Source organism: Mesocricetus auratus, unplaced genomic scaffold (genome assembly GCF_017639785.1).
Source record: "Mesocricetus auratus isolate SY011 unplaced genomic scaffold, BCM_Maur_2.0 Super-Scaffold_100008, whole genome shotgun sequence".
NCBI classification, from domain to species: Eukaryota; Metazoa; Chordata; class Mammalia; order Rodentia; family Cricetidae; genus Mesocricetus; species Mesocricetus auratus.
In genome coordinates this window covers 45,430,918-45,503,006 of record NW_024429192.1, presented here as the reverse complement: position 1 = coordinate 45,503,006, position 72,089 = coordinate 45,430,918, and the positions used below count along the sequence as shown (strand labels likewise).

General features: G+C 38.1%; 1 long non-coding RNA gene across 3 annotated transcripts; it reads left to right on the top strand.

Annotated features, from left to right (window-relative positions):
* The first annotated feature begins 12,556 nt into the window (after nt 1-12,556).
* On the top strand, nt 12,557-57,150 carry LOC110341779. 3 transcript variants are annotated; one of them, XR_002383774.2, is made up of 6 exons: nt 12,557-12,603; nt 30,698-30,748; nt 31,513-31,536; nt 31,965-32,049; nt 35,804-35,887; nt 56,001-57,150. It is a non-coding gene; the product is annotated as an uncharacterized LOC110341779 (long non-coding RNA). The 3 variants fall into 3 exon arrangements; XR_002383775.2 differs by lacking the exon at nt 35,804-35,887 and adding an exon at nt 35,653-35,748; XR_002383776.1 differs by lacking the exons at nt 35,804-35,887; nt 56,001-57,150 and adding exons at nt 35,653-35,748; nt 36,984-37,169.
* The last annotated feature ends 14,939 nt before the right edge of the window (nt 57,151-72,089 follow it).

Below are 72,089 nucleotides of genomic sequence, written 5' to 3'. Positions count from 1 at the left end.
TTGCAAAGCATATATATCTTGGAAGGAGGTTTCTTGTGGCACCAATAACTTGAAAGGAAATTTTACATGCCTGGCACTGGGGTTGAGGGAGGCATTGTCAGTCCAAGTGACATAATCTTCATTTAAGATTGTGTGTGTTCTAATTTTTAGTAAATGTAACTAATATGATTCCATAAGGCTTTATTCAAATTCTTTAGATATTCAATGACTCTTTTGATACAGACATGAGGTTCCTCTCTATTTTTTAAATTAGCATCCCTCCAAGGTAAGTTCTTGGAATCCATGTTTATATATTCATTTTGTAAGGAGTAAGTATCATCGTACTAATTTTGAAACAATCTCTTGTCATTTCTATTAAGATCTAATAGGTGAAAAAATTCACCTGGATTTAGAATATCTGCTAGAGATGATACTTCAAGGGATTATCTTACTGTATGAAAACAGAAGTAGTAACCAGCAACAACTAACTTTTTTTTCTAAACTTTTTTTTGGATATGCAATTTAAAGTAAGAGTCAATTACAGACGCTTTTGCATGAAAGACATATTTTGTAGATAGCTTTAGATATGAAAGAGATGACAGATATGACATCCATTTCTTTCCTGAATTCATGGTCTAAAATAGACATTTGGAAGCAGCTAGGAAATGTAAAAAACAAAAAGCTAGTGTCTGGTGCTGGGAACCATGACACAAGGATTTGTAAGTTTTCTTGGGTGATTCATTTAGAACCAGCTTAAAACCGTTGTCCCAGGGCCTGTGTGTTCCTGGGTGCTTGTTAGGAATGTAGAGCCTTAGGATCCGCATTAGTGCTATACCAAAAAGTATGTGTTAGCAAAATCCTCAGGTGACTTCTACACACATTAATGTTCAAGAAATTAAAGCCTAACAAATCACCTAGAGAGTATTTAAAAATAATGACACTGTGGCCTCACCCTGTGATTCATTTGGGGTTGAATAGAACCTAGACTTCATTACGCTATTAATGCTTCCTGTGATTCTGCAGGGCAGCCATGATCACGAAATAGAGGGCAAAGCTGAGTGCTGAATAATTTATCATATGGAGAATCTGCCTGGGAAGTAGCAGATATTATAAAACAAATTTGAAGGATGCTGCCTGTGGATAATACATCAATATGTTGGGAATGTGAGCTTTGTGACGAAAAGGTTTTCCAGCAAGAGACTTCCAAGGGGCACCAAATGTCATGGTAGAAGAAAAATCAAGTGATGGCAAAGAAGCTTGAAAACACAGATAAAATATAATTCCTGGTTTGGGGGCCAATAGTGCTGTCAAGAATGAGTGTAAGAAATGATCACAAGATCATTGACCCTAGAGATTCAAGTGAGAAGTATAAAATTTCTCCCAAGGTTGTAAAAGATGAAAACATCTATTTACATAAATGAAAAAGAAGAGCAAACTCAGAAAGCCAGAGAAGAATTGAAGGTATCTTGCCATTAGTTCACTGGAAAACAAACATATTATTATGGGACAGTCACTTAGAGTAATAAACATGCTTCTTCTCAAAGCTATCAGAAAACAAATCCATAAAGGAAAATTTTATAGTTTGACAAAAATGACACCAAGTTTCCCTAGGTTTTCTCCTTGCCTGTGGCAGCCTTACAGTTTTGTAGAAATACACACACACACACACACACACACACACACACACACACACACACACACTCACACACACACACACCAGGGTGGTTACGATGTCCCTCTCTTTATTTTCAGTTGGGGGGTTTGGAACGATGTGATAGTGTTGATGTGAATTTTTCTGACTTATGTCTGTGCCTGAAACAAATGTCCTAAACAAAATACAGTTAGGAACCCACACTGAAAGATATTCAGTTCGTGTTAGCTGATGCACAAGAAACATCTGCTGATAAACTCTTCACCTTGGTTACTCTTGGGAGGACTGTCCCAATTTACTCCATTCAGTCCAGGCTCAGAATCCTCCTGTTCAGCCTCCACAGTGCTGGGTGTTCACAGTGTGTCCATTTTATTCTGACAAGATCCTTTCTTGTAACAATTCTCTGAAGCCACCGCTGATTAACTGTCTGGTTTGATTCCAACTGTTCCCTGAAGCGGGGACATCTACCCCAGTTTTCTGATCTCGTACCAAGAATATCTATGTGTTTGGAAGAAGGTGGCAGAATAAGTGACAGATGTCAAGGAATTAGTGCCAATAGAACCTTTCATGAGCAAATTAAAGCCACTGCAAAACAGAAGGTGTAGCGCCTAGCCTTACCTACCTGGAGTCCTGCATCTGCATAGGTTTGAGGGCTCTGAAGTACAGTCCTCTCATTTGGTCAGCAAAGCTGTTAATGTCTGAGCCATCTTCCCAGCCCCTTTTATGTCAGCTCTATCTGAAAATTTTACTATGAGCAGGATAATATTTTTATGAATGCCTTATTGGTACAGACACTGAGAGTCAGATTCTACTTCAATTTTTGTATTAAATACTGACCTTAGAACACCCTTTGGAAATTCACACTTTAAAACATTTTTAGAAGTTTTTGAAAATGAGTGCATCTCACATGTGTGATGGGCCTATTTAATCAGCACTATAATATGCTTGTTACATGATTTCAGTCTAATTAGAAATTTCTAATAACAGTATAAAAATTAACAACAGGAAAAGTAAAACATTACATTTTTATCTTTTAAAGTTGGTCTTCTTAAAATTTTAAAGTAGATCATGGTCTGGAGGGATAGCTGAGCCATTAAAGGCTCGGCTCACAACCAAAAATAAAGTAGATCATTATTTGAAAAAGTCCAATACTCTGAATTCAAAACATTAAGATTCTTACGGTTATAGTCACCTAATTACATACAAGTATTTTCTTACAAATTTTTAAAGCCTTATATAAATTTATATTTATTTTCCAGACAACTCATACATGTCATTTATAGATGTAAGCAGTGTATACTCACTAAAAAAATAAATATCTGAAAACCATGAAAATTCAACACAATTTACTTTCTTTCTAGAGTTTATGTCAGAAGAAAATCCTTATTCAATCATAAATCAGGACAAATTGGAAGTATAAAATAAACCAAGGTGCGGAACATAAGAATTGACTAGGAAACATAAAACTGAACTGTCATGGACTGAAGATATAGCTCAGCAGGTCAGAGAGCACAATACACAGTCACGAGGACTGCAGTTCAGATCGCAACACTACTATAAGAAGAGATAGCTCAGCAGGTCAGAGAGCACAATACACAGTCATGAGGACTGCAGTTCAGATCCCAACACTACTATAAGAAATCAGGCATCCTGTGCTTGCTCATGACTCCAGCTCTGAGAGTGGTGGAAACAAAGGGTTGGTGGAACTTGCTGGCTTCCAGTCTGAGAAAACAATAGTATAGGTACAGCGAGATTCAGTGAGAGACCCTCCCTCAAAAGGTATAAGCAGAGAATAATAAAGGAGGACACCCAAAGCCTTCTTCTGGCCTCCTCAAAGGTGTAAACGTACACTCACACACATATGTGCACACATGTGCATGCACACATGGGGGGATAGGTAGGAAGGGAAGAAGAGAAAGAGCAAACAAATAAATGTAAAAACAAGACTCCCATTGTATATGAATTTCATACATTTGTTACTTAGCAGAAGCACAGTTCCCTGTTTTCCTTTGTGTGTGTGTGTGTGTGTGTGTGTGTGTGTGCGTGCATGGGTGCATGTGTGTGTGAATACTAAATAATATGAAAAAATTAAAAATCAAGAACAGTTTTCACTGTCAGCCTTTCCTTCCTGTTAGGTTATAATCAGAAAATAAGAAAGGGGGTTTGGGGGAAGCCAGCATGGGGACATAGGAAGATACTGGGTTAATATGTGAAGTAGCAGAAAATTCAAAATCATTTATTCCAGCAACTACACTTCAAACTGGTGAAATCAGAGCACAGGGAAAATTTGTCAAAAGCAGACAGTAGAATAGACTGGTGGCCAGGCTGAGGCCTCCATCCTCAATGGTCTTGAAATAGCCAGAACGCTAGCATGACAACCAGGATGGAGATACTCTGCTTCCAAGAAAAATCTAAATGGTATTGTGAGCATTAGAACAAGCAACAAAAAGAATTATACATGTCTGAGATTTGAACCAGAATGGTTATATTGTTTTATAGTAGGAGTTTAAAGAATATGCTTTCTTTGGTTTAGATTTTTTAGTACTTATAAGAAAAGCCCATCAAATTCCTGGCATAGCACTTTGCAAAAGTAAGGTGCCATGATATAAATTATTGGTCCTCTCGTTTGCCACTTAGCATGCTTCCTTCTCATACACAGGTTCTATGAAGAATGCTTTGATATCTTCATGTACAGATAAAGTCATTATTTATTTGGTTTCTTATAAAATATGTGAGGTAGGCTTCTGTCCCTCCCCTTTCTTAATCATAAGGTTAGCCCACATTCCACTCCCTACACTTTTCTCAAGTCCCAATCCAACATAATTTGCTCAAACTGTTTATCCTAACCCCTCTCTAGCTGCCCTGCTGTTTCTCATCTCATATGTTGAAACTTAAACACCTGAACAGTCTCTGTCATTGCTCACCTCTATATACAGCTTCTCAAAGGGTATCACAAATCTCTCAACACAGATGCTACTCATTCAGCATTGGACATGTTGACACCTCACTTGACACAAAACACATTTAAACTTTCACTTTTCATTTTCATCTGCATTTTACCCCTGGTTAGAAACAACCCCACAGGAGAGAGAGAGGATGGGCTCTGCTAAAGCTGTTTCCATCCCCTTGTGCTTTATTCCCTTCCCTTTCCTGTTCACTTAGTAACAGGAGAAACTATGCTGCTTAATGCAATACTTCGCTCCTACCATTGCAGAAATAATGCAGTGTCTACACAAATACACTCAGAAGTGATATTTCTGTGCATGTCACATACATGGATACACATGGTCACATATATCTGTATAACAGCGTTTGAAGGACAGCACCTAAACTGTTAGCTGCTGTCAGCTGGGGTTGGAGGGGGAGCATTTCTTCTTTAGCACAAAACCACTGAAGAGTCAGTTATGTCTGGAAGTTGCTTTCAGGTGAGTAGTCAATTGTTTTCTGGTGTCCAGTTCTATTAGTAAAATTTCTACTGTGGTCCAGGTATACTCCAAAACCACTATTTGTCTTTTCAAGATTCTCATACTCTAATACAGGCCATAGATTTTAGTCTTATGCAGCAGTGTCTCTTTCACTTAATGTATCCAGGTACTAATTTTTTTGGTTTCTGTTTCAGCTTGAGAATTCACTCAAGTATATGTAAGCGAATGCAAATGATGCTGCCAGCAAGAAGACAGGCTCTTTTGGTCGCTAAGCAACAGGCGTAGAAGTGATAATTTATAATCTGCATTGCTTTGTGACCCTCAGACACCTTTTGCTTCATTTCTGGTAAGATGGGACTAGTAGACTGAGTATTGACATAACTCATAATGCATAAATAAGTAAAAATCTTGTGTACTTCTTTAATCACAGAATCCTACTTTCTTCTAACCTTCAGAGAAACTTTCTCAGGTAGCTTGGCTTTTATATTTAAGGTTCTCTTGTGCTTGAAGATCTAAGAGTGTTGAGTGTTTATTTCATCTCCAGGATTATTAGTGACTTTTTTACTGTTTTTGCATTTTCTGTGTATTTATTATGTAGCATGTGCATGTGTGTAAATGTGTGAGTGTGTGTGTGTGTGTGTTTGTATGTGTGCCTACTAAAGATGGAAGTTGACACTGGGTATTTTCCTACAATACTCTGCACTTGATTTCCTGAGTAATGATGTCTTGCTGGTCCTGGACATTGACAATTCATCTATTCTAGTCTCTGTATCTAACTCCTAAATGTATGGATTACAGGTACTCACTGATACATGAACTTGGCTTCTATGTAGGTGCCAAGTAGATGTGAACTTTATTCCTCATGTTTGAGTGGGAAGACTTCTTTCCACTGAGATATCACTTTGGGTCTTATTTATTTATTTTGATATCGTTTCTTATCTTGTAGAGCAGGCTAGCCTTGAACCCCGGATCCTATTCTCCAATATCATGAGTGCTGGGATTACAGGCATATACCACCCACATTCTACAGACACTATTCTTTAACTCATTTGTGTATCTCAGAAAATGCATTACGTTGCCCAGTTTTCTGAACTGCTATTTTTCCACTAAACAAAAAAAAACACACACCTTGATCTATTTCTTTATGTGTTTTGGTTCTGTTTATTTGTCTTCCAAATTTTCTCAGACTTTTTACCTAGATCTGTAACTACTTAGAGCACAGATTATTGCCTGTGAACTTTAACCACAATCTGTTCTTTATGGACCATGGAAAGCCTCTTGTTGCTAACATAATCTATTAGTAGTATTTAGAATTTCAGTAATATTTTGCACAACAAGTATCAGTCATACATTGACACTCACTGGTTTAGAATAAAGTTGCCTTTTGGGAAAGCAGGCATCTACTAAAGAAGAAATTTAGTGAATTTGTGAACATTTCACAGCAGTGGTTCAAGTAGAGCTTGGGACCACCACCTCAGAGAAGTACAAAAGCCTCTGACTTTGCATGCATGATTTCTCAGTGTGGACCTGTGTAGGCTCACAGTGCTTGTCAAACATGATCACACGTCTGTAAACATAGGCTGAAAGAAAACACATCAGTTAATCAGCAACCTCAGTGAATAAACAAAGCTGATCCACAGAGAACAATCTCCAGCAGCACAGAGTAGCTCTTGGAGGTAGTTTTGGGAAAAACACAGCACTAGTAAGGAGCCCAAAGAATCTTCTCTCTGTCCTAGATTTGAAACTGCCTCTGGGTTCCTTCTGCCATGCTACAGCTTCAAGTACTGACTGAGTCACTTGATTGATTATTGGCTGGGGAGTCCATAGCCTTGATTTTTTCACTTGGCTCTTAAAATCCTTTCCACATTTCTCTCTTTATTTTGTGAAGTTACAAAAGTGAAAATAAAACAAAGTGAACACGCATAAAACTGCAGAGAACAATAACAAGAAATTTTTTAAAATGTGGCCATGGTCACATTGTGTTATTGACTTACATCACAGATAAAGCTGGCAGTCTTCATTGACCAAGGTAAATGAGTTTTAAAGAGTCACTTACAAAGGTGTTTCCAAAACAATATATACTTTTGTTTATACATATTCAAATAATATGAATGACAGTCCTGATGCTTAGTCAATTATTTTCTCACTTTCCATTCTTTGGTTACCCTGTCTCTTTCCTATTTTCTTTCTTCTTACACTTACATGTGGCTAATATTTACCCTTTGCTAATTTCTATCTTCACATTTGTCATTTTCTCATTTAGAACACACATGAACATAATCATTTAAACTATCTACCAGAAAGGACACCAGTTTTAGGTACTTTCTCCCTGGAAAAACCTTTCCAGTGACACTTGAGTGCTATGGCTTTCACGACCACCAACAGAATATTAAGTTGACCCAGCATAGGATGCTAACTTCATTAGCATGAAGTATCCAAACTCTTGGCTAACTCAAGAGTTTAATAATTCTCTTGGAAAAATGTTTCCTTTGTGGGTTACAGTTAAACCTTAACCACTGAATAATTTTGTGTTTCCTTCAGTCTTGTCTGTTTTCCTCTGGTAATGAATACAATGGTAGTTTCTTACTTGTCATGGCTCATATTAAATGCCAATTTAGTACCCAAAAGGCAGGCCTCTGAACATACCTGAGGATTGTCTATAATAAGTTTAACATCTGAGAATATTGGAGAAGGGTTGTAGTATTTATCCCTTGTATATGAATGGACTTTGGGAGCTCATTCCACATAGAGGGATACTCTTTCAGTATAGACTCTGCTTTTGACTGTTGTACTGTGACCAATTCTTTCAAGTTCTTGCTGCTCTGATATGCCTGCTATGATTTACTTTAGCTTGAAATTGTGAGCCAAATAAACCATGTTTCAATTAACTTAGTTTTTTAAGGATATCTCATCATTAGTAACATAAAAGAAGTTAAGACAGATATTGATGCCAAAGAGGGAATAAACCTGACCATGTGGTTTTTAGGTCCTTGGAGCTGTTTTGTGGAAAGAAGGTGGATAAGTTTGGAGTCTTGAATTAGAAGAGAAATTGAATGCTGCAAGCAGAGATTAATGGACCATTCTAGTGGGAACTTGAAAGACAGCAATGCAGAGTAGAATGTGGACACCTGAGGTCCAGCTTGAGAGGTTTCCAAGAGGCTAATTTGATTAGGGAAAAGTTTATGGGGAAGTTTAAAGTTGCAAATAGCTATGCAGTGAGCAAAGCAGTTGTGACTGTCAAAGGGTCAGTGCCATTAAAGAGAAACCTAGAGTTCTGAACTGGGACAATATGAAAGTGTTTCTTCTGGGTCAGCCCAGATAAATGAGACTGATGTACTCAAAGCAGCAATAGTATATCTCTAGTTGAAGGCAGAACTTGGGAATGACATCAAATATTACTAGTTTTAAAGTCTGAAAGATACAAAATTAATGGGGCTAATGAGAGCAGGTAAGACCAGAAAGTATGTGTCAGACTCAGAGTTCATGGAAGTTGGCCTTAAAAGACAATTGTGTGAAGCTTTGAAAATGAAACCTATGTTGTATTGGAGACTCCAGACTACTGGAGATGCAAGACCATGAGACATCTGCCAAGGAGGCCTATAGGTGTGGAATGTAACTGGTCAACCAAAAGACATGAATCTGGTAAGGGACTAATAGAAATTAGTGTTTTGTGGGGATCTGTATGTGTGTTGACGAGAGGGCAATACAAAGTTGAGGGAGAGAGTAATCAGAATACAGTAAATACATACATGAAATTATCAAGGAATAAAATTAATCAATTAAAAAGTAGATATCAGAGAGAGCCAAGATGGGCACATAGGAATGGTTAGAGGGAGGGAAGGGAAAGGAGAAATGAATGGTTTGATTTTAACGTTAAATAATACAATTAAGAAAAAAAATCTTAGGACACACATTTCTCCAGGCATCTCCTGCTATGATTTTTCAGTTCTCTTACTGTAATCCCATCTATATCAAAGAGTTTGCTGCATTCTTTATGGAATTCTGCCTGTGCCCAGGTTATCTGATGCTTTGTCATGTAGCTTCTCTGTTAGACTTGACACTTTCTTATGCTTCCTTACACGTATGTGGTTTGCCTCTTCTTTCCACCGACCGTCAAAGAGCATATTCACGGCACACAAATTTTAAACCCCCTCTGAGGAGCCTGATCACTTGGCATCCTGCTGTTCTGCAATTTCATATAACATTTACAATTCAGAGGGACACTAAAGAGAGGAGGCAGTGAGATAAGCTCCCTTTTCTCCCAACCCATTGGATCCTCTTTGAACACTCCTGTGTGGTTAGTCTTTGATTACATTACAGATCAGTATTATCTGCTCAAATGGGTTTAACTTCTTTAAAGGGAATACTCATAGTTTTGTACACTTAGAGCATTCGTATTAGGGAATTCCCTATTTTGGAAATCTCAGTGTACACTGTTTTTTGTTACTGTGAAAACAGTAAGGTCTACCATAGTCCCCTGAACGTGTGATTACCATTGCCTGGAACACTACAAATCCGTCCCTTTCCAGCTCTGAATACAGTTTGATTCACCACCAATGCTCAACTAGACAACTCATGCTCATATGCTATATCTCAGCTTAAAAGTTGCTCACATTGAAGAATTTTCTTTGATGCTGCAAGTCAGACAGCAGCATCCTTACCACTTACCTTTTTGTTTTAACTGTTGACCTACTTATTTGCCTTCCCAGTGAGATGATAAATTCTGTATTGGCCATTTTCAGGTTGCTCTACAAATGCCTGGTATGATGTTTGTTCATAGTTTAAATAAGATCTTCACATTAGTAATCAAACTGAAAAAGCTGTTAGCTCACTCTGCCAGCAACCTTGTAAAACATCTCTTTCTCCACCCCCACCCTCTTTCCCCCTTACCTAGACACTTTCCTCCAGCAAAATCCACAGAAAGGGAAAGTTGTTTTGCACTTAACCTGTTTATGAGTTAATGTGTTGGACACCTGCTCACTTTAACCAAGGAAAGAAACCCTTTCCCCCCCATTGTTAGCTGCTTTTATTTCCCTGTAAAACCCTAAGTTAATGAGCATGATACTTAGTTTGCTACAATCCTCATATTAAGGAATATAATATATTAAGTAGCATCTATATTTCAGTTTAAGATATCTGAAATAATGCTGATAACACAATCACTGACATCTCCTTTGTATAATATAATAGCATTTTTTTCCCTTGGATTTCGCACAGGTTTATCAAAACTAATGAAGACACAGAAGAAACGTTCCATGGGAGCAGGTGAAGATGGCATCAGTAGCCCCTATTAAATTCTGAACTAAGAACCTAATAACGCATTCCTTTTCAACAGTGAGAAAGTGAACTCTGACAACTGTGTTAGTTCAAGGAATTTCTTTACCCTGGACACTCTGGTGTCTTTTGTTGGTCACTTGTATATAGATGATTTAGGGAAGAATAATTTAAAAGCCTTTGAAACTTTGGCCCCTGAGTGGATAGACAGGCTAAGCAACTTCTAGGGAAAGCTGCGTTCCTATTTTTACTCTTCTTTCTCATGTGACTCTTTTATATTAGAGAGAAAAAAAAACTCATGACTGACAGCAAACAAGAAAGAACAATGGCCCTTAAATATGCCGAATGGCAGGACACCGACTCACCACATTTACACTTAGTCTATAGCTGATAATAATATAAATTCAAACTGCTAAAAATTACTCCCACAGGCAGCTGTGTAAAGTCACTTTTTCACACATCTTCTTGTAATATGTGAAGTCTTGGAGTAATGCCTTTAAATAGTTGTAGAAGAGAAAACTGAAGGCGAGGTGCCAGTTTCTAAATTAGGAAGCATCACCTCTATGGGTGTGTGTTTGGTGAAACTTGTTCCTGGGAGCTGGCTCTGCTCACCATGTGGAGTGCCACTCCTAAGTCCTCAGCAGCCCCCACCGGTGCTAGAGTGGTCTTCCCACAACCACAACATGGAATTGGTGCCATGCTTTACCGTGGCAAGGGAGCAGGTTCTGACTGTTCTTGCACAGATATTACATCGCTTGACTTTTAGCGGTGTTACTTGAAAGATGGGCAGTTCATTCTCACCTTCTAGCCTTTGTACAATGAATGGGAGGTGTCCTGTACCCCTCCTGTCATTTGGTAGTCACTCAATATGTGCTAGTCCTTCCCTCTGTTTATTTTGTCTTTGTACATCACCTTTCTTTCTTGTTCTCTTCTCTACTGCTTTTTCATTTCAAGAAGCTTTACTTATAATGCTTATCCTGAGAATTTCCTAATGGCTTCAGCCCACACTGATTGGCAGCCCACTTTAAATGTCCTTATTTTTAGTTGGTAATCATTACTTTATTATTGCTTTTTTCCCCAAAGTTATCTATGTAAGCCTATCCGGAATACTTGGATTAAATGTCTGTAGACTTGTGGTGATTTATTTTTATATAGTTATCATACTTCATACTATTGTATGTTGTAACCAGGGGCTCTAGTAACCATGCAATTGATTATTATTGTCTAGAACCTATCCGGATCTATGTTTAAAAGGCCAATCTCTAATAAGGCAAACAGTGGCGTAGCCACTTTGGCTTTCAAGCTTCTAGTTAATTAAACAGCCTTTCATTCTGTGAGCTGACCTACTTTTTAAAATAAACCATCAGCTGGCTGAGTTTTTTTCCAACATTTTTTTTCTGTAAAAATCAAAGCAAACTCCAAACTTCTCATCCTATTAATGTGTTTGAATTTCAGTGAGTTTGGATAGCTAAATACTTGTTCTACAACCCAATTGAATCCTTAAGGATTTAAATGGTAGCTTTAACTTCAGAAACATAAAAAAATACACAAAAAACCCACAAGAAACAGTCAAGTTAAATACACAGAGGGAAGACACAGTAGAAACAGTTCATTTGAGAGTACCTACTCAGTATACCACCAAGGAAAGACTTTCACACTTAGAGGTGGCTAAGTCTTCTTGAAATGTAAGTGAGAAAGTACACAACAAAGACTAGTTGCAGAGTTTGAGGTGAACTGAAACACCCCAGTGCTTATAAATAATTTATTTTTGTCAATTATCCAGCATTTCTCTAAAGATATCATTACCCATCATTAAATCCATAAATCCCTGCTGCCTCCAACTTAAAGCATGAGATAACCCTTTCAAAACACAACTAGAATGCAAAACAGTATTTTAAGTTAAAGGCTCTATCTTGTCTTTTTTAAGGCTATGTTGTGAAGTATTATTTTAACTTGACAAAGATGTGTTATATTTGTTTATACTGTGGGCTATTACTTTAACTGTAAATGTGTGGTACTTTTTTATGCTGTATTTGTTTAATGATGTAAGAATGTGTGTTTAATTACATAAAGATGTGTTTCATTTGTTTCAACTTGTCTGCCTAAAGCACCTGATTGGCCTAGTAAAGAGTTGAATGGCCAACAGCTCAAGGGAGAAAGGATAGGCAGGGCTGGCAGGCAGAGAATAAATAGGAGAAATCTAGTCTCCTGGAAAGAGAAGAAGAAGGAGACGAGAACAAGGGAGAAAGAGAGGGAGATGCCCTGTGGCAAAAGGTAATAAAGAGTAACAGGTTAAATTATGTTAAAAGAGCTAACCAGAAACAAGCCTAAGCTAGGCAAGTATTCAAGACTAATAGTAAGCATCCATGTCATGATTTGGGAGCTGATTGGTGACCGAAAAGAAAATGCCTGGTACAAGGCTAAGGTAGTTTAAGAATAGTCTTGTTTACATCTATCATCTTGATGTAGTTATTCACTGCACCCACTTACACTATCAAAATAACTCAGTTTGGTAACATTTTAAAATAGCTTTTTAAACTTCTAATCTCAACTCAGTTGTTTTCTGTGTTTATCATATCTTATATCCTAAGATCTATCTTTTCATTGGTATTTAGCATCTGCCATAAAGTTAACTATGAAACTATGTTAGTTAAATGCTTCCTGTTGTCAGTTGAATTGTGTTCCCCACAAATATACCTGGAATGTTTGCTGTGGTTTAAATGTGAAATATCTCCCATAGGTTCATGTGTTTGAATACTTTGTCCTCTGCTGGTTATGCCATTTGAGAAGGAACTAGAACCCATAAGAAGACTTGGGAAAGAAAGTGGAACCTGTAACAGGACTTGGGGGAAGAAAGTGGAGCCTATAAGAAGACTTAGGGGGAGGAAGTGAGTCACTGGGGACAGGTCTTTGAAGTTTGATAGCTGGCCATATTTCCTGTCTGTCACTTGCTTCCTGACAGTCATAGCAATGTGACCTGCCACCAGGCTTCCTCCAACCATGAGGGGTTGAAGCAAAACAAATCCTTTCTTCATAAGGTGCAATTTGTCAGGAAGTTGCTCATAGCAACAAGAAAAGGAACTAACACACAGTCCTAACATGAGAGTGTGACTTTAGGTAAAGACTGTCTGTGAAGATGTAATCAAGTCAAGACAAGGTCTGACTAGATTGAATTGGGCCCCCAATCCAGCAACTGTAGATGTTAAAGGGAAGAAAGGCTTGAAGACACACAGAGGCTGTGCACAGACCACCAGAAGCTGGAAGAGGCAATAATGCTACTTTTCTTAGAGGTTTCAATATGAAATGTGATCACCTGTCAGCATCCTGATTGTATATTTTACTTTCTAACACTTTACAAGACACAATTTATTTTATTTTTTATAATTTAAATTAGAAACAAGGTTGCTTCACATGTCAATCCCAGCTCCCCCTCCTTTCCCTCCTACTGTGCCCTCCCACCAACTCCCCCAGCCCTTCCCAATCCCCACTCTGTTCCCCAGGGAGGGTGAGGCCCTCCATGAGGGATATCCAGAGACTGTCATTTCGTTCAGGCAGGGCCTAGGGCCTCCCCCATGAGTCCAGGTGAGAGAGCATCCCTCATTGTGGGATGGGCACCCAAAGTCCATTTGTATGCCAGGGATAAATACTGATCTACTACTCAAGACCCCATGGATTGTCTAGGCCTCCTCACTGACACCCACATTCAGGGAGTCTGAATCAGTCCCAGGCTGGACTCCCAGTCATCAGTCTAGGGTTCAAGAGCTCTCCCTTGTTCAGGTCAGTTGTTCCTGTGGGTTAAACAAGTCCAGTCTTGGCCACTTTGTTCATCAATCCTTCCTCTATGTCACTGGGTTCCAGGAGTTCAGCTCAGTGTTTAGCTGTGGGTGTCTGCCTCTCCTTCTATCAGTCATTGGTTGCAAGTTCTGTTTCCCAGACTCTCTGGCAGTGGGATTGTAGGCTGGCACTCCTCTGATCCATGTCTAAAATCCATATATGAGTGAGTACATACCATGTTTGTCTTCTTGTGACTGGGTTACCTCACTCAGCATGGTTTCTTCTAATGCCATCCATTTGCCTGCAAATTTCAAGATTCCATTATTTTTTCCGCTGAATAGTACTCCATTATGTAAATGTACCACATTTTCTCTATCCACTCTTCAATTGAGGGGCATCTAGGTTGCTTCCAGGTTCTGGCTATTACAAATAATGCTACTATGAACATAATGGAACAGATGTCCTTGTTGTATGAATGTGTGTCTTTTGGGTATATGCCTAAGAGTTGAATTGCTGGATCTTGTGGTAGGCTGATTTCCATTTTCCTGAGGAATCTCCATACTAGTTTCCAAAGTGACCAACGAGTTTGCACTCCCACCAGCAGTGGAGGAGTGTTCCCCTTTCTCCAATCCTTTCCAGCATAAACTGTCATTGGTGTTTTTGATTTTAGCCATTTTGACAGGAATAAGATGGTGTCTCAGAGTTGTTTTGATTTTCATTTCCCTGGTGACTAGGAATATTGAAAACTTTCTTAAGTGTCTCTCAGCCATTTTAGACTCGTCTATTGAGAATTCTCTGTTTAGTTCTGTACCCCACTTTTTAATTGGATCCTTTGGTGTTTCGGAGACTTGCTTCTTGAGTTCTTTGTAAATTTTGGAGAACAGCCCTCTGGCAGATGTGGGGTTAGTGGATATCTTTTCCCATTCTGCGGGCTGCCTTTTATTCTTGTTCAGTATGGTTGGATTTATGTTAAGGTCTTTCATCCATTTGGACTTAAGTTTTGTGCATGGTGATAGACATGGATCTATCTGCAGTCTTTTTTTGGTTTTTTGAGACAGGGCTTCTATGTATTGTTTTGGAGGCTGTCCTGGAACTTGCTTTGTAGACCAGGCTGGCCTCGAACTCACAGAGATCTGCCTGCCTCTGCCTCCCGAGTGCTGGGATTGCGTGTGCCACCACCACCCGGCTCTATCTGCAGTCTTTTACATGCCAGCATCCAGTTCTGCCAGCACCATTTGTTGAAGATGCTTTCTTTTTTCCATTGTATAATTTTAGCTTTTTTGTCAAAGATCAGGTGTTCATATCTGTATGGGTTAATATCGGGGTGTTCAGTTTGTCTACCTGTCTATTATTGTGCCAATATCAAGTTGTTTTCAGGACTACAGCTCTATAATAGAGCTTCAAGTCAGGTATTGGTGATGCCTCCAGACGTTGCTTTGTTGAATACGGTTGTTTTGGCTATCCTGGGTCTTTTGTTTTTACATATAAAGTTGAGACTTGTTCTTTCAAGGCCTGTGAAGAATTGCGCTGGGATTTTAATGGGGATTGCATTGAATCTGTAGATTGCTTTTGGCAAGATTGCCATTTTTACTATGTTGATCGTACCTATCTAAGAGCATGAGAGAGCTTTCTGTTTTCTGGTGTCTTTAATTTCTTTCTTTAAAGACTCAAAGTTCTTGTGATACAGGTCTTCCACATGTTTGGTTAGCATTACCCCAAGGTGTTTTATGTTGTTTGTAGCAATTGTAAAGGGTGATGTTTTTCTGATTTCTTTCTCAGCCCTTTTATCATCTGTATATAGTAAGGCTACTGATTTTCTTGAGTTGATCTTGTATCCTGACACTTTGCTGAAAGTATTTACCAGCTGTAGGAGTTCCCTGGTAGAGTTTTTTGGGTCACTTATGTAAACTATCATATCATCTGCAAATAATGAAAGTTTGACCTCTTTCTTTCCAATTTGTATCTCCTTGATCTCCTTTTGTTGTCTTATTGCTCTAGCTAGAGCTGTGAGTACAACATTGAAGAGGTATGGAGAGAGTGGACAGTCTTGTTTTGTTCCTGATTTTAGAGGAATCATGTTGAATTTCTGTCCATTTAGTTTGATGTGGTCTGTTGGTTTGCTGTATATAGCTTTTATTGTGAAGGGGTGTTGGATTTTGTTAAAGACCTTTTCAGCATCTAGTGAGATGATCATGTGATTTTTGTTACTCAGCTTGTTTATATGGTGGATTATTTTGATGGATTTTCCTATGTTGAACAATCCCTGAATCCCAGGGATGAAACCTACTTGATGATGGTGGATGATTATTTTGGTATGTTCTTGGATCCGATTTGTCAGTATTTTATTGAGTAATTTTTATCAATGTTCATGAGGGATATTGGTCTGAAGTTCTGTTTCTTAGTTGTGTCTTTGTGTAGCTTGGGTACCAAGGTTATTGAAGCCACATAAAATGAGTTTGGCAAAGACCCTTCTGCTTCTATTGCATGAAATAATTTGAGAATTGGTATAAGATGTTCTTTGAATTTCTGGTAGAATTCTCCACTGAGGCCATCTGGCCCTGGACTTTTTTTGATTGGGAGACTTCTGATGACTGCTTCTATTTCCATAGGGGTTACAGATCTATTTAAATTGCTTATCTGTTCTTGATTTAATTTTGGCAAGTGATATCTATCTAAAAAATTATCCATTTCCTTTAAATTTTCAAATTGTGTGGAGTACAGTCTTTCAAAGTATCACCTGTTGATTCTCTGGACTTCCTCAGTGTCGGTTGTTATGTCCCCTTTTTCATTTCTGATTTTGTTAGTTTGCATGTTCACATTCTGCAGTTTGGTAAGTTTGGATAAAGGTTTGTCTATCTTGTTGATTTTCTTAAAGAACCAACTCTTTGTTACATTGATTCTTCATATTGTTTTCCTAGATTCTACTTTATTGTTTCAGACCTAAATTTGATTATTTCCTGGCTTCTACTCTTCCTGGGTGAGTTTGCTTCTTTGTGTTCTAGAGCTTTCAGTTGTGCTGTCAATTCTCTAGTGTGACTATTCTCTAGTTTCTTCATGTGGACTGGCATTCCTGTCTAGTGGTAAGAGCGGGCTGTTGAAGTCCCCCACTATAAGTGTGTGGGGCTTTATATGTAATTTGAGTTTTAGTAATGTTTCTTTTATGAATGTGGATGCCTTTGTATTTGGAGCATATATGTTCAGAACTGAAACTTCATCTTGGTTAATATCTCCTGTGATGAGTATGAAATTACCTTCTTCTCTTTTGATTCATTTTATTTTAAAGTCTAACTTGTTAGATATTAGGATTGCTACCCCTGCTTATTTCTTGGGTCCATTTGATTGGAAAAATTTTTTCCCAATCCTTAACTCTGAGATAATGCCTCTCTTTGAGGCTGAGGAGTGTTTCTTGTATGCAGCAGATGGATGGATTCTGTCTTCGAATCTATTCTGTTAGCCTGTGTCTTTTTATGGACAAGTTAAGACTATTAATATTGAGGGATATTAATGACCATTGATTGCTCATTCTTGTTTGTTATGGAATGGTTGTTGTTGTTGGAATTATATGTGGATTCCCCCCTCCCTTTTTTTGTTTTGGCTGTTGGTAAGGTGGGATTATCTACTGCCTATATTAAGTTGTAGTTAACTTCCTTGGGTTGGACTTTTCCTTCCAGAACTTTCTGTAGGGCTGGATTACTGGATATGTATTGTTGAATCTGGTTTTGGCATGGAATATCTTGTTTTCTCCATCTACAGTGATTGAAATCTTTGCTGGATATAGTAGTCTGGGCTGGTATCTGAGGTCTCTTAGTGTTGATAGAATATCTATCCTGGACCTTCTGGATTTCAGAGTTTCCATGGAGAAGACAGGTGTAATACTGACAGTTTTGCCTTTACATGTTACTTGACATTTTTCCTTAATTGCTCTTAATATTATTTCTTTATTATGTATGTTTGGGTTTTGATTATTATATGGCAAGGAAATTTTTTTGTGTGTGTGGTTCACTCTATTTGGTGTTCTGCAAGCTTCTTGTACCTTCATTGGCATGTCTTTCTTTAGGTTGGGGAAGTTTTCTTCTATCACTTTTTAAAATATGTTTTCTGTCCCTTTGAGCTGGTTTTCTTCACCTTCTTCTATACCTATTATTCTTAGTTTTGGTCTTTTCATGGTGTCCCAAAATTCCTGGATATTTTGTGTTAGGGTTTGTTGGACTTAAGATTTTCTTTGGTCGATGAATCTATTTCTCCTAGTGTATCTTCAACACCTGAGATTCTCTCTTCCGTCTCGTGAATTATGTTGATTATGCTTGTATCTGTAGTTCTGTAGTACCTGACCATTTGCCCAGCTTTTCTATTTCCAGCATTCCTTCAGACTGTGTTTTTTTTTTGTCTCTATTTCAGTTTTCAACCCTTGCATAGTTTGAATTGTTTCTTGCAATTTTTGCTTTGTCTTTTCCTCCATTTGGTTTTTTTTTTGGTTTGTTTTTTCTTCTACTTCTTTAAGGGTTTTTCCCATATCCTCTTTGAGGGCCTCTTTCATTTTCATGAAGGTCATTCTCTTCTGCTTCATTTGGAATGTCTGAGTCTTGCTGGTGTAGAGTCTCTAGAATCTGGCTGTGCCATATTTGTTTTTCTGTATTGTCTCCTTTCTCTATTGTCTCCTTCCCATCTGTTCTTCTAGTGGGTGCAGAAAGAGCCTATTCCTGGCCTGGTGGGTGGGGATCAGAATTCCCTTTGGGTGGATGCAAGCAAGTCCAATACTCTGGTAGTTCTTCTCTTCCTGGTCCTAGTCTTGGGCTCCTGGGTGGAGAAGGAGACCAGGAAGCTGGGGTAGGAAGACTCTCATGGGGAGGGGAGGCTCAGTGGCAGACCCCAGGTAGTCGCCAGGCACTGGATGCAGGCCCAGTTACAGTCCGTGGTGTACCTGGTCACATGAGTGGAGAAGGATACCAGAAAGTTGAGGTGTGTAGGCACTAGCCAGGAGGGGAAGCTCAATGGCAGTCCCCAGGCAGACCTCAGGTACTGAAATGCAGGCCCAGGCACAGGCTCCTACTATACATTTTTTTCTTTTTCTTTTCTTTCTTTATTTTTTGTATCAAGCCGATCAGATCGTGGTCACTTGTTACAGCAGTCCCAGAAAGCTAATACAGTTCCTTAATTGTCTAACTTGTTTTGCAATATAATTAACGAGTTCTTTGAGGCCTAAAAAGTAAATTTTTGTATGCCACAAGTCAACATTTTAAGTTAATGGTTACCAAAAGTCCACCTTCAGTTTTGGCCACCTGAAAAGACTAACAGATGGGATTTTGCATTTGACACAGCCTCTTTATATCACTTCAGAAATTTTCCAGCATACCTTTCAAATTTGTTGAAAATCTTCATAGCTTGTCATGTACAGTGTAACAATATAAGTGACAAATTGTCAGAAACTACTTTAAATGCTTTTATAGATGAACGGGCATGGCCCATTCTTTAAGCAGGATGTCTATATAGTTACTAGTTTGAAGTTGTATGTCTCTATCCCCTAGATATAGCTTTGGACAGACAGCTGCCTATTCTGTCTATCCACTTGTTTGTCTTATATTTGTATGAATAAATATATTTTTAAAGTTTCTGTTCAACCATAGTTTCACTATTTGTCATGTATCTGTCTGTCTATCTATCTATCCATCTATCATCTTTCTGATATTTGATAGTACATTCATGGATTAGATAAATATATAGTTATTTAGAGGAACACATATTAGGATATATATATATACATATATATATATATATATATATATATATATATATATATGCATCCAGGAAGTGTTACAGGTAAAAACCAATTTTGGAAGCATTTCTGTGCATCTTTCCAAAAGCTCCCTTCATTTGCTGGATCAATTTCTTCTATGGGACTGAAGTCTGCATGAACTACTGAATTTCCTTTTGGATGTGGGGAGGACCTTCCAGGCTTGATTACACTAATGGTAGAGGGATCAGGAAGGGGTGGATTCTGTGCAAGTCTTGCTGGGGAATGAGGAATGAGCCACCTGGACCTCTAGCTGAGGCCTATTGGGTCCAGACAAGAGCAGTCAGCAGGAAAACATAGGTCTGGATGAGAGCCATCCCTGCCTAAGGAAGTGGGATGGCCCTGGAAGAGAAGAGATAGAGGGTCTTTGCAGGGGAAGGGCTTGGAAGACATGTTCTTTCAGAGGTCACAGTAGGGACAGACATGCTGTAATTATTACCTTTGAATGAAGGCCAGAAAATGATGACTACTATGGAGAGCACAGCAGTATTCTTGATTTCTAGCCAGGGGATCATTTGTTCTGGTAAAGAGGTCAACTTTTTGGTGTTTTTGTCCCTCTATTTTTTCTCTATAGAGGTGTCAATTTTCTTGACTCAAAGAGACCAAGTATTTGCTTTTATGAGCCCTATCCCAGACATCATGTTTAAATATAAAGATGTTTTCTTGGTGCTGCAGCACTGGTGTCTTTACTCTGGAAGAAATGAAACATGTTATAGATCACCACACTCCTTCTAGTAGTAGCTACAAAGTGCTGTGTATTAGTACAGTGATAGTTTAACTTTTGTAGATTACCTAAATACTAAGTTTAGTAAGCATCTTGTCAGTCCCAGAACAATCAGGAAGAATACTGAAAGAATATCACCCTCTGTCATTCACACAGTGGGTTTAAAAATGAGTTCCTGGCCTGAGGGCATGGCTCAGTAGCCAAAGCTTTATAAGCTTGAGTTTGAAAAGTCAGGTGCAGTAGTGTAAGTCTGTACTCCAACGCTCCTACTATAAGACAGAAGACTGAGAGATGAGGCTATCCAGAACCTCATGGTTGAACTAGCTTGACCTACAAATAGACAGTATACATGACACACCAACCATCTTGAACAAGGTAGACAGTGAGGGCTGACACCCAAAGTTGTCTTCTGATCTTCACACATGAGACAATGTACACACACACACACACACACACACACACACACACACACACACTTAAATGTGAACATACATATACCAAGTAGTTCCTGGTGAAATTTTGTCCAAATATATGATTTTTTGATATACTTTTATGCTTCCAGACCCATTGAAAGTATAATCCATGAAAATAATATAAAGTCATCCCTCAGTACCTATAGGGAGTTAGTTTTAGAATCCCTAGAAAGTATGAAACTCCATGAATGCTCAAGCCCCTTATATGAAATGTGACAGTATTTGCATGTAACCTGAACCTTCCCCTATTTTAAGTACTGTATTATCTATCACAACCAATGCAAGTGAATGACAGGAAAATAGTTGCCACATCATATTGTTTAGAGAACCATGAGAAAAAAAGTCTTCGTGTTTAATGTGGACTCAGTTTCCCCCTCAAATATCTTGAGTCTTTGTTGACTTCAGGGATGTGGAGCATGTGGGTGTTGTGGTAGGCTGGAACCTCAAGGTTTATGGTGTAATGATTCCATGTATGTACTTAGTGAAGGAAGTGATTGCCACAATCAAATAAAAATACACATTGCCACACTTAATTTTCATTTGTGACTATGGGACAGGGAGAGGATATTTTTTATTTGCTCTTTGGCAGCTTCATCTATAATTAACAGAGTTCTCAACTGTAGACTCAAAATCAGTTTTAAAATCTTGGGATGCTATTCATCTTATAACTAAACGTTTGTGTTTCTTTTTAAAAATGCAGCACCTTGTGTTTCCAATCCTATTGTCTTTTGCAACCATTCTTTATTATATATTTCTATGATATTGACTCTTTCTAGATTCTACATATCACTGAGAGCATGCAGAATCTACCTTTCTGTCTGAATTGTTTCACTTAGCCTAGATTCTCTTGAGATTTATCCATGTTGTCTCACACAGCAGAATTTCCTCAGATTCTGCTTCAGGTGTACATGTAAAAAAGGCATTTTCTTTATCCATGTACATTTCACATATTAGAATGATGCTGCTAAGTACATGGAGCTCTCTGAGGTGATGATTTCATTGCTTGAGAAGTGTACTTAGAACCAGGGTTGTTGAGTTACATGGTAGTTTTATTTTTTGCGGTTTGGATTCATCTGTGTAATGATTGGTCAATTTACATTCCAAGTAATAGTGGATGTGGACTTCTGCCTCTTCCTCTCCCCTACCATCGCTTGTCTTCTTGATGTCAGCCATCCTAACCAGTTAATGGATGATAGCTCTGCGTTTCTCAGTCTAGGTGAACAGTGAGCTGTGGTGATTAAATGCTTCTTCTCTTGCAGCATGAGTGTAATGCCTTCTATTCTCTACACCAGTACCATGGAAACTATGAAGCACTGTAGCTGAGACCTCCGCAAAGAGGAGCAAAGGCAATGGCCTGCCAATGAATTGTCCTTTAGCTATGTCACACTCTGTTTTCATTGATTTAATATGCTTTGACACAATCCAGATAATAATTGAATGAAAGTTTCTCATATGAATATGCACCAGACTCACTTGGAGAGTTAATTACTTGTTTTTAAAATAGTTTTGTTAGAGTCATTTTGGGAGAGTTTTGATTCTCATTTTTGACAAACGCTTGTCATGAGTAGGTTTGCAAAAGAAAAAGAAAAACAAGCAAGTGAAAGTGACCCTAGTGTGAATCCATGCTTGCAATCTCAGCATTCAAGTGGATGCATTAGGAGACTCAAGAGTGCATGGGGGTTCTCTAGATCATACACCAGCAGCACAGCACTCCAGGGTGACTCATTTCTTCCTCTCCCAGAGTGATGATTGTGCTCCAAGTTGTACCAAGTTGCTCAGTTGTTTTTGTACATGTGGATCTTTAAACACTAGCCCATCAATCCTCTATTCTGGGCTGTCTGACTTTTCCACAGTTATAGAAACCAGGGATTTAATTTGTGAATCTTAACATTTGTCCCAATTTCATATGTAAAAACAAGTAGGATAACCAAATCTGGAGTGTATCGTTTTTTTGTATCCTTCTCAACTCCTTGCTGGTGGTGATATTTTAATAATGAATACAGTAAGAGTTATATTTGTCAGATGAAACAAATATCTCTAAAACAGTTGCTGGAAAACCTCCTCCTGTATACTAGTGACTAGACTGAGAAAACCTATGCCAGAAGCACAGAGAAGAATTAAAGTGTCTCATACAGTCTGCCACAGCTAGACACATAACCCCAAACAAACAACATCAAATGATTAACAAAATAATAGAGGGTTAAATAGTATTGTGATAGACTATATTTCATTTGAGACCACTTCTACTGGAACATATCACAAAATGAATTGGAAATAAAGGCTATTAAGTTTCAGTCAACCCATGAAATTATGACTGCAAACATTCATTATTTCTGGAAGCTGCCTATTGACAACCCCTTGCTTGAAGAAAGAATTATAGACCCTGGTCACAGTAGAACACAATCACTGAGTTTCAGTATATAAATTCATCATGTGCTCATAAGCCTTTGCCAGTGTCTTTGAGTAACATTTAGGTATTATATGGTATAAAGGCATATAGGTATTTAAGTGTAAAAATATATATATTAATATAACTTTTTAAAAATACTTTTGGCAAGGTAGAATTCATAATTCTGAATATCAAAATCTATGTGCCAGGTTTTGTAAAAAAGTCAAAATTATATTACCTTTGTACATAAAATATAGAGCAGGGAGTGAATAGAAGGGTCCAATGATACAGTTATGCAAATGTATATAACACAAAATGAAATTAACTTCTTATTTTGTTAACAGATATTGTTTGCTTCTTATTTACTCATTTAAACAAACGTTTATTGCACAGGTTCTTTGTCTCAAATATTCATTCAAGGAACATAAAGTTTAATAAGTCATGCTCTGTTTTCTGAAGGGCTAATAGTAACTTAGAGATAGTGGGAATGAGTCCATGAATTTAACTCTTGAGTTGTGCACAGGAATTATGGGAGCATATGAGAGAAACACTGGAGTGGACCTTAGCAACACAGATGACTTGCCTTAGAAATGACTCTCAGGACTTGGTGGAGGCTGTGTTCCCAGTATGGGGAGCAGGAGCTGACTCAGGACAAAGGATGCTCTCCTGCCTTCATCAGAGATGTCTCTCTTTCCAGTGAATGGTGATGAAGTATGAAACCTCTGGTTGCTCAAGGTGTTGAGATTAATGAGAGTTGACTGCTCATACTTAAGTACCTAAGTAAGACATTTACATGTTCATCTCTAAGGCTCTGGGTATAGTGAGGGAAAGGGATAGAAAGAATGTACCAGTCAGACTATAGGGAGAAGGGCTGTGAAGTGCTATCTGTAGGGCCTGAAACAGTCACAAGTTCAGAGTAGCTAGGGTTGTCTGCATTGAGCCTACAGGAAACTGGTCTTGTGGATTGCCAGTCAAGGATGGGAGACAGGCTCTCAATTCCTTCCCCACCCTGCTAAACTACTCACTGCTGGTAGATTCTAGGATGGAAAGAGCCAATATCCTCATTTATGTGCCCACTGGTGAACCCACAAAGTTCTGGCAGACAGGTCCAGAACCAATGGTTACTCAGATAGTTCTAGTTAAAATCAGTGGGTCACTGGAACAAAAAGGGAAAACATAAATGTGGGAAAGGATTTTGAAGGGAAGGTAAGGAGAGAATTGACAGGGGTGGAAGGGAGATCAGAATGCATTCTATACATGTATGCAATTGCCAATGAATAAAATTAAGATATAACATATAACAGGATCGAAGAAATGATACTGAGACTTCTTCTTATAGCACTGAAACTCACTTTGTATACCAGACTGGCCTTGAACTCACAGAGATCCTCCTGTCTCTTCCTCCCAGGTGCTGGGATTGAAGGCATGTGTCACCATTGCCCAGCAATACTCAAAATTTACTCCATAGTTTGCCTTACTAGAACACAGGGTAAAACAGGGAAAGGGTTACTTTGGAGGAATGCTAATGAAATTTTAGATTTGGTTCTAATCTTTTACAAAGCTGGTGTTTTGACAGCATTGCTCATCTTGATAAATGTCCATGGCATTGTTGAATTCTTGGATTCTTGAAATGCAAGATTGTATTAAGTCACTTTCAAAGTTGCTTGCTGTTTTTCACTTCTGAGTAATGTAGGTTTTAGAAAAATTCTTCAATAAATTATGTGCTTGTTAAGGTTTGTCTTCAGAGTTGTCAATTTTATAAGATTAAAACATTCCACCTTATTTGTTTTAAGTTTGGTGGGGTCCCATGGGCTGCAATGCAAATATGGGGAGCGAGTGACTCTCTTATGCTATAAGGACACTATTGAGGAGACCTGATACATTATTCTGCTTACAGCACAGTGAACCATTTCAAGCCAGATATCACCTTACACAGGGCTTCTATTTACTAGAAGACACATAGTTTCACAGGTCAGTGTAGTTTCAGACTAAAGCTTGATAAATTTTCAGCATCAACAATCATAAATGACTTTGAATTTCTGTCTTTTATTTATTGGGTCAATTACAACCTGATTTGTGATTTGCCTCAACTTTATAGGGAAATACGGATAATACTTTTTATCTGATATTGTATAAATATGAAAGAATATTGTATTTTGGTTGCAGTGAAGTAATCCTGAGGAAAAATATTTAGTCTGAGTAAAAATTGTGACATTGAGAAAGAATAAAATTCTTAAATAGGCAAATTACTTAAAGGAAGGTATTGACATGTTGTATATATATTGTGGAGCAATCATCATGCAATAGCTAAGTCTATATGTTAGGAATACAGTCACGTTTGTTGTAATCAGAGCATGAGAATAAATTGAGTTATAAAGCAAAATATTTTGCAAAGCTTAGGATGAGGGTAGATTGGAGGAAGGGGAAGATGAATTGCTGGGAAACCAAAGAGATTTATTTTTATGATTTTTGTGCAAATTTTTATGTCAATGAACTTATTCTGCCCACCACATTTCTAAACCATTGGAAATAGCTCAGCATGGGTCAATGATAGAATTTCAAGGTCCTCGAAGACTCCATAAGAACAATGGCTTTAGAATATCCTGTGTGTATTCTTCTGTAAATTCCACTCTCCTATTCTCATCTTCCTCCTCAACTTCTTCCAAGTAAAATGTTGTACTTTAAACATTTCATTCATTCATTCCTCAAGTGACTACTAAAAAGCAATAACAGTTCAGTTATATAGTAAGTATTGAATACATATGGCATGGCCGGATTTTCTTAAATGGCTTATCACTGACATATAGGAACTTCTGTCTCTTTCAGCTTGGATTTCTTAGTGATTTAATCCCTTTGTGTTCTAATGTTCTTGTCTGTACTGGGATAATCAAAGGTGGTTAAGAGGAGCCCAAGAGGTGTCTCAGCAGTTAAGAATTCATAGTATTTTTGCAGAGGACCTGAGTTTGGTTCCCAGCATACATATCAGACAGCACACAGGGGACTGTGACTTCCACTTTAGGGGGATCCCATGCCTCTGGCCTGTGTTGTCACCTGTACTCAAGTGCACAATGTCCTCCCACATATGCATAAATGAGATTTAATCTTTTCTTTAACAAAGCAAGTTTGTTCAGAAGAAGCCCGCTTCATCTTTTTCTGCTGCTCACTTGAAGCAAACTCTGACTGTGGAGGCCATCACTTCACAGTTCTCCTTTTCTTTGTGTTACCTTTTATTTACCTCATTACACTTCACTCTGTTTTACTTGGTTGTTCATGTGCCCATTTTATTTACTGAGCTGAAAGCACTTTAAGGGGAGGAATGTTATTTTGCCTAATTCTCACTAAAAATTCAGTAAAAATACGATGACATTTAATTAAGTGGGGATCAAATGATTTCTTTCCTTTAGGTTTTCTTTACTTAAAATAATCTTTAGACATTTTGTAGTATCTGATGCTATAAAAAATCTATGTGACGCTAACTCTGTAACAATGTTATAATATCTACTTTCTTTCTTCTGCCAGGTGGTGTGTAGGGTTTTGTTTGCATTGGGATCTGGTAATTTAGTTATTCCTGCAGGAATGTGTTCTTGTACCACTACTGTGTTGCTGGATGCTTTGGTTCCTTGTTTATCTCTCCAAGCATGCCCACCTACAGCTGGAGCTTTAGTGGGTTCAAAGTCAGGTTAGGCCTCCAGCGACACAAAAGCACAACTATTGTGCTTTACTGTATGTGGAAATCTACACAAGGCACAGGGGAGAAGGGTAGAAAGCTATCTTCCTCATCACACCTGCCAAAAGTCCAGGGCAGGAAAAGTGTGTGTGCGTGTGTGTGTGAAAGAGAGAGAGAGAGAGAGAGAGGGAGACACAGAGAGAGAGAGAGAGAGAGAGAGAGAGAGAGAGAGAGAGAGAGAGAGAGAGAGAGAGAGAGAGAGAGAGAGAGAACACATCCAGCAGGCAAGCTGGATGGTCTTGGCGACAGAACACTTGTCTTCCTCATCTGCTGGATAGAGTCAGCCAAACCACCTGTTGTATTTCAATTCCCCATTCCTCGGGGACCCGCTGCTTGTAGAAAAAAAGTTTCAGATACAGAAATTCAAAAAAATAAAGAAGTTAGAGGTCAGCCTGTTCTTCCCCACCCCTAGGGATTCCCACCAGGTCCTCTGCACTGCCTGTTCTTCACAATACAGGACGTTAGAAGAACAAGGCTCTCTTTGTCCTGCTTCTTTTCAAACCTTCCAAGGGACAAAGGTTCACTTTCCTCTAAAGGAGACAAGTCATAAAGTTTCAGTGTATACAAGGTTAAGAAGTATGCTCCCGAGTGTCAGCTGACAGAGTCACTTTCAGGACATTTTGAGATTTGTCACTTCATTCCTTTTACACAGAGTCTTGAGTGGAGGAGCCTGTTTCTTATGTTGACCTACAAAATATCCAGTGGGAAGTTTTAACACCATGAGGAATGGTTTAATCTAGTTCTTTGAAAACCTGGAGAAGTTCCTTCATCTCTTACTCTGTGATCCTGGAATCACTCACACACTATCTCTGCATAAAATATAGTAACAGAATTGAAAAGCAGTGTTTTCAATTTTCTCAGTGTTTTTCATAATTTAAAAGAGAGATTGACAGGTAAGCTGCTCCCACTCCTCATTTTATAATAGGAGAAACTGATGCCCAGAGCTAGGGAGTGAGTTTCCAGGAAAAAAAGCATGAAGATTCAAGTCTCCTAAACTCTAACCAAGGGAAATGTCAGTAATGAGCCTTCCCATTTTCCATCATACAGAGAGGACTCTGTCTCACTCTGCCTCTGTCTTACACCCAAGAGATATGATCTTCCCAAATGTGTCATCTAACCTCTCAAAACACCTTCCATGAAGTCTCAAGGACAGTGTATTCACAGCTGCCCTAACCTGCTTGTCTGGATAGCTGACTGCCTGCCCTAGGAAGTCCCCTTACAGGACCTGCAGACTCTCTGGCTAGTTTCCTAGAGTAGAGTCCCAATCTGAGTAGCCGTAGTGAGCACTCAGCTAACATCAAATAGCCACACCAATTCTGGCCATTGTTGGAACAGCGATCTCTACTTGTTGTTTGTAATAACCTCTTCTCCCTTTCTACACAGTGGAAACTGTGAGTCTTAGGAAATGTAAAGTTTGAGTTCAAATCCCAAGACTACAATTGATTATCTTTTATCCAATTACTTCATCTCATGAAAACTCTGGTTGTCCATCTGAAAATCAAGAAAATATTACTACTTGTCTTAAAACATTAACTACTAAGTAGAAGATTCCAGAATGTTTGATGGACGTTAATTGTATGACTTACCTCGATATCATCCATCCTAAGTGAAAATGAGGTCATATCAAGAGCTTCTGTCATACCTCACTGTCCATGTTGCTGTTCTAGCCCTCGAAGTACCTTTACTTTTGCTGAGATACAAAAGGGAGACTTCCATATAGTCATCAAGGTGGTTCACACAGCCCTGCTGTATTCTCTGCTCTGCTGTCACTCTTGCTAGGGACAGCTGCTGTCACTGAAATGTATTATTCTATAATAAATGGTGGCAGGAGAGCTCCCTAATTTCATGTTTTGGGTTTTACTGGAAATTGTCTCAAGAGAGTAGTGATCTTCATTCCAATGCCTTCTGATTTTGTTATTTTTTTGTTTGTGTTTTGAGGACTTTCTCTCTTCTTGTGGTCTAGCTGAGAGTCTCTGGAGACCCTGAATGGTTCATACCAAGCTGATTTCATCAGGTCAGGCTTTGAGCCTGATTATTTCTTTTCATAGAAATTATCTTTCCAGAAGCTCTAGAAGGCATGGCATGTGGGCTGCCAGCCAAGCCTTGCATCTCCCCAAGTTTGAATCCCAGTGGTAGGATCCCTAATAGTTCTCATTAAGCTGACATGGAAGAATTCATATCAATTATACTCATCTGAGAGAGGTGAAAGATGTTAACCATTTAAGGGAAGGTAGGTACCATCTATGTGCCACAGTCAAACTTTCAGCCTAGTATCAAAACCTAACGCCCAGGAAAGCTACGGACATATCATTTTGATCTTACTGGCAAGATCTTATATCTGCCTGAAAACATCCAGTTTAAAAATCCAGGCTACCTTGAACCTGTCGGTCTTGAAATGACTGGTATTTGTTCTCATTTTTTGCTTTAACTCTCAGCATCCTTCAGCCACTTGCTAATGGGCCAGGTGTAGGAGAAGCCCAGTAATAACAAGGAAGTGATTTGTCATCTTAAGGGAAGTCACTGGAAATTAAAGAGTCTCTCTCTCTCTCTCTCTCTCTCTCTCTCTCTCTCTCTTTCCCTCTCTCTCTCTCTCTTTTGGTAAAAGCTGTAAAATCTATCTGAGTCACAAAACCATGTGGTGACACTTGGTACATATAGAGACACTGAATGATTATGCTAATTACAGACTGATTATGGGGAAGAACAGAGCTGATTTAGATACTGGATTAGAAATCCACCTAGGGAAAGGAGGTTTTCTGTTTGTTTGTTTGTTTGACTTTTTTAATCCTGTTAAGTAACAACTAAAATAGAAAATATTTCAACCTGACTACTAGCAATAAGCTTACAGCACTCCATGTCACCAAATTTGGTAAATATTTCCCAAATTTGGTAACTTTATTAGTCATAAATATAAATATAAAATACTCATAATGTGGTAAATGTAAACATATATTTAACAAGGCATGTTACAAGGGATTCACAAAATATATGGTTTCTACAAAAATGTATCAACAATCTTTTTTTTTTACTATATATATGTGTGTGTGCACATTCCTGTATACCTACAGAAATTCTACTAAATAATTTTGTACTGAACAAGTGGTATAAATACAGGGCATTTATGATGACCCACATTTTTTAGATGACCTTGATAACTTACTGTAGAAGATGAAATCTAACCTGAACTTTGGAAGATGTTTGGAAGGTTATTATAAATAGATAGTAAGAGAGAAGGAGCATTTTTGTCAGGGAAATGAAGTGAAAGTTTAGAGACAGGAAAAACATAGTGTGTTTCAAGGTGACCAAGAGTAAACCACTGACATCCGAGTAAGGATTCAGGAGAACAGCAGTCTAAGGCAAGCAGGAAATGGAGGAGGCTCAGCTGTGGATTCTTCTGAGCTCTATGCTAGAGATTTGGTGTGTATGTGTTCTTCCACTTATGATGTAGCTATCGTCCAAACTAACATTACATTGTATTCATCAATTTCAGTGGCCCCACATTTTGACTATTTGAGAACACAGAAGATATTCCTGAAAAACAGTGAGTTACATCCAAATTGATGCATCATAGATTGAACAGTCTACAAATTAAAAATGTTCTACTTATTTAACTTAATAAACAGCATAGCATAGAGTGCCTTAAGTATGCTTGGAATGTATTAGCTGGTAGTTGTATCACAAACTCCTTTTTATAAGAAATCTTTCAAAGTCTCAGATAACTTATTGAATACCTATATTTGATGAGTGATGAGTCACAGCTGTTCACATGTGTTTGCCTAGGAGCTTAATGCCACTGTCCATGCCTATTGCACATAACCATGACAAGAACAGGTGGAATCCAAGTCTAATTTCTTCTGAGTATGAATACTGCTACACCATCATAAGTTGGAAAATGGAATTAAACCATCATCAGGAACCATCCCAGAGTTACTATGTTGGGTTTTGTTATCTGGTGATGCTGGACAAGAGCCTCAAGTGGTAGCTATCAGTAAGCCACACAATTAGAAGCGTAAACAGCTGATAGTGTACTGGGTTGAATTATTTTCTGTTTGTTTAACACAGAAATATTTATATTTCTTTATGTCTGTAAGATTTTCATCTATATATGTGTATATATGTATGTGCACATATATGTGTGAGATACTCAATATTTTATTATAAAGTAGGTTGAATATTAGACAATGTTAGATGCTTTTGTTCTATTTCAGGTGACTAAGTGTTGTGAGCATGTTTAAAACAGGCTAGATTAAACTGCTATAATTTGTAGGCTAAACATAATCTGTATGTTTTCCCTTGTGTCTATAGGTTTATTGCAGCTTCACTCATATTGTAAGTTAAGCATTTGTATTTTTAATTACCCAAAAGAAAAACGTATTAGAATGGGCATATACAGGGTAGTATTTAGAGGAGCCATTTTTATGATAGTGTAGGAAGGCTCCCAGAGGAAAGGGGATAGAACAGCTGAATTAAAGGTTTAGAATATGGAAATGGTCACTGGGAGAATTTATATTTGTAGATAGTCTAGAAATCAAATCCTCCTTTTGGACATAGGATAATTCAATAAGTAGTAAAGAGTGACAGGCCGTAGTGATTCACTGGCTGAAATGATGAAAGAAGGAAAAAGAGAAATAGCCTCAGGGTTTTAATTGGTTTAAGTGGAGTGTGTGAGACCAATAACAGAAGTGGGAAATAAGGAGGAACACATTTTTAAACTTGTATTATTGCTAGTGTTTTAAAATGTTCATTTTATTTTTCAGAAATAAACCTTTTCAAGCCAGCAAGATAAACTTCAGTTCCATTACATTTTAAGGCCTGTAAGGCCAGTTATTGGGAGCAATTAAGGTAAGGTACACTGTATAAAATGTGTAGAGACATAAAATATGAAATGTATTGACAACATCATTGATTACCCTAAGAATTTGCTTGAAATAATCCTCTGAAAATGTAATTTTGTATGTAATTCAATTTTCTATTTTGAATAAATCAATACTATTCCTCAGGTAGGGGGTTTAAAATATTATTTATCTAAACTCTTATGTGAATAGGGCCTTAGCTAATTATCATGTCCTATTCTAAGGGGATTTCATAATAGCATTTGAAATTTGACATTGCTAATATGAACTTTCTTGAAAACTGTTGGTACATTGACCATGATTTGACTCCTTGCTCTTCACATAATATCTCTGTCATCTTTCATTGATGCCCCCCCAACTTTGCACAATAAAATATGGTAAAGATTAGGTGAGATAATATGTAAATGTCTTGGCACGGTGTCTTACATAAAGTATGTTTTAGTAAGTTTCAACTGTTATATGATTTTTGCACAAATTTACCAGCATTTATGAACGCTAGTAAAAAACAATACAAAAGCATATGTCCTCTGTATTCAATTTAGCATGCTCTGGAGCAGCCATCTAGGCCTTCCAAGAATTTCTCTATGTTGGCACAGTTTAGTAACCCATAGGCTATGTAGATCCTATGTTTAGTAGGAATCATAGTCAAATTTTGTCAATAGGGAATCAATTGGCTGCATGGCTACAGCCTTTGACCTCACCAAATTGTCTTGGCTGTTGAGATGATGGGATGGTGTTCTCCCACTTTGTCCTGCTGAAATTCAGGACAATGCAGCTTTCTCATCCAAGGCCATGGTCATCCAATGCTAGCAGACAGAAGGATCACTAACATCATTCAGACCTTGAGTTCATGCACTCCCACACATATTATTTATCTTTGTGAAAAACCCACAGTGGCAGGGTGACTGGTTTGAGCAAGTTTTCTTCATGAGCAATTATCTTGGAAGATAATCCATGTCTAACCTTCAGCCTCCATCTCTGTTATAGAATTTGGTCTTTGTGGTAACTTTTCTTTCTGAGTAATTCGTGGCATCCTAAACTTCTAGCCAACCCCAGACACAGCAGCTTCAGTCCTCTGGAGGTGTTTGAATAACCTGTAATTTCAGAGGGAACAAAGGTTAAGGCTTCCCAAAAGTGCAAGTTTTTTTTCCTTAGAAATTACCTGAGAAACTTGCTCATATCCAATATTGTATCTTAGAGCTCTGTATCCCATGGCAAACAAAATGGATCAGCTTCTTCACTGGGTGCGGGGTGAGAATAGAAAGGAACAAACCCGCTGAACTTCTATCCTAGAATAATAGATGCCTATTTATCTCCTATTTATTTAATTAAAATATGTTCTTCCCGCAGCCAATTAATGTTTGCACCAGAAGAAGGGGAGGGATTGATTGGCAGGTTTTAACAATATGTTGTCTCTTTAGAAAATTTTGGGTTCTGCCTCAGCAGCCATCCTTGTGCATTGTTATTTTTATTCTTATTATTGCCATCTTTTCAGAACTGAAGAGCTAAAAATGTCCCTTGAGAAGAAAATCTGAGATAAAGAGGCAGACAGGATTCTTTTACAATCCTGTCAATTACTATTCTGGCTTTGACTTGTCACATAAAGAAAAGATACCCTCCATCATTTTCTTGTATGTCTTCTGCATATTATGTATACAATTTTAGGTCAATTTCACATTACTCTTTGAGGTTCACAATTACATTTAATTAAAATCTTTTAGTAGATTATTCCATAAGAAATATTTGGAGATTCTCATTTCCTATCATAACTACATGAAAACTAGATGACTTTCTTCCATGGGTTTCCTTCATAAAGGGAGGAAAATATACTAGTTACAGCGACGGCTGTGTTAGCCTGACATCCACATCAAAGGAAACAGCTCTCCAAGCAAGACTGTCCTTACAGGCAGACACAGATGTGTCAGTAGCTCAGAGCCAGAAAAACCTGATTTCCAAAACTAGGATCAAACTGTCGAGACAATGCTGCGTCCATGGAATCAAGACAAGTCCACCTGTCTGACCCACCACCCCCACCGCAGACATAACTAAACTACAAAGGTTAGGCAAGCACCTGAGAGAAAGACATCAAACAATTGCATCATGATTTCCCTTGGGGGATTTGGTCCAGAAGACTAAGATTACTCTTTCAAATGAGCTCTAATTAAATACTACTAGTCTCCTTTTCTACTGTTCACAAAACAGATTGCCTCATTTAAATTCTTTCTTTATGTCACACAGAAAGTGGGAGAATTGAGGTTCTTTTAAAAACACTTAGAAGCAGGGGAAGAGAAGATGATAGTATGGAGAAAGGAGAGGGAGGAAATATAAGGTAAGATGAAGGCTATTCAGCATGTGCTATAGACAAATGGTCAGTGGCTGGTTGTCATTCAGTATATATAGATGGAACTGGTTTATGTTAATCACCCTGGTGGCATGGTGGTCATATTCGTTATGAAGAAATGCATATAGGTTAAAATGGATGCCCTTCATACTCCACTGGCTGATACAAGGATAAGGTCAACATCAAGTCATTTTATGTAGACTATAACTTGGGCAGTATGTGAGAAGGTATAGCAAAGGGGTCTCACACACTATTCTTTTAGCTAAGAAAATCAATTATTTTAAGATTTTCTGTAATGTGTTACTGCACCAAGGACATTTTTATGGATAGAACTCACAAATTAAGTGTGCTTCTCTAATTGGAAACTGTATAGACTCTACTAAAACATTTTATTGGAATATTTGTTTCACACTTTAGGCAGGATTCCAAAAGAGATGTGTAGCTCTTCACTGTGATTGTCCATACATGAAAAATGAATATGGGGCAAACATAAGTATGCAGTTAATAGGGAGGCCCTGAACCCTGCTTCTCTACTCTGGCAGGTCCATAAGTACCTCTCCCAAAGACAGTCATTAAGACAATATCTCACCTAAAGTCATCTGGTCTCACACTGATCCCACACTTCTGTTATTTAGTATTTAATGTAAGCTGTTTCTCTTCTTTGGTTACATTCTTAGACGATACTCTTGTTGTGTTTACAGAGCAGTGATGCTTCAGTTCAATTCTTTAAAAGGGATCCTACAGGGTTTAACTATTCCTACTTTTAGCATGAATGAACAGCATCAGCACTACCTGGAAACCTGTTAAATATTCAGACTTTTAGTTGTCCCGTTGAATCAGAAACAGCAATGTGGCTCCTGCAGTCTCCGCTTAGAAAGATCTCCTGGTGTTTTTCTAAAGCCCTTTCCTGTCTAGGGATAACTGTTCTACACTGACTAGTTCCCTCCTTCAGTGTGTGTACCTAAAGCACACCACTCCATGATTTATCATAATTTTCTCTGCATGTACCATAGATACAAGCTCTGTGTAAACTATCTAAAAAACAAAATCTGGGAAGAAAACTGTTTTCACTAAAAACAGTCCCTGACTATCTATTAACTGATAAAATCATTTTAAATAGAAGAACAATATTCCAGAAATGTAGCTCACTGCATTTAACTATGTTTGCTGGGTTTGCAGTTTCAATATTAGCAAAGCTCTTGAAACACATCAATAATGCAAATCTGTGAATGTTCCCTTTTTGTTTTGCAGAAATAGAGGCAGCAAGACTAATTCCATGTTTGGATGAGTCTTAGGAGTTGTATTGCATGGTACCTATATGTGAATAAGAAGAAGATGTTCCTGCAGGTATCTAAGTAGGGAAAATCATGGTGTTGTATTTGTCTCTTACTATGACAAATAGGAACTGAGGTGGATTGAAGCCTTGACTTCTGCTTGCGCAGTTGGATACCTTTGTTCAGGCAGAAGAGCAAGCAGATAATGTATGGTGAGTTTACAGAGAATTGTACATGTAAAGTGTTTTATACAAAAGCGCTTTTCTTGGATGTATCTATGTCTGTTCATGGAGAGGAACATGCATTGTAATCATTTAGCTATCAGTAGATGCTGAAATTACCTAGCAGAGATTACAAGGAATCATCTTATTCTTCAATGCTTTTTGTGGATCAAATTAAGAGGTTAATTGAAAGCATTAAATTTTATCCTCAATGGACCATACAGACAGATCTGCACTGTTAAAAACAAGGAATCCTGGGGATAAAATTATTTATACATTTGTTCAAGTAGAGTTCCTGATTCTACTGACTGCTGAAATCCTTTGCATAGAGGACCAATATTACAAGACAACAAAGAGGAGTAGGTACACCTGTAAAGACGAGAGTATGTTTTCTCACAATGGTGCAAAAGTATGATTGCCAATCCGTTCTTGGGAATTGGGATCAATGGGGAGAAAAGGATGGGTTTCTGCAAGAGGGACTGAGTGACCCAAGGTAAGAGAGTGTAAAGCCTTGCACTTCCTCACAAGATTGTCTCCAGTTAACCCTTCTTGGGTTTTGTATTCATTTTCAGCACAGCTCATTATTAGTTATTATTACTTTCCAGATGTAATGACCTAGGGTCTGCCTAACACTCCCCATTACATATTAAATCCATGTAATGAAAACGATTCACCAAGGCATGGAATTTAAAAGCAACAGATACTTTCTAGGCTATGAGAAATCCTTGTTTATGTATACTATCCTAGATAATACTACTGCTGTCACAATTAGGAGCTATATAGGAAGAAGGGTAACAAGATACTGTAGCCAAAGTTAAAGTCTATCTTAAACGGTATCATTAAAACATAATACAGAAGCTAAGATTTGGAAACCAGGTTTAGAATGCCACTCATATTACAAGATGTCAGAATCATGCATAATGCAGGAGAGGAGATGCTTGCATAGACTGTGCACAAGAGGATTTAAACTTGATTCTTGGCCGTGAGGAGCTGATCTTTGAAGCATGAGGTCTGATAAGATTCTGACTGGCTCAGACAACATTCCAAGGAAGTGTTCTCTCTCCATGTAATGCATATTTATTTATAGGGTGCTGAATGAAGGAGCGTTCGTACAACATGGCAGATTGCACCTCCACCATAGTTTTCATTAATCACCTTTCCTTTGGCATCTTCACCACTGCTTCATTATTGATCTGTTTTTTTGAACCCTCTGTGTGAATAAACGTATGATCACAAAATTGCCCATTGATCAATGTCAGCAAACACATTCCTGCAAACACAACCTTTAACTCCTTTTCTGCCAAAGCCTTTGTTCCATTTCATTTCTCAGGCAAAAATCTGGAAAAAAAAACCCACATGGTCCTTGTGGACAACATATTGAGACTTCATCACATTTACAGAACTGGGTATAAAATATCACAATGAGAATCCTCTTTTATAACTTCTCAACCTTCAAGTCAAAAGGCCTTTCCTACTTGCTCTAACAACAACCCCTCCACTGTGAGTTAAGGGCTCTATTGGTCTTTGTTGCCACATATAGACAAACCACCATCTTTGAATACATGTCCCGAGTACAAACATTTATCCCCACACTAACCTCTCTAATTTGGACATAATTAGAGAAAGGGCTATTTAATTACTGAAAAGTCTTAAATTATAGATGGCTGATTACTTTTGAGTACATAAAGTAATAGCAGGAAATGACTAACAGAGTGTTGCCAAGTACAGAACCTGCCAGGCCTGTTTTAATGAATAGCTAAAGATCACTGAAATTAGCACATTAATTGTATGCATGTAAATTGCTTCTGCTAAGAGCATTAAAATATTGTTCTCTTTGTAATCACATTGAAATTATTTATTTGGTGAGTAGACCCCTTTCATAATTATTCACAAAAGACAAAAAGTGACCTCAGTATAGCTCTACCTAAATCTTACTACAGCTAATTCCAAGCCCCTTTCCATGTTCTACCATGAATACCAATATACTTAGCCCTTCCTACCCATGGAGTCAGCATTCTATAGATTCAAATAGACTTAGACTGAAAATGGATATATATGTGTGTGTGTGCGTGTGTGTGCGTGTGTGTGTGTGCGTGTGTGTGTGTGTGTGTGTGTGTGTGTGTGTGTGTGTGAATGGACTTAACAACCAGGCATATTCTTCTCTTCTTCTCAGCCATTCTCTGAACAATACAAAATAGTAAATACTGTCCTGCTTCACACAATAGAGTTGGATAGCTACATCTGTTATACAAGGCCACCAACTGATTTCCCTAAAAAATCCAACCCATCTTTAACAAACCCATTTTCTTACTCTTTTCTCTTGCACAATCTAGTGGGTAAGGTGGATAACTCCAGATAAAACTTCCTGAACATGAGTCTTGTCTGTTCTAATGATGTGACTTGAATATATTGCTGAGTAATTTGGAGCCACCATGTTCTCATCTGCCCTACAGGGGTGTAAGAAGGATGAAATGAAATAGTGTTTACAGAAGTACCTTTCAAACCTTGTGTCAAAGTTTTCCAGGCTCCCCCTGTGAGGTCCCCCATTCAGCTATGTCTACTGTCTACCCCAGGCAGTTCTTATGATCTGGGAACCATGTTTTAGAAGCATCTGGATCATAGTAGTTTCTCTTCTGTTGCCATCTGTGTACTGTACAATCCAGGAGCAATCCAAGAAAAAGGGAAGGAAAGTAGAGTGACCGTATAGGAACCCAAAAAGACATCACAACATTCCAGACAGCTTTCTGCTAAATGCGACCAGTGTAGAGGCATTCACTAGATTACAGTCTGCTCTCTCCACAGTTGAGCAGCTCAATTGGTTCAAAAGATAGATATTTTATTGTGTAGGGACTTGTTTCTTTTGAAGTTCTGTCCATTGTTCTTGCCTGATATTTGCAGCAACAAGGAGCAAATCTCTGTGTGTGTCCGTGTCCATTTGATAGCCTTTCAAACACTGAAAGAACTCTCTTATCTCCTCTTGCTGTTGTTTTCCAAGGCTAAATATATCAGCTCCTTCATTCATCATTGCCCATAGTATATGGCTTCTAAAACTGTCATCAACTTGGTCACCCTCCTCAACACAGGGCTGTCAGCTTACTACTTAAAATGTGTTTTCTGATAGAATCAGATGAAATGAAAGCTTCTAAATAGGATGGAATATAGACAAACCCTATTTGTATGGAAGATGCTTAAGGTAGATTTACTGAAGTTCTTTCACTTACTCCGTCACCTCATCTGAGCTGTGTAACATTTCCAGAATAGTAAGTACCCAGTGTCGTTGAAACTGGGTGTATCAGTTACCTTTCTTGTTGTTGAGACAAAATACCTGACAAAAATAAATGTAAAGAAAGAAGGGTTTATTTGCACTCATGGTTTGAGGCTATCATGGAAGGGAAGTCATGGAGGCAGGGGTGTGAAGCAGGATAGGGTGTGAAGCAGGGCAGGGTGAAGGGGTGTGAAGCAGGGCAGGGTGAAGGGGTGTGAAGCAGGGCAGGGGTGAAGCAGGGCAGGGGTGAAGCAGAGCAGGGGTGTGAAGCAGGGCAGGGGTGTGAAGCAGGGCAGGGTGAAGGGGTGTGAGGCAGGGCAGGGTGTGAAGCAGGGCAGGGGTGAAGCAGAGCAGGGGTGTGAAGCAGGGCAGGGGTGTGAAGCAGGGCAGGGTGAAGGGGTGTGAGGCAGGGCAGGGGTGAAGCAGGGCAGGGGTGAAGAAGGGCAGGGGTGAAGAAGGGCAGGGGTGAAGCAGAGCAGGCTGTGAAGCAGGGTAGGGGTGTGAAGCAGGGTAGGGGTGTGAAGCAGGGCAGGGTGAAGGGGTGTGAAGCAGGGCAGGGGTGAAGCAGGGCAGGGTGTGAAGCAGGGCAGGGGTGAAGCAGGGCAGGGGTGAAGCAGGGCAGGGTGTGAAGCAGGGCAGGGGTGAAGCAGGGCAGGGGTGAAGCAGGGCAGGGTGTGAAGCAGGGCAGGGGTGAAGCAGAGCAGGCTGTGAAGCAGGGTAGGGGTGTGAAGCAGGGCAGGGGTGAAGCAGGGCAGGGGTGAAGCAGGGCAGGGTGAAGGGGTGTGAAGCAGAGCAGGCTGTGAAGCAGGGTAGGGGTGTGAAGCAGGGCAGGGGTGAAGCAGGGCAGGGTGTGAAGCAGGGCAGGGGTGAAGCAGGGCAGGGGTGAAGCAGGGCAGGGTGTGAAGAAGGGCAGGAGAACTGACTTCTGCAAGCTATTACCTAATGTCCAGGCATGAATTTATACATACACATATATACATATCCACATATATACATATGTAATCAAATAAGGGAAGGTTTGTTATCTGCAAAATTCACACAGGTAACAGATTTTTAAATATTTAATATTAATCATATGATGCTCACATCAGTGTAATAAAAACCCCTCATGTTATTAGAAGACATATATAATTGCCATAATTGTTTGCTCTGTACTGTTTGTGCAAATACAGTTTTGAGTTGAAATTGTATGTTACTTCCTTATTTTATTTTATTTTTTGATTTTTCTAGACAGGGTTTCTCTGCATAACAGTTGTAGCTGTCCTGGAACTCACTTGGTAAACAAGGCTGACCATGAGCTCACAGAGGACCACCTGCCTTTGCCTCCCAAGTGTTGGGATTAAAGGCGTGCACAACCACCACCTGGTTTACTTCCTTATTTTAATATCCTTCATGATGAGTCTGTAGTCAGGAGACCAGGCTCTACTAGAAATCCTTGAAAGTTCACTAATTCTTTGAGAATTTCATAAACACATCTTGATAACTTTTACTCCTTACTCCTTCCCATAACTATACCCCTAGGTCCACCTACCACCTCCTTTCCCTCCCAATTTTGTATTCTCATTTTATTTGTTAAAAATATAACCCCTGGAGTCCAGTTAATACTGCCCACATACTCACAGGTGTAGAATAATCTGTCATATTTGGTTGATTTACTAGGGGCCACATCCTTATTGACTCTTACTGACTCCTTACTCTTTCTTTTCCAGAAGCTAGTAAGGGTCCACAGCTTCTCAGCCTGTGATAGCCTTCCCACTTTGCACAAGAATGTTGCCTGGCTTGCTTGCATGCAGGTCTTATGCAGCCTACTAAATCTTTAGCCTCAACCTTCGAGGACAATTAAGAGACTTGGGCTTCACCCTCTCAGCTTCTGAGCTCATTGCAGTTCTCTTTAGGAGGAAAGGGGAAATCTCAAGGCACTCAATTGTTCTCTCAGCTGTTTTACCATCAGTGCTTTCCTCTCTTCTTTCGTCTGTTCCTCTGATGAACTCTCAAGACAAAATCTGGAGTAAATGAGAAGCAGATATACATATCTCTCTTGAAAGATTGGACGTTAAATTAATGGAACAAATAGCCTCATTATAACATACAATCTTTGCTGATACCTTAAAACAATATTTAGTTACATATGAGATGGTGTTAGTCTAATGGTGAAAGTCAAATACAAAATTATGTAGAGGTGGTGTGGTCATAGGAATGGACAATAGTTACACATGTTTGCATGTATATGTAAACAGAAAAATAACATGGGGGTGTGGTGGTTTGAATGAAAATGGCTCCTGTTGGCTCAGATGTTTAAATGCTTCCCAATTAGTGGATTTTTTTCTGAGAAGGACTAGGCGGTGTGGCTCTGTTGGAGTAGGTGTGTCCTTGTTGGAAGAGGTGTTTTACTGAGGATGGGCTTTAAGGTTTCAAGAACCCATGTGAGGCCCCAAGACTCTTTCTGCCTGCTGCCTGAAACTCAGGATGTGAAGCTCTCAGCTTCTGCTCCTGTGCCATGCCTATCTGCTTCCCACCATGACCATCATGGGCTAGTCATTTAAAAGTGTAAGCAAGCCCCCAATTTAGTGCTTCCTTTTATAAGAGTTGCTGTGGCCATGGTGTCTCTTCACAGCAATGGGAAAGTAAGACAGGGATAGATAAAAGTATTAAAAATGATTACCACTGGATATTGAGATTACAAAATGTTTTCTTAGGCTACAATTTTTTTACAGTGAGTATGCATTATATTTATAAACAGGAAAAGATGCTGAAACTATGACTGCGTCTCACTGGTACTGGAGAAGTTAATGTTTGTACCAGAAATATTTAATGACTTCAATATTAGTACCTATGCGGGGAGGTGGGAAAGTACCTCCTCTCATTCTCCTCATTCATTTCTTCTGACATGTGGGATGCTCTTTAATGACAGATTACAATGAGGGAAAGGCACCTGGGGAAACAACCGAGGCAGATTGCATTACACTGTCACAAAATACTACTGAAAGTCTTTCTGTCTGGGCCCAGCAAACATAATGAGACAGGTATAAATCCTTTCTTTCTAAAAAGTAACTTCTCATGAGACTATTTCATGTAAAGATACATGTTCATTTTAAGAAAAAAAAATTCTTGCTGGGCGGTGGTGGCGCACGCCTTTAATCCCAGCACTTGGGAGGCAGAGGCAGGCGGATCTCTGTGAGTTCGAGGCCAGGCTGGACCGACAGCCTCCAAAACAATACAGAGAAACCCTGTCTCGTAAAAACCAAAAAAAAAAGAAAAAAAAAGAAAAGAAAAAAATTCTTAGCTTCTTTGGAAATAGTTTGTAAGATTGTTTCCACTTTCCCATTAATTTTCTGGTCTTTTGTTTAAACATCAGAGTCTGGTACCAGAGCACAAGACTGAAAGATCTGTGTCTCTAGGAACCATGCTTGTTCATTTGTTTTTACTGCATTTCTTATCTTCAGTATCTAGCCCAAAGTCTGCCAGACAGCATCGGTAGAACATGCAAGCAAGTGCTATTAGCCATCTGCCTAGGATTTCTAATAGCAGACCCTTTACTTCTCTCCGGTAGCAGTTCTGGATAGAGGACATAGAAACTCTAAGAGACATGAGCAACAATGGACTGTGTATACTTACTAGGGGCAGACAGAGGATGGACCGGTGGAGGAGTGCCTGGAATCTGGCTGGAATCTCCCACTGCTACTGACTGTCAGAAATTTATATTGGGGGCAGTAAATTGTGAAAGGCATTGACAAAGCTCCTTGTCTTGTTTTTTTATTTAAGGGGGTTAGGTTAATTACACAGAGTCATAAATTTACTCCAAAATGCTGGAGAATAGAGGGCTAACAAAATGACAAATGCCACAGCCAGGATACGTTGTATCCTCAATACATGAAAACAAGGGCTTTGACACACAAAATGAATGGCAGGTGATGACAGCAAAGAGAGGTACTAAGACTGAGGCACAAGAGAATCTCTGTGGCTTCTAGGGCATAGAGGCACATTGAACTTGTGATCAAGCCTAGGGATGGCTTCTGAGTTTGGGGTGAGAAAGAGGTAGGGGTCAACTAGCTGAAGCTGTTGGGATATTTAGCCTGGGAAGACCAGGAAAGAGGTGAATGTCAGGGTCCTTAAGAATGGCTCCACTTCGTCTTGACTTAAGGTCAGAGAGTTCAAACCCACTATTGCTCTTTCAAAGTTAAACACAGGATATTTGGCCTTGACAAAGATGGCTTGCCTTGACCATAGTATATTTGGTTTATGATGTGATTACTTGATGTTTTGGGTATTGAGAAGGTAATTACACTTGCTTGTTTGTGGTGATATCTTGCTTGTATAAATAAAGCCTGTCTGAAGGTCAGATAATGGAGCTTATCACTAGCTAACCATAGAGGTCTAGAGGTCTCTGCAGACAGACAGGAAATGAGGTAGCTGGGTGGAAACAGGATATAAGCAGGGAGAAACAGGCACTTGCTCTATTGCTTGCTGAGATGCTAAGGAGGTAACATGTGGTGATGGCTTGCTCCTTCTCTCTGATTTTTCAGCATTTTCCTCTATATCTGACTCTGGGTTTTTATTATCTAGACCAACTTGTGCTTTGTATCTTGGTAAGGAAGTCTTTTGCCTCCCTCTGTTTTGATTGGGGTATAAAAGAGCTTTGGATAATAAACTAGGAGTAGTTCCTGGTACTCAAACCAGGTGCCCTCCCGACACTCTCTTGTGTCTCTGTCTTTGCTTTATTATCTTTAATTTTTCTACTTGCCATTTCTTAATCCACACTCCCCTTCACAGGTACAGACTGGACAAGTCAGCTGGACCGAACAAAAGCCCCTCACAACATTGGCTATGACCTATGACCAGTGAATTCTGTGGGATGGATGCTAAGAGGTCTTGCCTGGCTGGTCTGAAACAGTGCAGCAAAGTGGACCCTTTAAGGGAAGTTGGTGTATTTGGCTTGGGAACCACCACATACCTTCCAGCTTATAGACAGGCATGTAACATTCCTCTGCATGCAGTAAAGCTGGCTTAAGTGGGTGGGGCCAAGTGACTCACTCAGAGAGCATTAGGGTCAAGTTACCACAACTGGAGGTTTAGGAGACAAATTACTTGTGGCAGTTGGAGCCAGTGTTTCTGAAGTGTAGGATAATAAATACGGATACTAGCAGGCTTTATGAGGTCAGTTTCTTAACTAAAGAGGGGTCTCAAGTGGTTGGAATTTCAAGTATCGTGAGAAACTTGAGAAATTGTGTTGGAGGCTCTGAAGAGCTCAAACTGGGTAGACAGGGCAGCTCCATGCCAGTGCTGGAGATGGTTTTCCAAGACTGTCTTATCACCTCTGTAGGAACTCAAAGATGGCAGAGCTAAATAACTCCAATCTAACTCACCTTCTATTATGAATCAAGAATATCTACAAGCTCAAATCACCAGATAGTCATTCTTAGTCAAGTTCATTCTTATTTGAAATCCCAGTCTGATGGCAGTAACTCTGCAGCTTTCCATAGGCTGTTGAGTCACACAACTGGTTTATAATGCAATAACTTTATGTTCAAAGTCAGGAAAATTTTAAATCGGAGCTATAGCTGAGTCCACTCGGCTGGTGGTTTCCAGAGATTTGTTTGTAACAAACTCTGATTCACATTGGTATTTAACAATGTGAGAAGCCAGAGTTCCAAGCATTTTCTTCCCAGAAGTGTTTTGATATGTGCCTCTTTTATTTTTGCCTTGTGTTTTTTGTTAGTATAACCCAATATCACCTTCAGAGTATAATCTCCTGAATCTGGGAAATTTTAGATTTGTTAATTTCTAAAACTATAAAGTTAGAATGGACACTGGGAAAAACAGATGTTGCAATATCTTTATTTCATAAAACGTCCAATAGTACCGCAAGCATAGTGGACATTCAATTAACATCTGTTGAATGAAATAGCATGGCCACAAGGGACCATGAATGTGAATTAGGACTGCTGAGACCTCATGTCATCACCTTAATTTAGTTCGTCCCTATTGCTGCCCTCCAAGGGCTGGTGAATGCCTGGGGGGAAGCCTTGGATGCCTTTGCCAGGCTTCTCCCCATGGCCCTATGAATAGGCCATGAAATTTGCAGTTTGAGATGCAGATGGAATTAAGAACAGTGGAATTAAGATGAAAATGAAAATGAAAACAAAATAAAATTCATGCTCCTGTTGCTACTTTGAGATTTGACATGAAGTATTTGAATTTGTCATACACAAGAGATAATATCTTGCCTGAATATGTGAAGCACTAATAAAATTTAATTGTAGTACATAACTGTTAATTATCAGGCTTTGGAGCATTCCAAAGCATTTGCTGAAGAATGTGTGCTTATTAGAACATGCTGACATCAACTATAAAGGCCGGACATTTGCCAGTTGTTGCTACTTATTGCAACTGTATAGGTCTGGGGATCCCAGATGCCAGTGGTTACTGCTCTGGTAAATGATGGTGCAGCCACAGCAGAAAAGGCATGCTGGCTTATGAACTACTTTTTTCCTTCAACGAGTGTTTGCACTCAAAAGAGCAGAATCCTTGATTCCCAAGGGTGGCTGTGTGGAGTTTCTTTCCCTAAAATAATTAGGTCATCTGTGTGTTAAACATTTGCAAGTGGGTGTGTGTCACTTGGTGGTAGAATCTACCACAATGATATATGCTAGATATGTAAACAGATTTTATATTGCATCTTAAAAATCAGGATTCCATGTTTTAGGGCCTCATTTGAAGGTTTTGCTCCCAGAAAAATTGAAAGGGCTTTAAAAATGTAGTGTTCTTTAGAGAGAGAACAACACTGAGAAAGAGTCTTTATATCCCGGAAATGAGAAGGCATTCTGAAAGGCAATTTGTTCTCATAGGTTAAAGTTAAATATTACTGAAAAGATGGGGAAAATGGGAAGTAGTCTGCTTTCTTATTAGTTTAGGTTTATTAGTTTCTCTCATAGAAAGCAAAGGGTTTGTTATGGTACACACACACACACACACACACACACATTACAGCTTTCTATTCTGGTAGCGATAGTACTAGGATCTGGTGAAATATGAATGATGCTCCTCATTTTGCAAGTTTCATGGTAGTGATGACATTATTGTTCTAGCTTGTTTGATCGTGTCATGGTTAGAAACATGTGCTTTCATTCTTGAATTCAGAATCTTCCAAATGCTGCAGGTCTTAGAACTTCATTTTTGTTTCCTGACTCAGGACTGAGATCTTTGGAACTTTCCAGGTTTGTCTAGGTCCCGAAAAGCACCTGAGGTCAAACTTTGCACTGGATATTCCTTCTCTCTCCTAGTCATCTCAGTTCCTACACCACAGGATGCTACACCAGCATAGATTATGTTTTTGATGCCACCATTGAGAATCTGGGATTCCTCTTGTTCCTTGCTTTCTTGGCAGTCTTCTGGTATTTCATACTATGAGAACTTCCTCTCTTTCATGCTTTCCTCATGATGCCAGTTTCCTGGCTCAATTAAAAACTCTTAAGTTTTTTGCCATATTCTTCAGAAACTTTGGCATGTATGCCAAACTGGACATTCTCTGAGTACTTGCAGCTGGACAATCGTTTCTGAACAAGAAGTCCACATTGAGGTTCCAGGCTCTTCCATTATGACTTCTAAAAGCAATTACTTAGCTTAACAATTCAACTTACAAAAAATATGTCCTTCAACATGTTTTCATCCAATATCTGTTTAATCACTTTTTCTCTAATTAGGTTGAATTACATATAATTGTTTTCACACTATTTTATTACTTTATGTGGCTTGTGAAAAGGGTTCTCTTTCTTATTTTAAGTTATTTTTTAAGTACAAAATGTTAATGAATGTCATTTTCTTTCAAAGTCTAACTTTGGAACTTTAAGGGGTATTATAATTTAACCAAACAGTCCCTATTTGTGATCTGTGTCTCTTCGTGTCTTGGTGTCCATGATAAAAATATATGACCTACATATCATACTTGTTTACTGCTTTTGATTTGAATCTAGATTAAAAATGGAGTTGAAGAACAGAGAGAAAGCAATGATTGTGTGTGTGTGTGTGTGTGTGTGTAAGAGAGAGAGGGGGAGCACAAAGGGTAATAAAGGTCATGAGAGACCAAGTGTGGCACTTATGACAATCAGACAAGACATAGGATCTCCCTATTAACAACTCTTACACAGAAATGTGAAGAAAATTAGAATACAAGTTTTAGGTTTTAGACATCAAGGGAAGGGGTATTTTGATTTTTAAGACTCATTTTGCCATGAGGATGCTTAATCTTTGTGACTTGAGAAGAGAGTGAGGGACCTAAGACAGGAGAAGTTAGATCTCCTGGGGAGTCCTATTTGAATCTGGTGTTATTGATATCAGAGATGTAGGCACTTACTATGTTATGGAGAGCAGCATGCCAAGTGCTTGGTTGCTCCACGTATTCATTCTTGAGTGGCTTCTACCTAGCACCAATTCACATGTGAGAACCATGAGGTTTAGACTGGCTAATGAACCCAAGTCACCTAAAAATAGTTGCTGGTTAGCTTTATGGATCTCTGCAATGCAACTCCAGTGTATTTCAGGTTATAGTGTCCCCCTTACTGTGATGCTGTCTCATCATTATTCTCCAGAGAGTCCTGAAGGAAAATAACTAGCATTTAAGTTACAGAATTATTTAATGGTTACCATTGAACAGATTTTTAGCATACTGTTTTTTTTTATTCTCAGGGGGAAAGGGGAGTATTTTTGTTTGTATTTAAGAGATTAACACATCTTGTCATCCCTCTCATACAAAGTTTTGGGGATCATGGAAAAAGAGGATGAGGAATAAATATAAGAGCCAGAGGAGGGTGAGGAGTATGGTGAAACCTGGCCTCTGAATGTGATAAAGCTATTATACACATGAACTCAATGCATCAGTAGTTGATTGCCTAAGACCTCCATAAGATCAAGAGAGTTAAAATTCTAGAATACATCCAGGAGGGTTCCCAATTATTTACCCTCTAGCTGACTTGCTAATAGCAGTTAATGGCTATCAAGGGAAGGAGAATTATTTTTCTTTTGTTGTGTATATGGAATGATCATTGACAGGCTGCTCATGTCCCCATGCATAACCTCATACAAATGGAGAGCACACTAATTGGACTTAATGGGATATGTGTGTGTGTGATATCACATATGTGTGTGCCATATAAATATATGACACACACACACTCACACACACACATATGTATATACATATACATGGCATGAAATTGGAAGATAATGTTGTGGGGCAGCTGGATGGAATATGTATGACCAAGGTACATCATATATATGTATGAAACTTTTAAAAAGAAGAAATAAAATAAAAAGTAAGGTGGCCAACACAGAGAATTGAAAATATAAAGTAACTCCATATTGTTGTAGGTAGATGTACTTTCTCCACTTGGCTTCTATTTATTATTCCCTTGGAAGATCCTTCCACAGCATCCAGACAGTAGGCATACGTACTTTTTTCCAGTGTTTTCGTTATTAACAGAGTCTTTATGAACACTTACGTGAATATTTTGCAAGCACTCATCTTACATGCAGTTTTTCATGTATTTGTCTATGGATACTGGTGGTAATAATATTCATTTAAAGAGGGTGACTCACTGATAAATGACTGTCAGAAACTAATGATTTATATAGATTCTGTAAAATTGCATTTTTTTAAAAAAAGAAAGCTTCTGTATGGAGTTATACCTCCTACACCACACTAAAATGATCACCTCTTATGGTGACTTGTTTGGAACAACACAATGGTGGAGCCAGAATAAACTAAGATCAGTAATTACAGAGTTCTTGTGCCCATCTTAGTTCAACCCATGAACATTATTCTCACCAGTCTACTTGGGTGGCCTGAGAACGCCACCTTCACACTTTCAGGGAGAGATTACACATAACTGAGTTTCATGTCTGTTTTTGCAGGGGAGATTTGGTTTTGAGAAATTACTCAAGAGTGTTTATATTGCTTTACCCATGGGTCTGTGTGCTGTTAAGCTTGAAATGAAAAGAATGGCTTTGTGGTTTAGTTTTATGAGGGAAGCAAAGCCATAGAGTTATGATCCAGTACATATAACACTGAAGGATCACAGTTTAAAGTCTAATAATTCTTGCCATTTATCTTTACTAGAGGATCTCAAAGAATTTTATGAGAAATTATAGACTAAGAATTCAAAAGAGTTGTATGCAGTTTATGGTTAAAAAAGGAAATGCTCAAGTCTTCTGGAATGTTCCAAGACTGCCATTACAGAACTTACAATGAGAGTGTAAGACTAGGGACATTGTAGCTAGGAACTTGACAGGTTTAGGTGGGACCAAATGATTCAGTTACTCTGAATGGCCTTAGCTGGCTTGTCTAGAGATACTTATGTGTGAGAGGAGGCAAAAAGGAGCCAGTGTGCATCAAATCTCTAAAATATCTAAGAAGAAACTTCAGTAGTTACAATAATGTAAATTTTGTAATTTATTTTGAGCTTTTATTTCTGCTTTTGGAGATATTAAGCACCAAAGTGACATGAGCTAATAGCCAATAGAGATGTGGCTCCAATATAGATGGTTATTATAAATTACTTGGAAAGAAACTCTACTTGAAGTATTTGGGTTAGTAAACACACTAAATGAGTATAGATTATTTTAACACCAATTAAGACATATTGTAAAACTTTGAAGCTGTGTATGCTTTCTGAATCCCAGCCAATAGGATTTTAATTGAATTATTACAAAAATATCAGTAGAAAGTATTATCAATACTTAATTACACTAAGTCAAGGGCTAAAATCTCTCTTCATTACTTAATTACTTCATTTTCAGTTAGGGGGTGAAGGTTTAAAATGAGATGATAAAATTTTGGAAAAAGCAAGACCTTAATAAAGACTTACCCTCACTCATTTTATTCAGGAAGGTAAAACTAGGCCATGATCCTTTAAAAGTTATAGTTATATTCTTTAATAGTCTTTAAGATATGAGCTCTTCTCAGGCATTCTGAAGTTGGAATTGAAAGAAGGGATGGTGTGTAGATGTTGCCATGGGAAAAAAGACCTTCTTACAGTTCCAGAGTGAATTAATTATCTGCACTTAAACCATATCATCTACCTGTCTACCTGAAAGTTCTCAAGGCAGGTGGCAGTTAGGAATTGGGCATAGATGGAGCCTACAGACTAGCAGACAAATCTTTTATCTATGCATGTTAAACTTGGTCAAGACAAGTGGTCATAAATCCCTTTCTCATCTCTTTCAAGTGAGCATGCCTCCTTTTGCAACAGAATAATCTAAGCTAATGGTTCTCCTAAAACAGTCTTCAGGCAAGTGATCCACTAGAACTTGATAGAGATATACATCTCTTTAGTCAAGACTTCCTGAATCAGAAAAGGACCAAGAGGGACTAGTCCAAATTGCCTATTTTAAAAGTTCTCTTTGTGTTTCTAATGCCTGGTAACATTACATTTGACCAGTATATATTCCTTGGTAACCATGTCAACATGCTCCTATCCTGATACCTTATTCACAGTAAGCTTTTCAAGATGACCCACAAAGTGGCAAATATATTTAATTTGTAATGCAACACACTTTGATGTTTACTATCATATTTTAGTGTCTCTTTTTATAAACACCGTGCATTCAGGAACGAATAGTTGGCCTTACAGATTATTCATTTTCTTTCCCTTTGAGACTAGCCCTTCAGCTTTTCATTTAATATGAAAGGTCATTTTCAAGGAAAATTGTTTTCTGCCACTGCAGTTATTCAGTTCTCTAGAGAGTTCTTGGGAAGAAAAGCTGGTACCTGCCAATCATTTTCCCCTCATTTTTAAAGAATAGTCATATCAATGTCAATAATGATTAGTAAAATTTGTCCTGTAGTTCTTCATGCAGGAGTATCCAAAATTCAGCAACCAGGGGTTTGTTGTTTTAAGAAGTCTATGGTGGCTCCTAGTGGGTGCTTCGACCACAAATGCATGATTCATATTCTCAGTTTTGCTCAAGGTAATGTGAAAATGAGGGCAAAAATATAATCATGGAGAAAGCTGGGGTGCAGCAGGCCTGTGGAGCAAAAGGACTCAAACCAATACAAAAATTCATATATATTGCAGGTATAGTTATTTGTGACATGTGAGAATCATGTGGGGTGGGGAGCCATGTATTCGAATTTTAGTGAGACTCACGTGGATCAAAACTCTTTCACTTTTTTTTGGCAGAAGGCTCTACAGATTAAATTTTAGTGTTGCATGGATATGCATCTAGTTCCTGGGGAATACATTGCTTAGGATTGTGATACTGAAAATAAGAGTCAGGACATTCATATGGGACTACAACTGCTGGTTCTGGTACTATGGATTTTATATGAACCTTTTCCTCCAAAGAATTGGATGTGGAAAACATATTCTCAATGCAATATTATTCAGAAGGTCTGGAGATCCATTGTATCATGAGAGCTCTGACTTTATCAGTATAATAACCCATGTCGGGTTCATATAATGGTGGAATTATTCTGGGGTGGTGGAAGAGAAGGTAGAAACTAAACGGAGAATGAAGCTCACTGGGGCAAACATTGGAGGACATTCCTTGTCTCCACGATTTCTCTTTTTCATTTCTCAGCTACCATGAAATAGCTCTGTTCCACTGAATCTCTTCACCTCAATGTTTTCCACAGCAATGGGTGAAGAGACTTTGAATTGAAATCTTCCAAACCAGGAGTACTTAAAAATATCATATTATAAACAAAGTAGAGGGCTCTGAATTCCTGTCCATAAATGCTCAGCTTTGTATTCCAAACTCTCTAGTGTGTTTATTCATTCAGAAATAAGACTCAATAAAGGGGAGAGTTTACCTCTGAAATAGAGATCCTGGAAGACATTCTATAAAGTGCTTCTTTCTGGATTAAAAGCTGGGCACGTTGATGAATGAACCAAAAGCAGTAAGAAAGTTCCTTGGATTTGGACTGTAGAGACTTGAGGATTGGTATATTATGAAAAAAAAACAATATCCAGAAGTTTGGACTACTTCTCAGCAAAGCAAACAATACATGATAGTAACAAATTTAATAAAAATTTATAATAAATCATGTATCTGAGGTAAGCCACTCAAATTGTATGCCAAAATTAAAGATCACTTACTTCTTGGAAAGGTGATACCTAGAGACAGAATTTACTTACCAGTATATTAATGATAAGTAATAATATTTTTTATAATGAAGTTGAATTGCAAACTTGGAAGAGTTTTGAAAATTTTGGGGAAGAAAAAAGCTCTGTATTTTAAGAGAGAAAGTATAAAGTATCACTCAAGGAAGTGATAAAAAGTCAACACAAACACTCCAGCCATTAAGAACTCAGCTTTATGTCTCTACTGTACTAGATGTTGGTGTGAGTTAGTCCTGCAGCATGCTTTACCTGCCCATCATGCTTCTCCTCCTGTGCCTGCATTTGTTCTAACACAGCACCCATAACTGAGCTGGAATCATCTTAGTAAAACCCATCTGATAGTGTCACTCCTACATAATGCCCTGTACCTACTCTCCTAGCCAGATCACAACACAGGTCTTCTGCAACTCAATTTGATCCCAATAAGTTCAACTCCATTTCTCAGTCCCCAGTGCCTCATATTTCTGCAGATCAAATGGCATGTCATTTCTTGAGGTGACCCTTCTTCTTTAAAGACTTGTCAGTTTTTCCTCATTGTCTCACTTCTCTCTATGAACTTGTTATATGTAGTATTAATTTTCAAAAGCCTTGCTAATCTCAGGGAAAAAAAGAGAATCATACAGCATCTTATATGCACAAGGTTGGTCCCACGGGATCAGCATAAGCACTGTAGGTATCTGTCTTAGTGCTTGGCATTGTCTGAGAGTAGGAACTTGTTTGTGGGGATTGGGGAGTGGCATGCACTTTCCCCTGAATTGCCTGGACAGCAATCCCCAAGGATCTTCCTTCTCCAATTCACCAGCCAGAATTATAGGCATGCATTGTTACTCCTGGCAGTTTTTTCTTCACAAAGTTACTGGGAATGGAACTCATGACCTACTTACTGTTTGCACAATGAACACTTCGTTGATGTAGGTATCTCTTCCTGGCTTATCACTTGATCCTTGATAGCTCCTTGACACCCAGAAGGCATTTGAGCAATGTTTTGGGAGATCAAAATGAATCCAAAAAATATTTGCTAAGTGCTACAACTAACCTTACATTTGGGCAAAATGAAAATAAGGCAGAAAAGTTCTGGGGGTGGGGACCTCAGGATAATCTTAGCTTATAAAAAAGCTTTTAAGATGTTGGGAAACTTAATCTTCAATATTCAGGTGCTTTCATTGTTAATGATTGTTAGAGTAAGAAATGAAGTAGTAACTGAGTAACCCATCTCAGTTTCTAAGTGTTTTTGGCAGCTATTTGAACCTTTGACCACTGAACTTTGCACTGCACTGTCCACTTGTCAGCAGATGAACTACATGTTTTCTGTTTTCTAACTGTAGAATTACTCATGACCAAAAAAATGGGGGGTTAAATGATATGCTTTATCTAGATAAGACTCATTTCCCCCCCTCCTCCCCAAGAACAGTCAATAAATTTGTTTGAAAGTTATTTAGTTTTCCAATCAGTTAGCTAGTTGTGTGTGTAAATGACTAAGGAGCATCAGAAATTTTCCTACGGGTACTGTATGTATGAGCAGGTTCTTCCTCATCCCTTTCTTCTTCAGAGATCCTTATTTTAAAACCTCAACAAACCATGGACCATGCACAATTCAAATCTTTCTCTCCTCCCTCTCTCTTTCCCTCCTTCCCCCTCTCAAAATCTGAGATATCCTAGGATAAGAACAGCCTGACATTCTCTGTGAAGTACATGACTGAAGCACCCAATAGAAAAGTCTAGAGAAGTAATTAAGAGATGGTATATGTTAGTTATGTTATTAAGACAATTTTATTATGATTGTTCAGGATGTTTATCATAGAAAATCCATTCATTGTTTGCTTAGCCATATCTCTAGTCAGCCTACACTACTAATTTACATAAAGTCACATAATCTACTCAAAAGATAGAAGGTAATTCCAGATAAGGAAATGTAGGTAACAGTTAGATTTGAAGTTACTTTGTTTGTGAGTCTGTACGTTTTTGCTCAAGAAGAGGAAGGAGGTAATTGGCATTTCGGGTGCTTTTGTCAACAAAAATATGTATAGAACCAAGGTTTAGATTTTGCTGTCTTTGTGGTTTGAATTATTAAACATGATTCATAACTTAATAAATATGAAAACATATCATGAGGGTTCCAAGGGGGCTTCCAAGTTTGGACTCTGAGGAAAAGAGGAGGGCTACTAACAGACAATCATTGACAACAAAGAGTGAGTAAGTCCTGGGCTAAACTGAGGACTAGGAGGAAGAGGAGAGAGAGGAGGGGGAAATAAAAGGAAAAAGAGGAGGGGGGAAGGAGAAGAAGAAGAAAGAGGAGCATAGTTGAAAAAAATAGAATTGATTGTCATGATGAGAGGTAAAACTTACCAGCTGTTTATTCTAATTGTTTCTCCTACAATGCTGATAAGCAGATAATGGAAATGTGTTATAAACAGAAACAATGCACAAGTATGGAGGTGCGCACATTTAATTTATTCAGTTCATTTCTTTGAGTAGAAATCTAAGATGTAGGTCTAGGCAGCTGGCAGGTATTACTGTATTCACAGTTCAGCTGATTAAGCTGGGATTAAGCAAGTCAACACAGATTTTTCCATGACGTTCCTGAACTTACTCATTTAGTCTGGTAACCAATCACAATGTGAGTTTTTTTTTTTTAAAAACAGGCTATTTAACTGGCCTATGGTTTTAATCCTTCACCATCATGCTTAGATCTGCTTCTTGTCCCAGAATCCCAAATTGAACTTTTTTGTCTGACCACTTTCTGTTGTTACATCATCTTACAAAGGGCACATTACTGTCCAAAGGGCAGCTAACATCATCATTACTCTCCGGAAAAAAATTAATGTGTAAAACTCCTGGCTAAAGCAAAAAAAAATCTTAGATAAATTGAGAGTGCTTATTTATTAACTGGGTTCCAACAAAAAGAGTAGAAATTACTGACCTCTTGATTATCACAGAATCAAAAAAGAGAAATTAAAAGTAAGCTCTCCCACTGTGGCTGGTTATTGGCAAGACTAAGACATATAGTAATTGATATTGGAGTGAATATTTTACTCTCAAGGTGTATCTATAATCTTTGAGCAACTGGTATGGGTTAGTTTTTTATAGATTTATTTCACAGATGAGATCATTTATCTGCGATAGGTCCCAGGATTTCTAAGTCCTGATGTAGAATTTAAACCCAGATCTGGTCCCTAAAAGCCTGTGTTCATTCCACTCCACCTCTAAATATTACATTATAGAACCTTTACTTTTACTATAACTCTTTAATACAAGGAACAGGCAAATTTTCACCAGTCAAAACTTAAATGTTAGTCTTCACACAGATAATAAAAATCCAGTTAAAATAGACTATTCCTTTGGATGAAAATTTTACATTGACTTATAAATACTAGTACAGTTAGCTTCTTCTCATTGCCACCAATTAAACTGAGAAATGACTTAACTAACATTTAAGCAAGAAGAAGGAGATAGCACATAATCAAAGCAGGGACCTCAGCTGGACAGGGTCACAGGACAAAGCACAGCCAAGATGAATTGGGTCCAAGGAAGGCTAATCAACTTCAGAGAGATTGTGAGTGGTTTTCAGGTGAAGAGCTGCAGTTTGGGAACAGGGAGACAGATGGGTTCTGTTGTATAACCCAGTGACCCCTGGCGTAAGGGCTGCACACACCAGCTGATGAACTCCAGACTTTAAATGTGAAATTTGAATTTTCTCACGCCTGAAACTTTCTTTTCATTCCAGCTTGACAAGGCCTCTTTTAAGACAAAAGAAGAGGACAACAAAATTGAAAGACTCAAACCACTGGGCCCTGTGGTCAAGGAATGTTGTTCTTCCTTTTTGAAGCTACAGGACAGGAGAACAGCTGAAGTAGACTTATGGAGATTGTTGAACTATTTCTACTGGCTATAGAATTAAATAAAGCAATACCCCTCCTTGGCAACTTTATAATAGGCACAAGAGTGGTTACCTTAGTTCACAGAGCTTTCTCGTTCTTTCTTTCTTTTTTTTGTATACCTGTGCCATTGCATCAGTCCTGAAATTGTGCTAAGCCCACAGCTGGCTCTTTTGAAAGGAATTGCACTAATGTACATGAAAAGGAAATCTCAAAATAGATGATAGGATTCTCACAAGTTACATAATTTTGGAAAAAGTTCAAAATTCTGAAATCCATCCACAAATTATTACTATACTGAACTTGACTTTTTCTGTGTATTTATTCACTGTCCTAATATTAGAATTCCTGTAGGAATGCACAGTAGTCGATCACTGTGATGGTAGCCCTTTTGATGAATGAAACAGTGGGCCCATTCATAGAAGAGCCATGGGATTGCAACTGGGATTTTTCAAAATTACTTTAAGAATGATCCATTTATATCTATATCTTTCCTTGACAGAAAACAGAATTATAATGCCTGTAAACACAAAAACTAAAACAGATTTCAGATAGCAGTCAGTACTAAAGTACCCATGTGGGTTGCAATGCTCACTTAGGATCTCTGCCTACAATTGTATACAGAGATAATAGGTTTATCTCTAAGTGTGACCATTCATCTCAGCTGAGTTTTGGTCTTATTTTTAAAGCTGAAATCATGAGGCAAAGGTCTATATTTATCTGTATGTAACCATTAGTCCTCTATCTCAAAATCTTGTGTAACTGTGTAAGCATTTTTGAAATATGGTCCTGAGCCTAGATGTAAACGTCAAAATACTTAAATACTAGAATTAGATTTTGTAATTTAGTACTGTAGAACTCTTAATATGAATTTGTTAATTTTTGGTTTTCTTATATTAAAAAAAGTATTAGGTAATAAAGTCTCTGAAAGTATCCAGTGTCTATTTTTCAGAGTGCAAAGCCTTTGAAGTTGTAATGCCTATTGACTTCATACAAAGCAAAATTTATCTTCATTAAAAGTTATACAAGATCAATGTCCTCCTGCCTATCTTTATTTTACTTTTACATATAGGAGTATCACATGCAATATAGTAAATACCTACTTACTTCTAATTTGTATGTTCTGGGACATATTTTAATTCCAGAATTTGAGAAGTCAAAATTTCTTCAGTGTTAGAACCTGCGAAATCAGTATTACCTGAACTTTTATCCTTGATTTGTTGGACTTAATGAATACTTATCTGGGTCCTAATTGCTGTGATTTCTACAACTGTTTTTTTCTTTAATAAGGCATTAGCATTTTGCAAGGAATCTTAATTGCAAAGACAACTTATTCCATAGCTATTAACAAAGTGGTAACTTTGGCATTCTTTTTCTTTAACTCTCTTGATTCATAGGGCAAATCTCACACATAACAAAGCCTCATGGTGGCAATGATTATTACTGAAACAGTGATTTAGGCATGACTCAGATATTGTTATGGCTTGAATATGAAATGTCCTCTATAAACTCCTGGGGTGGAGGTTTATCCCCTGTTAGAAGGTGCTGGAAGCTTTAAGGGGGTCCTAGCTGGAGGAAGTAGGTCACCAAGCGTGTGTCCTGAGTAGCTATGCTTTGCTTTGCTGTCCCCCCCTTCCCACCACTTCCCCTCTTCTGTCTCTGGGCTTGCAACTTACGGATCCAACATGAGCTCTCAGCTACTGCTCTAGCACTAGGCCTGCCTGCCTCTGTGCTCACTGCCATAAAGTTCATAAACTAATACTCTGAAACTGCAAACAAGCTTTAACTAAATGCTTTCTTCTCTAAGCTGACTTGATCGTGTTGTCTTTTTACAGAAAGAGAATAGTAACTAAGACAGAGTCCATTTGTGCACACATAGTGTATTGGGAAGAATGTGGGAAGTTCCTTTACATGGTTTCACATCCCACATTACTAATTTGTTCATAACTATATTAATTACTTTGTGCATTGCCGTGATAAAATATCTGACAATGGCAACTTCTAGAAGCAAGGGTCTATTCTGGCTCACAGTTCAAGTGCTTGTTTCATCATTTAAGAGACATCATGACAGTAGGAGCTTAAGATGGCTGGTTACATTGCATGTGTTCAGTCAAGAAATTGAAAGAGGTAAGTGTTCTGCTTATCTTGCTTTCTGTTTTTCAGTCATTATAAGAACCCAGCCTATAGAATAGTGCTATATTTAGGGTTGTACTTCCATCAATTAATCTAAGCTAAAAACTTCCTTCCAGACATGCCCAAAGGTTTGTTTCCATGGTGATTTGCAAGTCTGTTAGGCTGATAATCAATATTAAGCACCACAGTAACACATCTATATAGAGTAGCATTGAACAGTGTCTCAGTTAACTGCTTCTGGGTTCAATTCCTGGCCTTTTAAAATCAATTCATAACTATTTTTGTAGGGTTTTGGTGAGGACTAAAATAATAACAATTTTAGAAACATAATAGAACTTGGTATAGAGAATGAGAACAAATAGATATTCATCTTGTCACTCCCATAAGGACTTGGTGTTTGTTGCAATATTGATATGTGTGTAGAAATGTAATAAGATGGTTTTTGTTTTTCAATTGGTTTTTCAAGACAGGATTTCTCTGTGTAGCTTTGTACTGCAGGCTGGCCTCAAACTCACAGAGATCTGCCTGCCTCTGCCTCCCGAGTGCTGGGATTAAAGGCATGCACCACTACAGCCTGGGTGGTAATAGGGTTTTAAATGGGACCTGGGAAGAATAGAGGGGGTAAAGAGGAAGGGAGTTGGTCATGGGGGAACAGGAAGTTGAGGGGGTGGGGGTAGAATAGGGGGAAGAGGGAATCATAGGATCGAAGACAGATCAGGCACCAGAGTGACCTCGAGTGATCTAAAGGTATAACATCAATTGGCAAGCTAAGCAATAGTGGAGGGACCACCTCGAATGCCCATTCCTGATAATGAACTTGATGTCTATAACCATCCGGGAGCCTTCATCCTGTGACTGATGGAAGCAGAGGCCAACACACAACTAAGCACTGAACTGAACCCAAGGAACCCAGTGACAGAGAGAGAGGAGTGATGAGCAAATTGGCAAAGAATGGGCTGGCAAAACCAGCAGAGACAGCTGATCTGAACAGGGGAGAGCTCTTGGACCCCAGACTGACAGTGGGGAGGCCAGCATGGGACTGATCTGGACCCCCCAAATGTGAGTGTCAGTGAGAAGGCCTGGGCAACCTATGGGGCCCTGAGCTGTGGATCAGTGTCTATCCCTGGTATACAAACTGTCTTCATGTGCCTATAGCACAAAGAGAGATGCTCTCTCAGCCTGGACTCTTAGGGGAGTGCCTTGACCCTACCAAGAGTAAAATAACCGACTCTAGATATCCCCTATGTGGAAGGATTTGGCAATAGGGTGGGAGGGAGGGGGGAAGGGGAGTGTGGGAGGAGGGGAGGGAGAGGGAACTGGGATTGACATGTAAAACAAGCTATTTAAAATTAAAATAAAAAATGATAAAAAATTAAAAAAAATAAAAAAATAAAATAAAAAAAAATGGGAGTTTGTGAGAGGCACCTGGGAAGTCTGGCTCGAACCATCAGAGCACAGGCTTGCTATTCTGAGCATTACTCAAAGTTTGTTAAACCACAAAACTTACAGAGATTCTGTGGTTACCTCTGTATACAGAGACCCAGTGATTCTACAGGTACGGGACATGTTCTTAACACCTATAAAAATTATGTAGGAGTCTAATTCATCTATTTTTACTTAATGCTTAGCACAGTGCAAAGTACAATGAGTATATAATAACTTCTCAATAAATGTCTGTCACTTCAGTGTATGATCAAGAGTTCCAGTATGTATAAAATTAGTTATACTGCTCATGGGAATAGCTTGTTTTATCTTCAAAAGCTATTAACTAGCTTTTGAAATCTTTTAGATAGCACAGAAGACAGATCTCAGACCATGGCATACGGGGGGGAGAATCCCCAAAGGAACTGAATCTCACCAGTTCGATAGGGTGTGATGGGGCTGTGGTAGGTTAAATTCAGATATTAGATTCATAACTGCTAGATTCGGCAATTAAAAGAAGCAGAGCATTATCACTTAATATCTGCAGTTTGTGCTTTAAAATAGGTACATGTACTTACTAGAATAAACACAAATGCAGAGTTTAAATACATAAACATGTCACAAAGTATATACCTAAGTTTTGTTAAAGCTTACATAGCAATCCACCTGAAAACTCAACAGCTCAGAGCCACCATAACTATGCACCTATGTAGTATAAACACCTGTAATTTTGTTGGTGTACTCTGTAAAGTCTCATCTGTACTCCATGATTATCTGAAAGAGTGGCTCTATTTTTCACTAGAACTTACTTTTCAAGATGTCCACTCACAGAATTGGTACATCTGTGCCGGTTCTTAGCTTCAAGCTCAGTTTGTCTACGCATGGACTAGGGTCTCCAGTTTCTTTTTCTTTCTATAGATGAACCAGGGTCCTCAGTTTCTGTCCATAGGTTATGCTTTACAGACCAGGTGGGTTTCTTTGAGCACATAGTGGCTGTCTTCCAAGAGTGTGCTTATCAGAGACCCAAGTTGGAAGCAAGGTCTCATGATGAAGTCTGAGAAAGGACCAAGTTCCACAGTCAAAGTTCACCCAGGGTCATGGAAAGTCCCATTTACTGGTTTGCTTCCCAATGGGAATGCTTCCATGTTACATAAGATAGGTACATAATGGGATAGTGTGGAAAATTCAGGCTGCCAGGGCAAATTCTACATTTCCCAGTAGTGTTTAGAAGAACTTTTAATTCAGGTACCTCTGGAGTTCCCTACCAAGTCAAGGGCATTGTGAGATGTAGGAAATACTTTCTAAAAGTGATGTAGTCTAAGAATGAAATGCTTCAAGGGAGATTTGGGAAGAGATGAGTTCAATGAGATCTAAAAGCTGCCAAGAATAGAATGAACAGCTGGGTAGTTAGCTGAATGAACTCCTTTGGTAGGAAGAGCTAAGTGTTAACAATTTAAAGACTGGGTTTAGGGACCTTCCCCTTGCCTGTTGATGTCTAAGGATGAGAACAGTCTGAATAACCAAGGGCCTCAAGCCGTAGTTCCTTTTACATAGCATACAGTGTGTTCACAGCTAGGCTTATTTTTTCTTCTTCTGTGTCTGAACAGTTTTCTAGAATGACCAGAGGCTCAAAAAAAGAAAAAGAAAGAAAAACAAAGCAAAATATAAAAACCTTGGCCACATGAGCCTGACCCACCAAATTGAAAATCATAGGAAAATCTATATCTGACACATGTATCAACAGTTTGTCTGTGAGTATCTATTTACTCTCTCAAGTGAAATAGAAATACTGACTGTAGCTTGCTTTCAAGAGTGATGATAACTAGGCTGAGAAAAGCAGACAGCAAACCAAGTGCCAGAAGCTTCGGCCTATCTCAAAGGAGAGGCTTTCAAATGGTTTTGTAAAAGTTCTGTTTTAATACTTTGTGTGGACCTCTACTAAAACTGACCAGATGGCCTAGGATACTTTGTATCTTCTTTGGCTACATCTGTTTCATTCAAGACTAAACTGCTATTGCTATTGATTGTATAATGAGGCAAAAAAATTGATAGCATTCCCCAAAGCCATGTCCTTCCTTATTCTGTACTGGATTTGGAGCAGGAAAAAAGAATGTAAACAATGCATTTTCTTCCCCCAAATTTATTTATCAATTTCAGATGGTTTCCTTCTATGCATAGCATACTATCAAAGCCAAGCTGTGATTGAATGGGGCGATTCTTCTTTTTTCCTAGTGGAATGTTAATCTGGCAAGCAGACTGCCTTGGCAGGAGCAACTAACAACAAGACTAGTCCCTGACTTTACCACCCTCTGGGAAGTACTTTGATGCTGATTTTCCACAATCATACAATTTGAACTAACCTCACACAGGTCTGTCATACTCTTTGTTTAATAATTTAGTTTCCTGATGACAAACAAGAATAATTAAATGGTTATATACTTATGACGGCTGCATGTTCCTATGTCAGGACTAAGAGTCATTGGTAGCTTTACGGAAAATATTAGAACCCAAGATATGGGACCACTGAGTGGCAGGTGGGTCTTTTAATTTCTTATCTGGACACTTAGGTTGGAGCTGTGGGCTCATTTCCTTGCAAACCTGAGGAAGAGCTGTAGAAGAGGATTACAGGACTGCAAGGCCCATTTCAGGGTTTCTGCCCCATTGATATGCATGTATGGAGTCCAAACTATAACATGTTCAGGATTCAAGGCATTTCTCTTGATGGTAGTAGTTAAATATCAGCACCTTTCCATGAAGTAGGACACAGAGATCATTCCTTCTTTAGTCAGGATTCTCTTCCCAATAGCAAGCAGAGACAGAAATGAACTATAGACTTGTTTCATTTTCTTGTAGTAATGACAGTTCATGGGGATGAAAACTGAACATTTTCTGTGAGTTGTGGGAGCTCTCTAACCTATGGCTTGGAACTGATTGCATGCACTTAATATTGTGTTTGGACACGAACAAGAAGGGGTTATTTTGAATCAGTGTTATATTTCTCTTTTTCAAGTTTAATTCACTTTCTATTCTAAGTGTCACTTCTGTGTTTGAATGACTACCAGTGTTTTCAGAAAATTCATCACAAGATAACATTAGTCACTAACCAGACACAGACCATATCAACAGTTGAGTCTTACAGAATATATGCTGTTCTCCTTTATGAAGACTGTTTGTTAATGAGCCTATTTCATTTTTCTTCAAGCAGCTGAGCTGAGGAAAATCCTTCAAACAGTATGACTTCTTTAGACAGGTAGTAATTTATTGTTAGACATTCGGAAACTGTTTGTCTGGCAGAAATAAACACACAATAAAATTATCTAAAAAGCATTCAGGTGAGTGTTTTGATTGAAGAAATGACAAGAAAGTTTGGAATTTGAGTATTTTCATAAATTGTAGAAGCAACTTTGGTAATTGAAGGGATGAAGACAAATCAAGTGGAAAGAAATGTATTTTAATTCCAGAAATGTGCAGTTGTGTAGAAGATAGTAAAGGTAACAGAATAGATTTCAACAAAGAGAGAGGAATTACGTTTAAAGAGTCAAAAGATTAAGAACACGTGATGATTGACAAGTATTAATAGAGCTATTAAAGATTTTTTAAAAGAAAGTGAACATGAAACATTTCAGTATTTCTCTAACAATTTTGACACAAATTTTCTGTTGAGTTTTAGCAATGAGGTGTAAAATCCAAGCAGGCTACATGATAAAAAGCACTTTGTAATTGTCTAACTACCAATCTATTTGAAGGTCTATGTATTCAAAACATATATACAAACACCTACACTCCAGAAAATAAATTGACATGTTGGATTGTGGCTTTTCTAACTGCTGTAAAAGACAAAGACATACCTGATTGATTTTCACATATAAGAAAGGATCCATACACTTACTTATATCAGAACCAAACTGTACTATAATTATGATTTTTATATTTTGTTTTGTTCTAGGAAAAGTTGTTGGAAAACATACTTCTAAGTTGGGTAACCTACACCATTCTTTCCTGCAGAGAGGTATTTAAATAACAGAAAATGAATACAAGTTAATATGAGAAGTTATGCTGAATTGGAGGCACTTACCAATTAATTGAGATGTGTTTTGTATGTATTTGTTATCCAATCTTTTGGTACTGAGAGTCAATTATGTTCCAGTGTTTTTCAAACCTTGTGGATCTCAGCATTGTTGGAAAAAATGAAATTTCTTTAAAATACTTTTGTTTAGGTTTCAGTCACAAAGATCCTTCTCAGTGGGATTAGTCACAGCTTTAAGAACTGTCATTTCTAGACACTGTTCTTTCTGCATGTGTGTGATGTTGTACCCCAAAATTTGAGAACTTTTGCCATAGATGCCATTCATGCAGCTTAATAGCGTACAGTGGTGCATAGACAGCAAAGCATTTCTGTCTTTAAAATGCTTGTGTGTGCTTTCAGTTTCTGGTTTACATTTTGTTCTAGATTGTTTTTTGCAGTTTAATTTTTTCCATATATTTTCAAAACAATGATTCAGTAATAATTTAGATCTCTTATGTTCATTTGTAAAATAACCACATTTTTAAGACTAAGAATTACTTCAGTTAATGACTTCAGTCTAACCTTTTCTGCACGCTTCTGTAGACTTTGGTGGAAGATACTTTTTTTTTTTGACATGCTAAGGCGTAACAAGAAACAGCAGATCACTGGCTTTACAGATCCCTCCATTTTGAGCACTCTTTTTTTCTGTCCTTTTTGTTTTTTTAAATTAAGTTAGAAATAAGCTTACTTCACATGTCCATCCTAGCTCCCTCTCCCTCCCTTTTCCCCAATCCTCCCTACCAGGCCCCTCAGTCCCCCACCCAATCTCCACAATTATCCCCAGGGAGGATGAGGTCCTCCATGGAGGATCTCCAGAGGATCTCCAGGGCAGAGCCTAGGCCTTCCCCCAAGAGTCCAGGCTGAGAGAGCATCCCTCATAGTGGGATGGGCATCCAAAGTTCATTCGTATGCCAGGGATAAATACTACCGTAGGACCCATAGATTACCTAGGCCTCCTCACTGACACCCACATTCAGGGGGTCTGGATCAGTCCCATGCTGTCCACCCAGCCATCAGTCTGGGGTTCAAGAGCTCCCCCTTGTTCAGGTCAACTGTTTCTGTGGGTTAAACCAGACCCTTTGCTCATCCGTTTTTCCCTTTATGCTTTTTACAATAACAAATCAATAACTAAGGCATGGAGGTATTTAAATGAAAATAAATTTTATTGAAAGATGTAAGGTGTTATATTTGAAATGCTATGACTTCTCTATGGATGTGGTATGTTGTAGGATATTATGTTAAGATGTGTTCCATTTGTTTACACTATGAAACATTTATTTTAATGATTCAAAGATGTGTTGTATTCTATTGTGTTACATTTATTTAACTCTGGAAGCTGAGATTCTTTGCCTGTCTAAAACACCTGATGGACTAATAAAGAACTGAACAGCCAGTCAATAGTGAGGCAGGAGAAAGGATAGACAGAGAGAATAAACGGAAGGAGAAACCTGGGAGGAGTGTTGGTGTCACAACCTCATATGGGAGCAGGAGGATGCAGGACTAGAGATTGAAACAGCACTATTAAAACAAGAAGGATTATATGTATACCTGTATATGTATTATGATTATTTTATTCATTGAATCTATTGTTTATTTCACAAGCAGTTACTGCACATTGAGTATGTGTTCATTGATCTTGGCAAAATGCTAAGCACTGGAGACAAAAAGATAAAATTAAATGCCCATGCAATGAGTAACTAGGTATTGAGGGTTCTATCATTTAAAGCTGGGAATTTCTGTGAATTAATTAACATTTGCTTATTAGTATACATTAGAGTTTTTAAGAGTGCTCTACAATTTAACCTGTTTCCCTTCTGGCAGCAGCAAAGTAATCAATTGGGTGATGGAATACATCTTGGGAAAACAAAGTAGCCAGAGTAACTTATGAAGTTGAATATGTGCTTCTGTCTGTAAACAAGCTTCCTGAACTAAACTCTGAAGTTACTGGGATTCACCAACCAAGTTATATAGTAAGTGTTGTACCATACATGCTTTCTGTTGGAACAAGGGCTCAAGCTCTGTCATATAACTTAGAGAGATGGACTCTTCCCTGGGCAAGCAAAAAAGAGGTGGCATACTCCCAGGCAGTTTATGTCTTCAAGCCATGAGAGGGTTAGAGAAAAGTGTCCTGTTCTGGTCTCATTTTATTTTAACATTTATTCATTTTGACATTAACTTTTCAAACATGCTCTGTAATTTATTATCCTTGATATATATACTTCAATGAGAGAATCTTTCTCCCTCTCCTATCCACATTTTAGAATTTTTATAAAACTGTGGTATATTTCACTGTATCTCATCTCTAACTACCAAAAAAGACCTTCTCTCTCTCTCTCTCTCTCTCTCTCTCTCTCTCTCTCTCTCTCTCTCTCTCTCTCTCTCTCTCTCTCTCTCTCTCTCTCTCTCTCTCTCTCTCAAATAATTAACATACAACATAACACTAATCAGTATAAATACAAATAGACTGGATAGATTCCTCTGAACTAAAAAGATAGTCTGGCTGAAGTCTACCATATAGGTTTTGTGTTTTCCTTTCCATTACCTGCCTTCTTTTTCATCAGTATATATTGTCAAATCCCAAGGAAGGGAGCTGTCTACTTTTCCTGCCAACTGAGTATCAATAACACAGTGGTACCCCACCAGGTTAGTGTCAGCAAAAACTGTGGGATTGAAGTCTGTAACACTGACAAATAAATCCAGTCTTTCAGAGCACCTTCTGCTTGTCACGGAGGCAAAGGCCAACTCCAGAAGTCAGTGTAGGGAGTCTCTGACCTGTCTTTCTCCTCACCTCTCACCTCTCCCTTCTCTCCCTCTTCCATTCTCTTCCTTTATGTTATCCCTTCCCTTTCTTCTCTTTCCTTTTTGTCTATGAAGAAGGAGGTATGCAATCCACAGTGCATTTGTGGAAATCAGAGGACAATTTGCATAATTACCTTGAACTCTTGATCTTCCTGCCTCCAGATCTCTTAAATGCTGAGATCACAGTATTACACATTCATGTATCACTATACATGGCTTATGCAGTATTAAGGATTGGACTAAGGCTTTGTTCATGTTAGGCAAGCTGCCTACCAGTTGAGCTATACCTCAGCCAGACTTTCCATATTTCTAACATGAAAACTGGGAATAAGAAATCTTATAAACAGAGTGGGGAAATTGATAATGGAAAGTAGTCAGAAAAATTTCCCCTTTAAATTCACTTTTGTATTAAGCAAACCACTGAGTTATTTATTCACAAAACAAAATTTCAACAACACTTTAGAGTAATAAACTACAGTAAGAACCACCAAATGTTTCAGTATGAGCAACCTGGGCAGACAAGGTATCTCTGAAATCAGACTTCTGAAATTAATGTTGGAAAAAGTCTACTAAGAATGAGTCAGGATGGGAATGGCTGTTAAAACACAAACCAATATTCTACACACAATTTATTGGGACTCATAGCATTTAGGATGTCCAGATATAATCCCAATGCACTCAACATACAGAGAAACAGAATAACTCAAAGAACTATGAGGGAAAAGGAGATCAAATGGCATCAGCCACAAGAAGACCAAAAAGTTGTAAACATAGAAAAAGTCTGAAGTGCTTGTATTACACATGCATGATAAGCAAGGGAAAAGAGATCTATGAAAGAATGGGAAGAAATTTTCAGCAAATAAAGGTAGTATATAAACTATTAAAATAGCAATAAAAGAAAGAAAAAAATGAGCAAGAGACCACAGTAGCGGTATTTTAAGATATCACTAGGGGATCCAAAATTGGGGGGGTAGAGAAAGAGCCCCAGGGACTTATAGAACATCATCAATTGTAATATTTGTGTTATGAAAGGAGAAGAAAACTATTGACAAATGCAAATAAAAATTCAGACAATATATGTAAGATTTGAGCAACATCATCAATCATTTTTGTAAAATGTTGGTAAAATATCACATGTCAAAACAGAAGAGAATATATTCTTTTCAGGTTCAGATGGAAAATCCATCATCATTGTCTACAATGTGAAATCACAAAGAAATACCCATTAAATTTAAAAGGATTGGAATTATTTGACGTACATTTTGTGCTCATATAATTAAATGTGCAAATGATATAAAATAATGAAGTGAAAACCCTATTAGTCTTAGAAAGCTAAACAAAAATAGTGGCTAGAGAAATGGTCAGCAGCTAGAAGTACTTGTTGTTCTACCGGAGGACCAGTGTTCAATTCTTAGTACTCACATCAAGGGGTTCACAATTGCCTCTAACTCTATATCCAGGGGATCTCATGTACTTTTATGGCATAATCAAAGACACCCACAAGCACATGTACATACACACAGACATGGATAAATAAAAAAGAAAATGTTAAATAAGACATTATTAATTAATTAATCAAAGATGGAATGTCAAGGGGTATTGGAAATTATTTTTGATTGAAAGGAAGGTGAAAATATAAAAACAACTAAAATTATTTAAATCAGTTAAACAGTGTTTAAAGGAAATTTCTGACTTTAAAAATTCATATGAAAAAAATAATCGCTTAAACCAGTAATTTAAATGTTGAGCTATTTTTCTGTTTCTGGGACAAAACACCGTGACCAAGGCAACTTATTAAAAATAATGTTTAGTGAGCTTTGGATTCAGAGGGTTAGATGGTGGAGTGAAGGCTCGTGGCAGTGACAGTCACAGCTGAGAGGTAGCATCTTCCTCCACAAGTACACGGCAGAGAGGGGGAAGAAGAATGGTGTCTTTTGAAACCTTAAAGCCTGTCACAGCTCCTCCAACAAGGCTACACCTCCTAAACCTTCCCAAGCAGTTCCACTAACAGGGGACTAAGATTCAAATATACAAGTCTTTGGGATTCATTGTTATTCAAATCTTCATATTAAGTTTCAAAGAAATGTTAAGAAGATGAAAACTGAAAAGCAGGAATAAATTAAATTGCAAACATGAAAATCAGTTTTAACTGAGAGCTACTAGTGAGTTTCTCTCTCTCTCTCTCTCTCTCTCTCTCTCTCTCTCTCGTTTCAGAGTGTGACTTGCTATGTAACCCAGACTAGCCTCAAATTTTTGATTATCTTTTTCTACCTCATGACTCATGAGATTATTAACATAAGCAGCCATGGGCATCCCCAAACTAGACTTTTAAAACAATAAATAAAATTAATAATCTCTGATAACATTAATCAGTAAAATAAAGGAAGCAATAATCAGCATTGACAAGAAAGAGAGGAAAATTACCATGGACCCAGTTGACATTCAAATGGTAAGATAACATCCTATGGACAATTTCATATGTATAATTTTATAATATAGATGAAATAAACCAATTCCTCTGAAGACAAAACTACAAAAAATTCATTTAAAAGGAACTGGCAACATCTCAACTTATAGCTACTTAAAAATCTAATTCATTGTTAAAGATATTCAGGAAGCATTCCTAAGCCTAGAGAGATATGCTTGAGAACTCTGTAATAATTAAGGAAAATAATAGTGTCAATTGTTTCCCGGCTTACAGCTTATTAAAAAATTGCTGATATTACAACTAGATGATGACAGCACAAGAAAAGAAAACAGCAGATCAATATTCCTCCTGAACAGGGATAGCAAACTTTCCATAAACTATCAATCAGTAAGCCAGATTCAGCAATACATTGAAATACAATAATTGTAAGCATGTGATGGCTAAACTAGGAACATCTCTAGCTATTATAAACATCAGTTCCTTCCTGAACCCTCCTGGCTCAAAATCCACTAGCGCACATCATCACATTAACAGACTTAGTAGCAAAAAGACTGATTACACCAAAAGGCACAGCAGAAGCATTTGACAAAATTCAACGTCCAATTCAGGATGCAAAGTCTCTGCTTACTTGAAGTAGAAAGAATGCCTTCAATCTATGAACACTCTACAGCTGACACTATACTTACTGGTGAAAGACTAACTGCTTTCTTCCTAAGATAGAAACTAGTCAGCCACTTCTACTCTCCTTATTCCTGTTCAGTACAGAACTTGAAGTCTAGCAAAAGCATTTGCTCTTGAAAACAAAACAAGAGACATTTTCCCCTTTTGTTTCTTCCTAAATTATTAGACAGGAAAAATTAAACTATTTTTATCTGTGATATTATTTTCTGTATGACAATATTACAGTAGAACTAATAAATTGAATTTAACAAGGTTGCAGTATTCAAGTGAAGTAGTCAAAACTCAATAGTTTTTAGACAATACAGTAAACAGTTGAGGAAATGGGATATTAAAATCATTAATATTTGTGATCATTCCACTATGAAATATTCTGAGGTAAATATACTAAAATGTGTGCAAGATTAGTATGCTGGTGTTAGTGATGGAAAAACATAACTTATTTATGGGTTGAAAGATCCTATTTTGGATAAAGTGTAACTATATTTAATGCCTTCTCAATCAATATCACTGGAGAAATTATCTTGAATATATCAAGGAAGTGACAAAATATATGGAAAGACAAAGAAATGGAATGCCCAAAAATTAATTACACACATTATTGTTTCCTTAAAGTTAATAAAAGTTGTATCAGAGTTTAATCACTACAATGAAATACCTGCAACGTTAAGATATAAAGAGAAAGTGTTAGCACCAAGGATGTAATTTACTTAGCAGAATGCGTGCTGAATTAGTGCATAGAAAGCCCAGGTTCTCATCCTCAGCATGGCATAGACTTGGCATATAATCCAATTTGCTGTAATCCCAGCACTTGGAAGGTAGAGGGAGGAAGATTAGGAGTTCAAGGACATTTTGACTTCATGAAAATGGTTAAGGCCAGTTTTCTATACATGAAACATTGTTTCAAAGAGACACGGACAAAGGAGTTGAGAGGGTTAAAATATTTGTTTGGGTTCACTAACCTAGAGGTCCCAGTTCAAAACTGAGTGGGCCCATCACTTTGGAGCTCTGGTAAGGAAACATCACAGTGGTATCAACTGCTTGTGAACCAGGAAAAACACAGACAAGACCAGTGGAAATTCCCCAGTCCCTTTTGAGGATGTACTCCCAATAACCTAAAGATTTCCCAGAAGTTTCCACTACCTAAAGATTCACTGTACCTCCCAACAGCACAATCCGGGGAACTAAGCTTTTAGCATGCCCACCTCTGGGAGACTCCCACCCAAGTATTGTCAGATGAAGGCAGTGTAGTCCTTGTGAAAACACTGAAGTGTGGAATGCTGGAACAAAAGAAAAATCTAATTTAGATTCAAACAAAAGTGTTTAACATATTGTTTTCAAAGTTGCAAAAGCAGCTCAACAGGCAAAGAGCAGGGTATTTCAATAAATGTAAGAGGAAGCTCACTTGGAGGACAATTAATTTTAATCTATAAAACTCCATAATCAGAAATTACCTCAAAATGCAGAATAGATGTAAAGGCAAATCCAAAACTTTAAAAATCTTTAGAGAAAAAAATGATTGAGTAAGAATTCTTAGATACAACACCAGCAACAATTCACTAAATAAAAACAGGGTAAATTGAATATTACCAAAATTAAAAAGATTTGTTCTCTATATAATACTATTAAGGAAGAAAGATAATACAGAGGACAAATGTCTACAATTTAGACAAAGAATTTTCATTATAATTTGTAAAGAATTCCCAAGACTGAGAATTATGAAACAACCCAAATTAAAACATGGATAGTGTATTTGATCTTACTTTATTTCCAGTCCCACAAAATACAGACTGAAACGAAACAAAACAAAAACAAAAACACTTTTCATTGTTAGTCATTAGAGAAGAGAACATTAAAATCACCAAGAGATGGAGAGAGCCTCATACACCTATTGGCTGTCCTAAAATAAAAAAAAAAGATGATTCTTAGCACCATGGCTACAGAGTGAAAGAGACTCTTACTCACTGCTAACAGGAACACAAAATGGTCCTCCACTCTGGAGGACGACATGGCAGCTTCTCAAAGGGCTAACCATGAGCTTTCTGGGTACTCCATCAATTCCATTTGTAGGTATACACTGTAGGGCAATGCAAGTTTGTGCTCATACACACACACACACACACACACACACACACACACACACACACACACATGAGTACTCTTACATCCACAGATAAATATTTTAGTGGCTTTAGCAATGATCACTTAAACCTGAAAACATCCCATTTGATTCCCAATGTGTAAATGAATACACAAATGAGTACATCTACACAATAGAAAATTATCACCAAATAAAAGGAAAGAACTCCTGAAACCCACAAAGACTTGAAAGAATCCTTAGAGGTCTGCTAAGTGGTAAAACTCGAACACCAAGGCTATATAATGTATAACATTATTTACAGATCATTATGA